Source organism: Euprymna scolopes, chromosome 18 (genome assembly GCF_053919585.1).
Source record: "Euprymna scolopes isolate OS-2025 chromosome 18, ASM5391958v1, whole genome shotgun sequence".
Lineage (NCBI taxonomy): Eukaryota > Metazoa > Mollusca > Cephalopoda > Sepiida > Sepiolidae > Euprymna > Euprymna scolopes.
Window position 1 is genome coordinate 125977920 of NC_136499.1, and position 72089 is coordinate 126050008.

General features: G+C 32.5%; 2 protein-coding genes across 2 annotated transcripts in view; both read right to left on the bottom strand.

Moving 5' to 3' along the window:
* Positions 1-6782: 6782 nt before the first annotated feature.
* On the bottom strand, positions 6783-42089 carry LOC145297808 (putative isocitrate dehydrogenase [NAD] subunit alpha, mitochondrial). Its single transcript, XM_080144121.1, has 11 exons — positions 41960-42089; positions 32034-32075; positions 27032-27115; positions 22827-22999; positions 20227-20356; positions 17824-17957; positions 15255-15357; positions 14653-14717; positions 11685-11766; positions 9741-9893; positions 6783-7123 (listed from the first exon to the last, which is right to left on the bottom strand). The coding sequence occupies exons 1-11, from the start codon at positions 42011-42013 to the stop codon at positions 7052-7054; spliced, it is 1092 nt and encodes a 363-aa protein (XP_080000247.1). The 5' UTR covers positions 42014-42089; the 3' UTR covers positions 6783-7051.
* Positions 42090-71262: 29173 nt separating this feature from the next.
* The window catches only part of LOC145297809 (uncharacterized), a 121986-nt gene continuing 121159 nt past the window's right edge, over positions 71263-72089 (bottom strand). The window contains exon 24 of the mRNA XM_080144122.1: positions 71263-72089. This exon is cut by the window's right edge and continues 1105 nt beyond it. Coding sequence (XP_080000248.1) covers positions 71773-72089 — 317 coding nt within the window. The 3' untranslated portion in view covers positions 71263-71772.

The window sequence follows — 72089 nt, forward strand, 5'->3', positions numbered from 1 at the left end:
CCTTTAAGAACTCTACCAAACTCCTCCGACAATTTTGGGTCTAGACACTTGAAATTTTAGATATAGGTTCCTTGAACCTGGATCTAACTTAATAAAGTGATTTGAGCCCGAAACAATAAATTTTAAGGGGTCATAATAGGGGTCAAAGTTTTAAAAAATTAACCATTTTTTTTGTTTTTTTGCACAGCATACACCTCCAAACACCCGAGCAACGCCGGGCACCCCTACTAGTATCCATATAAAATAACATCTCAATCAGTGAAGCTAAAAGAAAAAAAAGAGAAATAAAAGAAAAAGAAAAGAAAAAAATTGGATAATTTAAAACAAACTCATCAATCGATATAGAAAAAAAAAAGTCTCATTACAGAAATAGAGTGAAGAATTTCTTTTCTAATTCATTTCAGATGAGGTGAAGTGCTTACTATTTGCTTTCTCAATTCCCCTCAAGATTTGAAATTACTTAAAAAGTGTCAGACAGAAAGTTTTTAATCATTAATTATTATTTGTGAGACCGATGAAGACCATCTGATCATCCTAGGGATGATGGATGACTCGTACTGGGAGTTTGTTTAAAGTGAAGCCGGTTTGTCAAAAGACAGCCTCACTCATCCCAACCAGCATCCATCAGATAAGGTACATGGACACCCAGGTATAAGGGTAGATGGTAGACCAAGAAAAATCTAGTTTAAGTGCATACGACAAGTGATCTGAACGCTTGCAATATGATTGGTATCAACCCTATGATATCAAACCGCACAGAGCAGGTGTGAGACGTTGCCGTTCCTGCAACAATTTCAAAACCAAATAAGGATTAATATTGTTGTTGTGATTTATCATTGCATGAAGTGAATTTAAAATCTAAAATTTCAATAAAAGTGATTCAAGGTGAAAAATTTATTTATACCTACAGGAAATGACTTCATTTTTAATTATTTTACTAACAATTGGGAGGAAAAGAGGTACCTGCTTTTACATACAATCTACCAAATTAACTGCAAAACAAAATTTGATAACATCCTTCATTTCTTATTTATATATATAAAAAAAAAAAAACGCTGAATAAAAACAGCATTAGCGGACCAGTACTGAAAGCTCAAAGAAAGTGGATGATCACCAATAGTAGAATGGAAAATAGTACGGCAAGCCAGCACTTAGATGAACTGTGTAGACTATGTTTGAATGAGAAATTAGCTATCTTAAACTGTGAAGAACCCTAAAAATTTATTAAACTGTAGGAGTGAAAATAGCAAACACATGTGTACACAATAGACTTTACCTTAGAATAATTGATCCCCCCCCAAAAAAAAAAGCAATAAACATATTAATAATAATAATGAATAATAAACAAATACTCTAGTATAAAATAAAATGTTAATAAACATCCAATCAAACAAAAAAAATCTTCACTAAAATAATAAACAGGTGTGCACACACTCATTGGCTACAATAAATGGGTGTGTAACTAAGAATCTGATTAGCTGACTAGCAAACCCAGTACAACGATAATGCATAAAAACATGAAGCAATATGAATTCCATACAATAGACTGACGAATCCTGATGAGGATGAAACATGAAAAATTCTATGTAGCTTAATTACCAAATATATATTTTTAGAACTTTTTATATATAGTAAGCAAGGTACTATTCTATGTTATATACACCAGAACTTTACTAGCACAAAGTATAAGTGCGGAGAGAATTTAAAAAGAGAGAGAGAGAGAGAGAAAAAAAAAAAAAGAAACCTGATCTTTTAGTTGGTTGGTTGGTTGACGGCATATCAACCCTTTTCAGGTTATTTAATGCCGAATCCAGTGATTTTGAAGAAATTTTTAATAGAATATATATATATATATATTTTTTTTTTCAAGTCAATTTCTATTTAACCCATAGTTGGAGGCCTAACAGGTACTACCACTCTGACCCAGAGTGGACCTGGGAACAATAGCAATTAAAGGATGGCTCCACACTCCCCAAAGTCTGCAAGCTGGGGCCTCACCATCGGATATAGTTTAAGGTCATATCCAGGATCTGATCTTTTAGTGTTTATAAACATAAATATACAAACAATCATTACATACGCTTCTTTATTTTAGAGATACGAGACGTGATATCAATCTAAAAAAAAGGTGAGGATTATGGATCAGTTTTCTTTCTTTTAATAAAAATGTTTAAAAAAATGAAAAATAACAAAATAAATAAAAAATAAAAGAAACTGCAATTTTTATTTTGTTGATCTCCAATTTTATTCATGACAAAACAAAAAATCCTATCAAAAAATAAAAAACATTTTGAGCTTAACAACAAAAAAAAACAAAATAACACCCAAAAAATTAAAATAATAAAAAAATACAAAATAAAATATTCAATAAAAATTTTAAATTTTTACTCTTCCAACAAAATAAAAATAAAATGGAAAAATAAAAAAGACATAAAATTGAGGTATTGAAAATTTTGTTTCAGCTTCCTAGCATTTGTCATAGAAAGGATTGAGAAATATACGATTACTACTTTTATTCTATTTTTTTTTTTTTCAAGCTAGTCACCACCTATCAAGGCCTGAAAAGGTCATTCAAGGATAAGGGTTTTAAGTATGTAAGTTGATCGTGTAGCAATCATTACTGGTGCAAGTTCTTACATGAAATAAGTTTACATCATACGTAAGCGTACACACACTATTACGCTTCTCCAGATATATGCACGCGTGCAATATATATGTTTTTTGTTTGTTTAAATTTTCTTTCTTTGAAGATTGTAATGCTGGGTATGGGGCAGCCAAACCAGGTGCCAACATTGCCCTGCTTTTTATTGAAACCAACCGAGAGCTCTTTTTAGTATCCTTGTTGTTCCCTTAAGTGCAATTGTCTGGATTTCTTTTGCACTTGGTTCACCAGAAATATGCATGTGCACACACGTGAACTAATATTTAAAAGGAACTTATCTTAGCACTTTACTGCAGGTCGTATCCAAACATGTTGGATAGAAATAAACTTTTGATGATCAAAATTACCATGAAACTGCAGTAAAGTGTTTGGAAAGTTCATCACTTATTATAAAGCTGATCAGAAATGATATTCAGCTCTGTGCAAGATATGTTGCCTTGAGTCTATGAGGTGGATTTTTCACGTAGATGTATATAATTATTGGTTCCGTTTTGGCGGGAAAAAATTAATAGTGTCAAATCAGTTAGGAAGCACATTTGCAATATTTATAATCTTACAAACCGTTCACTATGTAATTAATTAAAACTGACCCCCCCCCAAAAAAAAACAGCATTTTTTTTGCAACCTAACGTACCATGTTGATCTTATATGCAGTTAAAAATTTTTTTATTTTCAGTATTAGTAAATGTTTTATGATAGCAATTTCATTTCCTGATCACATTTGATGAGTTAACCTTTATTTTGATTTTATTTATAGCAAATGTTATGAAATAAATTACAAAAAATAAGACTGATCTTAATTTGTAGATGTGACAACATTTCCATGTTTGTCTATTATGCATTTTCATTATATACATAGATTTTTTTTTTTTTTTTTTTTTTTTAAATTTTATTAAATTGCCAGATCTATATAAGCTCAATAAAATAATGCAGGTTATCTTTCAGATGCAAGGTTCCTTGTTTACTTGCGGTTGTAACGATGTAAGATTCCGTTGTACGGAAGACCAAATCGGCCATAATTTAAATATTTAAATTTATTTACTGAATTTAAATATTTAAATTGATATACTGTTTAAATGATAATATACGTCTACGATGTTTTTATTGGCGCTTTTCTTCGTATTTTTTAATAACATTTTTTTGCACCATTTAAAAGTTTTTTTTTTACAAATATTTTTTTTAATACTGTAATAGTAAAATAAAGTTACATTTATTAATTATACGAAAAAAGTATCTCGTAATGTTTTCACACGAGATTTTTTTCCTGTTGATTTCTAACTTCAGTTACAAATTTCTAATAAAGATTATTATTTTTTTATTATTAAAAATACATTTCATGAAAACACTCATTATAAAATGTTCACGTTGTTTAATTAAAAGTTCTCAATTTTAATCTAATAGTTTTATAATTTTGTTATTTTGTTACAAATTTCTAATAAAGATTATTTTAATTTTAACGGTAATTTGGTTTTCATTGTAAACTCCGTCATGTTAAAGGCGTTAAAATCACTTTAAATAGTAAATCAATTTTAATATTTAAAAACAAAAGAGAAATCAACAGGAAACAAATCTCGTGTGAAAACATTACGAGATACTTTTTCCGTATAATTAATAAATGTATCTTTATTTTACTATTACAGTATTAAAAAAATTATTTGTAAAAAGAACTTGTAAATGGTGCAAAAAAATGTTATTAAAAATGCGAAGAAAAGCGCCAATAAAAACATCATAGACATTTTGGCCGATTTGGTCTTCCGTACAACGGAATCTTACATCGTTAAAACCGCAAGTAAACAATGAACCTTGCATCTGAAAGATAACCTAATGCATTTTTGAGCGTCGAGTATCATTTGTAAACAATTCAAATAGCAGAAATATATTTAAGTCACTTTCGTACCATTTTATTTGATAAATGGTACGTCATGTTTTGTTGGATGGCATAAGTAGACCAAACAACTCAGAGACCCATATAAATCCAGAAGAGAATTTTTTTTTTTTTGTAAATGATATATCAAAATGTTAGATTTTGAAATTAAATCTAAATACTAATTCTAATATTGATAGAATAATCCCATGCAGATAAAAATGCTCGATATTTAAGATTGAGCATCAATATATGAGGGATGTTAAAAGTTTGAAAATTTTAATTTACGACATTCAGTTTTCATAAAAAGAAAAAACACAAACATACACACACACACACACACACACATATATATATCTCTTTACCAGGAGAACTAACCAGAGCATACATATTTCAAATAACACTATACACTAGTTTGATTATAATATATAGGATTATTTCAATATATATACAAACTATTTTATACATAACAGCGTGATTGGGTGTACCAAGATCTCATCGATCAAGTCATGCCAGATATCAATGATACCCAGGTACATTTTAGTAAATTACTGTACAAAACCACTATTTGCTGATAATTCAGTTCTTGTTTTAAAGTAAAATTTTTGAAAACTAAAGAAAACTAAAACTGAAAACTAAATTGTGACACAAAAAAAAAAAAAAAATGGTTGACTTTTGTTTTTCATTTTTTTTTTTTTATAAAAAACAATCTCATTTGAAACAAGATAAAAATTGTTTTAAAAAATCATAGAATATTTTTTCAAGACTGATTTAGCCATTTTTATTAAAAGCTGAAATTAGTGGATCACTTACCCATAAACAACATAAGGTTTTTAAAAATAAATAATTGAATGCTGGGATTTGTTGTTTCGAGTTAGGAAAAAAAAAAAAAATCAACGAAGCAAGAGTGAAAGAGTTCATTTTTTTTTTAAGGGTTGGAAGGCGAGGGTTGTTTGTAATGAATGAGTACCCAGAGGATTTCAGTTCTTATAGAGTGAGTTCCAATATTAACAGAATCCAGTGTTAGTGCCAGAAATAGCCGAAGCAGTTCATGATTTGAAAGCCATGTTGAAAAAAAAATGTAGAAAGGCAGACGATACTAAGTATGATGTGAAGAGTTAAGTTACGGTTACATGTTTTTAGCCCCCTTACATATATACAGATATATATATATACATATATATATATATATATATATGTAAGTAGGGGGAGGGCTTTCAAATCAAACTTTATTATTCTCTCATTCATTTTCAGTTTCAAGACATGATCCACCAACTGCATAATTACTTCTATCTTATCTTTTACTCGTGTAAAAATTCATAAAGTTCTCAGTTTTTTGAAATAACCTTTTTTATAATCAGATTTGTTAAGGCTGTGATCATTTCAATACCTGTTTCACTCATAGCCATCAACATTTCTACAACATCTGGAGAATTTCCAGCCTCATCACAGCTTACAATACCATTTCTTAATTTTTATTACTGGACTAGATACTACTTCAGCAACTTCTAATTTTCACGGTTCCATAGCAACTCTGTATTCAACAATTTCTCAAAGTGGCATTTCCAAGCATCTATCTAGTCTTGTTCATTTGTTAGCGTGACAATTGTCAATTGTCGTCTTGAACACATTTCTCTTCATAAAAAAAAAAATATCCGTATATTTATCATCAGTTTAGCTATCCTAAATATTTCGTTATTTTGATCATTGCTTTGTAGTATATCTGGAAAACTAGCTTACTCAGCCTCTTTTTTTTTTTTTTTTAGCTTTGTATATTGCCTTGGACATTTCTGGGACAGCAATCTTCTGGATGCCCATTTTTTTTACAATTTTTTTTGTGCTTGTTCAGAATTCCTCCTATATTAAAGAATAAAGAAAAATCTGTACGATGAGTTTTCACAATTTCCCTCGTGTTAAAAATGGCTTTGAATTATTAGGAGTTATTTCCCTTGTTTTCAAGATGGCGTCATGATATTGTCTGCTCGCTTGCCCACAAAGGTTGATTTTATTTTTATGTATGGTATTCTTTTACTTACGGGTCACGTACATCATATAGGTTTTTCTTGAGTTTGATTTTGAATATAGGGGAGAATTTTGGACAAACCGTTTTTTTTTTTTTTTTTTTTTTTTAATACAATTCTTGTAAAATATTTGCTTATTAAAAAGCGAATTTCGGTCAATCTAAGATATTTTTTAATGAGACAGAAAAAGTTGCCTTTGAATTGGGACATAAAATATAACAATAATAATGCATTATAACAATGAAAAGAAAACGTGTTTATAACAAAGGTTTATATTTAAAGTAAAACAACGAAAAGGTAAACGACTTTATGCATATACAGTTGTTACAGCCTGAGATTTTTGTTAACAGAAAAACATGGAAATGAAAATTGTTACAGAAAAAAAAAAAAAAGTCACCAGTTGAAGAAAAAAAAAACGGCAACTGAAGACCAAGCAAAATATTAAATATTACTACAAGAGAAGTTAGTCATTTACTAAAAATGTAGACTATAGTTTCACATCCGTCACAGGCGGGAACATACTTCATTGGTATATTCTGAGCACTTGGCATTACCTCCAAGATCCTTGGTAAGGTACTGTAAAGGGACGAAAAACATTTAATTAAAAATGAAACATTGAATGGGAAAATAAAAATAATAGCTTTTGTAAAATTATAAAATACTTAAATATATATATATATATATATATATATATATATATATATTATAAAATGCTAATGAAAAAAATAATCACTAAAAATCTAAAAAGATGAAAAAAAAAACAAAAAAAAACATTTAAAACTTGAAGCAATGCTAAAAAAATGGCAACATCTTTTGAGCAACAAACCATGGCTTTTAAGAGCATTTTTTTTTTTTTTTTTGCTAAAAATGAGGGAGATAGAGGCCCTAAGACCGTTTTCATCAGATCTGTTGCTAAGGTTGTAAAAAAAAAAAAAAAAAAAAAAAAAAAAAAAAAAAGGTTGAATCATTCTACTGCTTCACTCTTGATGCAATCCCCTACTCGTCTAAGAGTCAAATATGCATCCTAAGATGGAGTACCGTTGCCACTATATTGATTTTGTAACGAATGCTTATTAAGAGGATGGAATTATTTTCTCGGCCAGGATTTGATTTGCCATCTTGCACCATGTTTCAAACTTTGGGTAGTGGTAGAAATAGACCATGAGCAGGCTTTTTTTTTTTCTTTTTTTTTTAAATCTATATACTATTAATTAAATTGTAAATGTTTATGTGGGATTTTATATATATATATATACACACACACACACACACACCGATAAAACTTTTGAACGGATGCACTGAATTGAAAAATTCAGTTTTTTCCCTGAAAAGTGTGAATCCCTAGATTGTCCTTATCTATATATGGTTTGTAACAAACAATGCAGTGTCATATAAAAAGCTCGAAAAAGTTACCTGCCCATGTCAACGGAATTTAGCACTGTCTGTATACAGTGGTAATGTCTTTCAGCATTTGGACAGGACTTTTGGTGCAATGGATAACGCGTCTGACTTTGGATCAGAAGATTCCAGGTTCGAATTCTGGCAAGTTCATAATTTTATCCAACGTTTACTCATTATCTTTACCCTTAGTTAGGGTATTTTTGTTTTTTTAGTGATTTTGTTTTGTGCATATGGGAATTTCCCATACTCCGAGTTCACAAGGTAAGTGTTGATGATAAGCGTTGTTGAGTGTACTCGATTTTGTATTTGACTTGATGTTGTGTGCTGACGCAGCGCAGCTGCTAGTGTTGAATAAAATTGTCAAATTCTAGAGGTAGGATAATTATTTACATACAAGCAGGACCATGGAAATTCCACGGAATGAAAAACATTGAATCAACAAATGTTTTAATAAAGCAGATATTTTTTCCTGGATAGAAAGCACAAAATATTAATTTGAGACAGAAAAACCAATAACACGCAGCATATGAGATTAACATTTCTATGAAAATAGTGTCCATTGTATTTTAAATACAGAACTGAACCAAACGTGATAAATTAATAAATACTAATAAATACTCAAAAAGTAATATTGTGCTACATAGTTCAATACAAATAATAAAATCATATTGTAAGAGGCAATTTTTAATTTACTACTTCAGTCCAGCACCTCTTGGCTGACAATATTTTTTTTTCCGTTTCTTTCAAGTGTTCCCATTTTTTACGCAAGGTTTCACCAACTTTCTCACACTACTACAACAATGGTCATATTATAATATTCTAAAATGAGACTACATCAAAGGGAGGTTACTCATATTCATGTCCAGGATAACCAGATTTTTTTTTTTTTTTTAAAAGACCTTTTTGCAAATTTGCCGTTTTTTGAAGCAGTTTGTCCTTCAAAAAATGTATTTGTTCATTTTCAAAGCATAACGTACAGATTAACTAAGGAAAGAACAAGTCGAATATTATAAAGATAAAGCATTTCTTCTCGAGTGTCAGTCACAGTCTTCTAGTATTTATTTGGGGGGAAAATAAAAAGGAGAACTAATTATAATAATAATGTTAATCTCCCGACCATATTAATCAATCTGATTAACATGTGACAAGCCAAATTGATCAGATCGAGCCTCTCCAATTTAGCTCAAGTGAAAGAATGGCTCAACCACGAAGATCCCATTCTAAAGCATCACGAGTCGCTAGCCACGGTCTACAGGTGGTCTTGTTTATGAGGAGAGGGGCAGCTCATCTGTATGGGGTTGTAGTCGGTGAATTTTTAGGCCTGTCAACAGGGCAGAGGAATGAAGAGGATAAGACATGCAAGAAAGATGAAGGAGGAATAAAAATAGAAAAAAAAAAGGAAAAAAAAAAAGAAATTGATTTTAGTATAAATATTTTTTTTTTCATCTCCACTGCCACTATGCGACCATCTCATTGTATGTAAGGTCTTAAGAATTCTTCAAATTTCAAAACAAAAATCTTCAAATGTAAAAATTAAATCCTCTAAAAAAAAAAAAAAAAAAAAAAAAAAAAAAAAAAAAAAAAAAAAAAAAATGTTTAGAATGAAATAAGGAACAGATTTTATATAGGTTTCATCAAATATTCAATACATAAAAGATAAAATTTAAAACACCCCAAAACAAAAGAAATTTAAGAGACAGCCAATTATGTTCTTGTAGATTAGATAGACAGAAATAGTAGAAAACACTGTCCTGTTTTTGTGTGAATAAATAAATAAATAAAGAAGTCTTACTTTGCCTTCTTTAATAACGTCCAATGCACTTTTTTGGATTCTGTTTGCGTGTTCTGTAAGACCCATGTGACGCAACATCATAACAGCACTCAATAAAAGGGCAGTCGGATTAGCCATATCCATTCCAGCAATATCTGGGGCTGTACCGTGCACCTATGCAAATAAACATATGCACATAAGAAAAATAATATCTTGGAAAGTAAACAAACAAACACTGCTAATGTTAGAGGAAAAAACTGGCATAGTTTAGTAAATATCTGCCAATGCATGTGAATCCACTTTTCTTGTTTATTTTTTAATTTTTTTTTTATTTATTACATTTTCATCTCAAACAAGGCACATTGCCACTTTGGTGTAGGGGGCTACTATCAGGGGCAACAACTATGTAGGGATTTGGGCAGCAAGATGTCGGTTCACGTTGCACTTGAACTTCTGCACGTCAGTAAAGTTGGGGAAGCAGGGACCTGGAATGCAATTCCAAAGTCTAGCAGTTCTGGGGAAGAAACTACCGGAGTAGAAAGATCTTTTACATCTAGGGATCTCTACAGTGTGGGGGTGGGATTTTGCAGCCTGTCGGGTCTGTCGAGGGTGTTCACATCGTGGGGGCACAAGTGCTTGCAGTTCGTTAGAGCATTCACCATTAAAATACTTGTAGAACAGGCAGAGGGATGCAACGTTTCGTCGATGGGACAGAGACTGAAGCTTAGATGCCAGTTTAGGGCCTATCAGATTTGCAACTCTCTTTTGAACCTTGTCTAGGAGCGAGAGACTATTAGCAGATGCACCAGCCCAAATATGACAGCAATACTCCATACATGGGCGAATGGTTGCCTTATAGAGGTACAGGATACTTTCGGGTGTTAGTAGTTTTCTAGCACGGTAGAGAGAGCCTACCTTCCTTGCAGCGGCCCTGGCAATGCCTTCAATGTAATTGTTCCAACTCATGTTTCCTGTGTATGTTAGGCCAAGGAGTTTGAAAGATGTACTCTCAGATAAAGAGTCGTTGGCCATTGCTATAGATGGTAGAGGATGTTTCTTGTAATTATTGAAGGAAACCAGTTTAGTCTTTGCAGCATTGAATGTGACCATCCATTTATGTCCCCATTCCACTACAGATTGGAGGTCATCCTCTAGTGTTTTTGCCATTTCTTTAGATATGTGGTCATTTGTTTTCCCCTCGTGCCTTTTATAGAGTGTAGTATCATCAGCATATATACCCATCTCCGACGCAGTTTTGTCGAGGAGGTCATTTATGAATATCAGGAAATTCAAGTACAAGGATAGACCCCAGGGGCACTACCGCATTTATATCATATTGTTTAGATGCACGACCGTCGAGGACAACCTGGATTTTTCTCTTATCTAAGAAGGATTTAATGATGTTAAGTATTCTACCAGTGGTACCGTATGATCTAATTTTCCTGCGGAGACCCTCATGCCATAGCCTGTCAAAAGCCTTAGATATATCTAGAGCTACCGCTCTACCCTCCCCTGCTTTGTCCAGTTGTTTTTTCTCCTCTCCGTCTGTCATTTTTGAAAACAGTTTTTCATTCAATTCTTATATTTTCAGTATTCATTAATAAAGTATTTATTTCATTAAAAATACGTTTTTTTTTTCTAAGGTCTTGTAAATTACTTTATTACCATCGTTTTCTTAAAAAGAAAAAAAAAAAAAAAAAAATGAACATCTTATTGAACTTATGCAGTTGAAATTCAGTGAACAACATTACAAAGTGTGAATAAGAAAATTATATATATATGTGTATGTGAAAAAAAAGTATATATAAAAAAAATATATAGAAAAGAAAAAAGCTAGTATTAAAGCACTCAATACATTTTTTTTCTGGTATTTTTGTACCCTTTTTTTACCAAGCGCTGCCTTTAAAAGAAATGAAAAAGTCATGAGCAGTGAATAAATGGTTGAAAAAGGAAAAATAATCTTACAGATTCAAAAATGGCACCATCTTCACCAATATTTCCACTAGGTGTCACACCCAATCCACCTATGAGACCGGCACACAAATCACTAAAAATAAAAACCAAATTAATAAAAATCTATAATAAAGGGCATTTTGCAGTTAAGATAACTAAAAAATGGTCAAAAAATAAATAAAGAATATATAAACGCATAAATGTTACCAAAGGCAAGATAAGTAACCCTTCTATATATTTGGATCTTTTTTTTTTTTGTGTTTTAACTTATTTTAAAGCATTTTACTTTGAAAAGAAAATAGTGCCGAGTTTTAAATTATAAACCACCAACGAAAATGGCACACAAATCACTAGAAATCAATTAAAATTTTTTTTATTTTTATTAATTTTATTTAAAAAATTTTTTTTTATTTTTATTAATCTTATTTAAAAAATTTTTTTAAATAAGATTAATAAATCTTATTTAAAAATTTTTTTTATTTTTATTAATCTTATTTAAAAAAAATTTTTTTTTATTAATCTTATTTAAAAAATTTTTTTTTATTAATCTCATTTAAAAAATTTTTTTTTATTAATCTTATTTTAAAAAATTTTTTTATTAATCTTATTTTAAAAAATTTTTTTATTAATCTTATTTAAAAAAATTTTTTTTATTAATCTTATTTAAAAAAATTTTTTTTATTAATCTTATTTAAAAAAATTTTTTTTTATTTTTATTAATCTTATTTAAAAAAATTTTTTTTTATTAATCTTATTTAAAAATTTTTTTATTAATCTTATTTTAAAAAAAAAATTTTTTTATTAATCTTATTTAAAAAATAAAAAAAAAAATATATCAAATAAAATTAAAAGAATTTTTTTATCAATTAATCTAATAATAAAAAATAAGAAATCTATGACAAAATTATCTCGCAAGATATCGTCTACCTATGCGACTTCACACAAGATTTTTTTTCTTTTGCACTTGCATAATATCACTCGCAGAGTGATTAGTGCGAACTTCAGGAAAAACACAAACGTTTTCTCACTCTTGTAACGATGTGTTGGGTGCTCAACACATTCTACACACATGCATTACTTTAAATGCCATGTTGACAAGAAATCATATCCCTTGCGTGTCTCTTGTCACAACTTGTGCAAGTTAGATCTCGACTAGATTCCATTTCTATAGAACATGCATATTAGTTGAATGTGATTTGGGCGATTATTAATTAAAATCAGGAAGAGAGTTTTGCCCAGAATCGATTCTTAAAGCATGCCAGCATGTTCTTTAAATTTCTGCTCATCAACGACAATTTTTTTTATGAACTTATTGGAAAAAAAAAGATTCGATGATTGAAAAGACATTTCCAGATATGCCGTAGTTAGCTTGTGAAGCAAACCATGCTCCCAAACTATCAAACACCTTTGATATGTCAAGAGTAATTGCTCTAAATATGAAGCATCTATCAATAGATTCACTGATCCTGTGTGATATTAGTCAGCACATCAGTTCATCTTGCAAGACAATTCATTTTGCTTGTTCTAAGTAGGTTGGAATTTTAAAGTTAAAATTATCACTGCATAGTTTGATCATTAAAATAATAATTGTATAAAATTGTTATCCAACTGTAATTTTTTTTTATGATAATGTCTTTAAATCATTTATAAAATTAGAAATAGCTTACAAAACTTTCAAGTTTTTAATAATTGAGGTATTAAGAATTTTATGCTTCTAAGGGAAGCTATTCTTCAAGGAAAAAAAATCTTTATTATCTCTCCTTTCAATACAATGAATAAAAACAAAAACATTGCACATTATTTAAATAAAAAATAAACTGATACAAAATATTTTGTCAAATAACAAATGTAAAAAAAAAAAAAAATTCAAATCACATCAATACAGCTTTTTAAAGATGGGTTAGTCAATAAATTGTGCAAATTTCCTACCATTTTCAGTCACAAGTTTATATGCATTTGAATAGGACTGACAACACAAAATGTCCATTTTTCTGATACATTCTAATGGCCTGATTTAAAAAAAGCTAAAGACCATTTTTCTTTACCTTTTTTATACTTTTAATAATGCTTGATTTGAGTTTCTTAGATGTAAAGAAAAAAAATGGTCTGGTATTACTAATATTTCTTTCATGTGCTCAACATTCACTGGTGTAATCCACTTTGCCCTTGTGTGGAGGCAAAATAAATATGAAAATTAGAAGTTGCTTCCAAATCTTTCAAGTTTTCAATACTTGAAGTGTTACCCCCACCTGCTTCCAAGGCAAGCTACTCTTTAAGAAAATGTATATTACCTCTCTTTACATTGTAATGCATACAAACAACCCCCCCCCCCCCCCAAAAAAAAACAAACATTGTAAATGTTTTTTTTTGCTTGGAATAATTATTTTCAAGACGAAACCAATTTTTTTTTTTTTTTTTTTTTACACATAGGAGTCACCAATTATCAAGGCCCGTAAGCCACTCGAGGATAAGGGTTATAGAGTGTACAATAGTGAACGGGATAATATTGTAGTAATCGTTAGTAATAGAAATTTGGTAAATTAGATTACTTAAGGGGGGTGGTTCATCAAGAATTTGTTTATGTTGGACTTGAAGACAATCAAGTTGTAGTCAGCTGGGAAGCAGGCAAATGGAACAGAGTTCCATAGGCGTGCAGTTCTAAGAAAGAAGCTTTGTTCACGAAATCTACGTTTTGATTTAGGCACAGATAAAGAGTGGGGAAAATTATTGACAGTGGTTTCAGCTAGATGGGTGTTTTTCATGAAAGATTGGCGAGGTGGGACCAGATACTAATAACACAGAAGATAGAAATAAAAAAGGAAGCTAATTCGAATCACATCAATATGTCAGATGAATTGCTATTTGGGTCTGACGTTGAAAAATACACAACTTTATATATTAAACGTACACATTTTTATTCTATCGTAACAAAATTCAGAAAACATTAGAGAAAAAAAAATGCTTATGATGAGATGCTTACCTCAAAATATCACCATAAAGATTCGGCATGACCAACACATCGAATTTGGAAGGGTCTTGTACCATCTGAAAAAACATTTTTTTTAATTCAACAGAATTATAACACTTGTAATTAATTTTCAGAAAATAAGAAAGAAAAGAAAAAAAGTTCTTCCCTAAATTTAAGTTTCTTTGAAGTACCGAAAGGATTTTTCGGGAACTTAATACTTCAGATTTGTATTAAATTTAATCCAAAGTCATTATTTATGAATCAAGATTTCCAAAATTTCTATTTCTTCTTAAGACCCCCTAAGCTTTAACTGAAAATTTTGGACATTTTCTAGAATCAAGCTCATCCAATGGATTTTTATTTAGACATGGTTTAGTAGTGTCTGTATCTTTATTTTAATCTTTGTAAAGATGGTGGGGTTGGTTGTTTGGTTTTACGACAAAGATTTTTTGGGTTATTTAATGCCGAATTTTGTCATGTTTTAAAAAAAAAAAATGTTTTATGCTTCAATTATTTTTTTTATATCTTCAAATAGTTATTCACGGTGTTTAGTTTGGCTGTTTTGTAGACAACTGCCCTTTATATAATAGAAGAGGTAGACAAGATAGACTTACATTAAGACAGACAGTGTCCAAGTATAATTCTTTGAATTGTATGTCTTTGTTTTCTTGGGCAACTTCCCGGCAACATTGTAAGAACAAGCCATCAGACATTTTCCTACAAAAAAAAAAAAATAAATAAATAAAATAAATACTGATCAATCTTTAACTTAAAGGTTATGTTCTTTGTCACACAGATGATTTTATCCACAAAGTCATTGAACCAGACTCTCAAGATTAAAAAAAAAAAAAAAAAAAAAAAAAAAAAAAAAAAAACGATGTACAGAGTAGATTGGTGAAAGAGGATACCAAGCCAATTCTGGGTCCTCTCATCTATGGAGTTCACTATTGGAACTGTGATTGGCTAACATTTATATTTGCTATTGTAGTTACATTTGATTAGCATTTGTCTGGGACATGGAAAATTCTCTCTTCGGGATGAAGCTGGCTGAACAACTCCAGGATGAAGGTCATAAGTATATGTAGGTTAAAGTGCCAGATTTGTATTTCAAAATTTTGCAAACAATTTTCTGCATGTTCTTTTATTTCAGTATCTTTTAGTCAAGTAAATATTTCTGTATTGATATCTTTTTTTTTTTTTTTTTTGGAGACTAATAATTTTTAGAGAACCTTTCTCCTCTCTCTGTCTGATAAGACATGAACAATTCAGTAGAAATTTTAAAAATTCAAAAGACATTTTATAGTGACATATCCATGTAGGGTTCATGTGGAGATGAATTTGTGCAGAATTCGACTGAGAAAAAAAACAAACAAAAAAAAAAAACAATACAGAAATCTGCAACTCACAACTTTGGCGTTTGGTTTGACATTTAGAAGCACATATTTATTTCCCTCCCCATTGGGGAATGATTATATATACTAGATATACAAGGCAGGAATATTTGGCATTGCCCAAGATCATAAAAACAAAATACCCTCTGAATCTGTTTCGTTTTAATGTATTGAAAATAATAATGCAACTCATTCAAGTTTTTAGTTGTAAAGTTATTGCTCCGGGTCTACAGACCACCTTCTCACTTTGTAAAAAAATATGAAATTTATATTGGTTGTCACTTATCTAAACAACGCCAAGTTTCCGGCCTTCTTCCACTCCCTATATTTATTTTAATGTTTTCCCCCAAAAGAATACAAGTCTTGTCTTCACTCTTCTCCATGAAGCATATACCATACAGAAAATGTACTACTGTATTATTGCATACACCTGCTCTATCTAGGATATTGAGCACTGACGACCGAACAATGTAGAGAACATTTTTTTTGGTATAGAAGAGCATAACAAAATGCAGTAGAAAATCTTTCTCCGAGGCAACACGGTTTTACGAAACACCTACTCTATGTAGGATTGCGTTATCCAAAATATTGATAACATTTGGGCAACACGGAATAAACGTACCAGCCCTATTTAGGATATTGAGCAGTCCAGATTAATTTATACCATTTACCAAATATAATACTATAATGGCTCCTGGCTTACATAGATTAACAAAAGAGTTTTTTTTTTCTCTTATGCAATACTGCGTTTAAACATCCCTGCTCTATATCGAACGTCGAGTACTTTTGGATTAGTATATACCACTTACTAAATGTAATGCAACTAATATAATCTTATGTAAACTGATATTTATTGCTCATTAGACCAAAATAAAATTGTGGATGTTTGTACAACATTAGAAAAACAACCTTTCTGGCCAATTCACTCATCCATAGTCTGTAGAGAAGCTTGAGTAACGTTAAATTTTGAAAGAAAATGTCAAATCATTTCTGAAAGAAATGCATTAAAATGTTTTTTTTTCCCAAATTAACATTACCCCACCCTGGAGTCTACTCCATAGGTTCTTTAGGGGTGCACTTAAGATTCAAATACGTTTCCATTATCTTCATTTGTTAATCTTACATAAGAGTACAGATTTTGATTTTATGCACCTTTTAGTCTTTCTTTCTACGGGTCACATACAAAACGCACAGATTGTTTTAGATGAACTCAAACCTCACAATGATATTCTTGACATGAATAAATTAAAAATTCAACACATTTCCCCTTTCATAGATGCTTAGAAATGTCAAGTGCGAACGGAGATACGAAAATATTGGTAATTAAAAAAAAAAAAAAAAGAAAAAAAAAGATTATCGACACAAGTGACATCTTTTAAATGTTCCATTTAAAAGAGTACACAATAAAAATAGATTTTAAAACATAATAAAAGTTCAGATTTGATCACCAAAAATTCAAAACACACAGACAGAAAAATGCTTCTTTTATGAGTAGATAATGTTAAGAGAATGAACAAAAGTTACAAGGAATGATCCGGCAGAAAATGTGCATTAGTTTAAGGACAAACTCTTAATTTTTTAAGCCAAGGATTATTTCCCTTGTTTGTTGTACTGAATTGGTTGCACAACTCTTCCACATTAAAAACATACAATAAAACTTGAAAATTCAATAAATTATATTTTTACTTATATATTTTTTCTACTGGATTATTTTTTTTTCAATTCATACTAATTTCGCCATGACATGCATGTAATGTTTTCACTTGAAATGAGTTTATCTGTAATAACTTACATGATATTAGCTTTATGCACAGCAGTGACTGTAGTTCTGTTATTGTCTCGAGCAAACTTGAAGGCATATTCAGCCACACGTCGGGATGCAGATTCCGTTATCAGTTTTATACTTTGAACGACACCATCAACAATCTACAAGAGTGAAAAGACGAGAAAGTGTTGGTCATTATTTCAAATATTAAAAAAAAAAAAAAAAATGAATTTTATTATTGTTTCCATGGATGGACGACAATTTTTTTTTATTTTGTTGTCGATATTGCAAAAATGCCCAAACATTTTCCTTTGATGTAAAAAATATCACCCTCAGATCTAAATTAAGATTTTGTAACAATCTTACCCCCCAGAAAAAGAACTCCTTGCTACAAAAGCATCTATAAAGTTGTGGATGGCCTATGTATGATAAATGGAACAATGTTATATGGAAGTGAAACTCAACAAAAAAAAAAAAAAAAAAAAAAAAAAAAAAAAATCACCCAAAAGAGGAAGTTATCCTGTACCTCTAGAAAACCACCATTCGCCCATGTATGGAGTATTGTTGTCACATTTGGGCTGGTGTATCTGCTACTTGCCTTACTCCAGGACAGGGTACAAAAGAGAGTCGCCAACCTGATAGGTCCTGAACTGTCATTTAGGCTTCAGTCTTTGTCCCATCAACGAAATGTTGCATTCCTCTGCCTGTTCTACAAGTACTTTAATGGTGAATGCTCTGATGTACCCCCCTCGATGTGAATAAACCCGACAAGCAGCTAAATCCCACCCCTTCACAGTAGAAATCCCTAGGTGTAAGAAAGCCTTCTAATCCAATAGTTTCTTCCCCAGAACTGCTAGACTTTGGAACTCCCTTCCGGGATTCTGCTTTCCCAACTGTACTGACATGCAGAAGTTCAAATGTAATGTGAACAGACATCTTGTTACTCATCTCCCTACATAATACCCCTGCAACTTATGTCCTCGATAGTAGCCTCCTACTTCAAAGTGGCACTGTGCCTTGTTTAGGGTGAAAATTGAATAAAAAAAGTTAGTTGCTTGTGATACTACAGATAAAATGGATCAATCTAATTACCAACAAGGAAGTTCGAGGTCACACTAATCAACAGCTTGTATCATTAATAGTCTGCAAATTTCCAGGTTGTCTCCGATATGCTCATCGATTGGCTCCAGAATTGCTAACTAAGGTTTCAGTGAAAAGACGAAAAATAAAAATAAGCTGCAAGCAAACAATTCAGAAAGATTTGCAAGTCACAGACAGAATCTGAAGATGCTGTGGATCTGGTTGCAGATTGAATGTGTCCCAAAATTTTTAAGTTAAAAAAAATAAAAAAATAAAGTCTAAAAATAGATTAACATGGCTGATCTCTACATTCGTGATCCTTCGAAATTTGAAAGTAATTTTAAAACCTTCAAACTGATGAATAGAAAATTTGGTTCAATTTAAAGGCAGAAGTCTTGGTTTCGGTTATATTATGGTTCTTTTGTTTTGAAAAAAGAAGTTTCTTTCCTAGAACATACCATTTGTGGAACAAGATACCGAAAGTTTGCTTCCGAAACGACTACAGCAGGTCATCCTCAGGTTTAATGTAGTGTTGGGACAATTACTAAGAATTGTGGGGGTCGGAGAATAAAACTTTTTGCGGTATCAGAATTTGAAATATTTTAGCCTAATTTCTGATTCAAAAAATATTTTTAAAAAACTTTGTTTAAAATTTCCTATTTGTTGGACCTAATGCTAAAATGTTTGATTTTGAATCAATGAAATTAAAATTTATAAATCATAATGAATTTAGGTAAAAATGAAAAATGTCACATTAAAAAATGTCACAAGTGGATAAAAAGGAAAAACCATGTTGAAGAAAAATATAAATGAAAATTTCAATGAATTTACCAAAATTTTGGATAGAATACAAAAAGGAAAAAATATTAAATTATGAAATTAAAACGAAAATTATATCTACACTAAAATCATTCACCCACCCTTGTTCAAAGAATTAAATTCTTTTTAAACAATTTAAAAATTGGAATCTAGAAAAATACTGGAATTTTCCCACCAATCTCATATAAAGAAACGCTTGCTGAACCGACTTTTTGGATAATCAATTCATCGTTAGTAATCTTTTAAACCATCCTAACTATTGTTTCTGGTTCACTCATGGAGGTGACAATATACTCGACCCTTATCCTTGTGTCACATTTGATAAGTGGTGACCCATTAGTAGAAAAGCTAATCCATAGTAAAACAATTTTTCCACGTGTCCTGGTTGTAGAAGAGAACTAGTTTTTCTAAAATTCCTTCACCAGGAATTTAGAACATCCTGAAACAAATACGGTAGAAGGATCGAAATAGAGAAACTTTTTGGGTTTATAAAATTTTTTTAGAAATTGTTATAAGAAAAACAATACTCACGACATGTTCAATGCCGCTGTATTCTCCTTCTGTGTTTTCTCGGATCGTCACCAAATTGACATTTTCATAAGGTGTAGCATAACCTTCAACGGATTTGCAAGGACGGACATTGGCATACAAACTGAACGCCCTATAAAAAAAAAAAAAAAAAAAAAAAAATGCAATCACAAGAAATACTAGCAGCGTTACGATGTGCTGCCCGGGTGAATAGACAACAGAAAATTAGTGTTTAAAACATTATGTGCGTAGCATATCTGCCTAAAATAAATATCAAATTAAATATGATAAAAATGGTAACGAAAAGTAAAAAAAAAAAATAATAAATAAATAAAAAAAAGAAAGTCATTTTTAGTCAATGTTGCTTAGGTTGCAGTGCAGCCATTTTGCTTTTTAATTTTATTTTTTTCACATTTTAAATCGAGATACAACTAGAATTTTATTTCTTTTTCTAAGGTAGACAACTATCATATTCCTCAATTAAAATAAGAGTTATCTCCCTTCTTCAGATTTTTATTTTTAGTTAATAATTTAAAAATCCTTTATATTATCTGTTGCCTTGGCCAGAATGAGCAATTTTTTAAAAAATAAATTATAATGGAGTATTTTATTATATTGTTAATAAAATGATCCAACAAAACTAAACAAAAATTGGCTAGTTTTTTGCTTTTACTTGGAAGCCACCACTTATGAAGGCCTGAAGGCCACTCAAGGATAAAGATTAATGAATGTAAGATGATAGTGTAGTAATTGTTAATGGATACAATTTGGGTTATTTATGGGGAAAGCTAACTAAACGTAGATTCCATGAACAAAGCTTCTTTCTTAGAACTGCACGCCTGTGGAATTGTCTTCCGTTTTCCTGCTTTCCGGCTGACTACAATATGGTTGTCTTCAAGTCTAACGTAAATAAGTTCTTGATGAGCCGTTCTATATAAGTTATCAAATTTACCAAATTTTCATTACTAATGATTACTATATTGTCCAATTTCTACTGTACACTCTTTAACCCTTATCCTTGAGTGGCCTCTTGGCCTTGATAATGTGGTGATGCCTATGTAAAAAAAAAAAAAAAAAAAGCTCAACAAGAACTTATTTACATTGGATTTGAAGGCTACCATGTTGTAATCAGCCAGAAAGCAGGCCAGTGGCACAGTGTTCCACAGGCAGGCAGTTCTGGGAAATAAGTTTTGTTCATAGAATCTGCATTTAGATTTAGGCACAGTTAAAGAGTGGAGGAAATCGTATATAGTGGTTGTAGCTAGTGGAGTTTTGTGAAAGTTTGGCAATCATAAGATTGGAGTTCAGTCGAGCACTCGCCATGAAAAAAAAAAACAACGATAGAGTGGAGACAGGCTCACAACATCTTTTCTGTGGTAAAGAGGCTGCAAAGAAGAGAAAAGGGCATCACCTAGGTTTCAAAACTGGTTTTGAACTCTATCCAGGCAGGATAGGGTGCACCGAGCAACTCCTGCCCAGATGTGGTAATTGTACTCCATTTTAGTGCATACCTGGCTTTCATACAGATAGAGGATTGCATCGACAGTGAGATACCTACTGGCGTGTTAGAGTGATCCAACTATTTTTCCAGCAATACTGGCAACAGATTTGATGTATGCGTTGCATTTCAGGTCAGGAATTAGAAGCAATGTTCAATTTGTCAGCTTATATGTTATTTGGGTCTTACTGTAATGTTAGTGGTTAAGTTGTTAGACACAAAACAATGCAAAAAATAAAAAATAGATTTTTCGGCAATAAAAAAAAAAAAATTTATTTAAATATAACAATATAACACATCAGTTCTTGTCAGATCAAAGTTTAACATTGAGCCTGGCCAGTACCAAATGGTCACCCATCTGACAAGAACTGATGTGTCAACGTGATTGTGCTGTATGTTGCGAGCCTGTCCTTGTTTTATCGTTATTTCCATGACAGATGCTCGTCTGAACTCCAATCTCTGGTCCCCCCCCTCGCCAATCTTTCACGAAAAACACCCGTCTAGCTGAATCCACTGTGAAAAATTTCCCCCACTCTATATCTCTGCCTAAATCAAAACGTGGATTCCATGAACAAAGCTTCTTCCTTAGAACTGCACGCCTGTGGAACTCTGTTCCATCTGCCTGCTTCCCTCCGGACTACAACTTGGATGTCTTCAAGTCCAATGTTAACAAATTCCTAATGAACCGCACCCTTAAGTAAACACTTCAGCAAATCTCCACACTAACGTAATGTACTTGCAATAACCCTTATTCCTGAGTGGCTTCCGGGCCTTGATAAGTGGTGATCACTGTGTAAAAAAAAAAAAAAAAGATAGATATAGTGTTGCTAGACTGAATCCATTCCAGAATGCCATTTTTGTAGCAAAGGGAGATAAATCTTAAAAAAAAAAAAAAAAAAAAAAAAAAAAAAAAAAAAAAAAAAAAGGAAAAAAAGATACTTTCAAGGTAAAAAAAAAACCCATTTTTTTTTAGAAAAGAGGTATTTAATCATAAATAAATTTTTAAAAATAATTTAACTATTTCAATACTGACAATCTAGTAAAAAGGACAAAGATTAAATCTTTAAGAAAAAAAAAACAGGCAAGAATAAGATGAGGGCCTTACTTTCTCAGAGCTAAATTTAGCGATTGGTGACCTTTTCCGACGGGAGTAGCTAAAGGACCTTTCAAACCACATTTTGTAACAGCCATCGACTCAAATACTTTCTGGGGCAGACGAAATTTTCCATCAGGTCCCTTCACGGGAGTGACATCCACTGGATCCCATTCAATTGGAACCTGAAAAAGTTTAGACTTGAATTTTCAGTTTTATAAGAAGACTAGCAGGGGGTACCCGGCGTTGCCCGGGTGTTTGGAGGTGTAAAAGAAAAAAAAAGTTTTAGTAGGAAGGTAGGCTTGAACCCTGAAGCCTTGACGCAAAGGTGAAAATGAAATGGAAAAAAAAACCTAACCATCTCGGCCACGAGGGGAGAGGAAGTGACGTGTCTTAAGTTAACATTTATAAAGTGAAATTGACAGGTGCGAGAAAGTTAAGTCGCGTGATGTTTGACCTTGAAACATGACACGGCTACAAGCCAGTTTTCGTTTTTTTTTTATACTGAACAGCATAACGAAAACGAAGCGATAAAATTAAAAAAAAAAAAAATCTCGAAAATAGTTTGGAAAAGACACGACCTCCGATCATAACTCGTAGCTATTATGATTTAGACATTATATAAAAAGTTTTAAGGAGTGAACCGACTGAGAAGCCCGGCGAAAAAAGCCTTTGCTGGACATACACACACACATTTTTGCTTTTTTATATATATATAGATATATATAGATGACAGCTGCAATATAATACTTTTCGAATCTGACTAAACTATGAAGATATAAAATTGCAGTTTTGTTAAATAAAATTAGAATAATCATGTATAAACATGTGCTGCACATTAATGGCAGGCATGCAGTTGTTAGATGTTTGACAAAGGGAAGAGGGGGGGGAACAAATGTTGCATTCCTGTGCCCGTTTTACGAGTATTTTAATGGAATGTGCTCTGATGAACTTGACATACATACCAATCCCCACCCCAACAAACCTGTTTAGCAACAAAATGACAACTCCATTACTGTAGAGGTCCCTAGATGCCGAAAAGTCTACTCTAATAGTTTCTTCACTTGGATTGCTAGACTTTGGAATTCCCTCCCTGTTACCGATTTTCGACTGTACTGACATGTAGAAGTTTAAATATAATGTGAACAAACATCTTGCTCATCTCCTTGCACACTCCCTTGTAAACATGGTCCCAAATAGTAGTCCCTCACATTCAAATGTTTACAAGTTGAACTTCTGGTTTCGCTTGGAATGAGGAGTTAGGGTTGCAGCACGGTTAGATTGATGAGCAACTTTGGTCGAGAACATTATACAAGATAATCATAGCAGTACAACTTGAATGTTGGAGAGAAGGCAGTTGAGTTTGGTGAGAGCTACCGGGCAACAGAGTCAGTGTATCTCTCCAGGCCAGGTGGATCCCTTGGGGGCTCTTAGCCAAAGGACTCGATAATGGGGATTCTGTGTTTTGGTCTGGTCAAGTAGGGATCTGATGTTGCAAATCTAATCAACTAAATAGATGGTACGTTTTTTAAAACATCTATTATTTGTTTACAAGTTGAACTTCTGGTTTCGCTTGGAATGAGGAGTTAGGGTTGCAGCACGGTATAGATTGATGAACAACTTTGGTCGAGAACATTATACAAGATAATCATAGCAGTACAACGAAACACACTACGTTCACAAGCATGCCTATTATAATAACTAACCTAAAAACTGTTATTTCGACAACTTTTAGTCTAAGTCATATGTATCTGATTATCAATGACTGTCAATCTGTTCAATCTCCCCTGCACCATATTTTTTTAAAAGATCAGATATGCTTTGTCCTTATTTTAGCAAAATTTGAAAATTGAAATACTGAATTTCAAGTGAAACAAATGGTACCTTCTTAATTGTCATGTCACAGTAATGAAAATATCTTTAAAAAAAAAAAAAAAAAAAAAAAAAAATACAAGGTAGAAAATTAATTAATAAAAACAGTTTTCAAAGACAATTAACAAAAATTAAGTTTTGCTAAATTGGCCAAAGATTTTCAGTTTCCAGAAAATATTTACCTCCCTTTGTTACGATTAGAACTCTCCATTTTTTTTTTTTTTTTTTTTTTTTACAAAACTCAATTTCATAATTTTCTACCTTATTGTATTTTCATAATTTTTGGATATGCTCATTACTGTGACATGACAATTCAGTAGAAATTCCATTGGTTTCACTTGAATTGCAATATTTCAATTTTCACTACAATAGCAAAGAAGAGCATAAAGATTTAGAGTTATCTGCTCTTAGTTCCTTTGTTTGTTGTAAATTTCTTCTAGCTCCAAACACTTAAAACCATAAAACTTGTTTTCGTCACCCAAAACTAAAATCAAATTTTTTTAAAGAAAATCATCCAACACTTACACTACCAGTGACACAAAACAAAAAAAAAAAAACCGAACAGTATTCTATCGGAAATATCCACAACAATCAACCAATGTTATCAAAACAGCATCCACAGAGCTAAGGAAATGCAAAAGCTCAAGTTCACTTAGCTCCTTCGTAAAAACACCTCCACTCCCATCAACAACCTTAACAACAGCAGTAACACAACCCGTAACTTCTTGTGTGATCAACTTGTGTGCGTGTTAAGGAAAAACAAGTTTATGTGGCTTCATTGAGTTTATCTTCCAGTTTGGAGTACCAAGTCTATTTAAAACATTTTGTTTCCATAATGGATATGTACAATTTAAACTTTTTTCAATATTTTCATTTTTTAATGTCTTGATTAAACTGTACAAGTACCGGCATATGTTTTGCAAAAAAGACAGTGGCTGTATAGAGAATCAAACCTGGTACTGTCAAACTTCAAAGGCAATTAAAAAAAAAAAAAAAAGAGAAAAAAAAAAAGAAAAAAAGAAAAAAAAAGAAAAAAAGAAAAAAAAAGAAAAAAAGAAAAAAAAAGAAAAAAAAAGAAAAAAAGAAAAAAAAAGAAAAAAAAGGAAAAAAAAGAAAAAAAAAGGAAAAAAAAGAAAAAAAAAGGAAAAAAAGGAAAAGAAAAAAGTGTGACTAAGAAAAGCAGTCTAAAAAAACCCCCAAAAAACTCAATAATAGAAGCGATTATTATTTAAGAGCATAGATAAGTATTATTATTAGTAGTATTAGATGTTAATTTACACCTCCCACCATCACCACTGGTTAAGGTTTTTAGTATTAGCAGTAGTAATAGTAAAATTATTCACTCTTTAAACCCTATCATACTGTTAGAAATAAGTATATATATATCTTTGATAAGTAAAATAAAATAATTTAAAATAACTTTATGCATGTCAAGTAATTTTGTGCTTTTGTTTGGAGATATATATATATATATATATATAATTATTGGAATTGATGTGCAATAATTTTGCTTTGTTCGGTAGTTCTTTTTCTTAGAAAAACTGTTAAAAAAGTGTTACGCTATAACAGTTGAAATTAATTTCTAACACCTGGCATCTCACGTATGCTTCATACCAAATTCCTTATGTCGTTATGAAGCTGATAACTGAACGGACAAAAAGTGTTCGATGATGATCTAGATATTGAATAAAGTCATGTAAAATAAAATATTAAAAAAAAATCTATATCATATTTCTTGATTTGTCTGCGTCTGTTCCTTTCACTTTCAGAAATTACCAAGCCAATCTGGCTGAAATTTTGTATGTTCACTATACTTTATCATAAAGTATCATCTTATTTATTTAATGCACAATTAGGGATTAATATTTAATGCAAAAATGACCACAAATTAAACCATATCTGACCATTGGTTGGTTGCTTGCTTGGTTGTTTTTGTTTTACGGCATATTAACCCTTTTCGGGTTATTTAATGCCGAATCCAAAGATTTTGAAGAAAAAATTTTTAATAGAATATATTTGTTGTTTTCAAGTCGGTTTCTATTTAACCTATAGTTGGAACCCTAACAAGTACTACCACTCCGGGTCAGAGTGGACCTGGGAACAATGGTAATTAAAGGGTGGCTCCACACTCCCCAAAGCCCACAAGCTGGGGCCTCACCACTGGATATAGTTTAAGGTCATATCCAGGACCAACCATCAATTTGGCATAAAACGCTTAATCTAAATCAATGAGCCATAACTTTTGCCAATTTTTAACATGCTAAAACGTTTAGATTTGTAAACTATAACCTAATAAAGAATGTAAAAAAAAAAAAAAAAAAAAAAAAAAAAGGGCGTATGCTTACATCGGCAGCAGCAAAAATCTTCTGAACTGCTGCTGAGATTTCAGGTCCAATACCATCGCCAGGAATGAGCGTCACTTTGTGGATCTAAAAATAAAATTTAAATTAATAACAAAATGTGTAAAGTTAGTATCGGATAAGAATTGACAAGTGAGAATTATTCTGCGAAATCTGAACTGCCAATCAAATGTGGGTAAGCTTTTTACAGTAAATGAACAAAAGAAAACCTTTTAAAATGAAAAAAAGATTACTGTCTTATGTGAATGAACCACAAGGTAAAAGAATTTAAAAAAAAAAAAAAAAAGATGTCAACAATCTGAGGAAAACGTTTCAAAAATTACAACTGATCAAAACTACGAAACCGACTTTGAACATAAGATACTTAATGGATCACTCTTCTTGGTGATGTGCAGATGCAAAAACTAAATGCGATTTTTCAAAAAAGAAACCTGGACTCTCTACAGACGCCACTCCAAGAGATTAAACCTGATACAACAAAGGCATCTCCGTCATCTAATGGGTATCTCTTGGAAAGACCATGTATCGAATTTTGAAGTATTAGAAAAGGCTAAAATGCCCAGTGCTGAAGAAATAATTGTAACAAACCAACTGAGATGGACAGGACATGTCACGCGCATGTCAGACAACGGACTACCAAAAGCAGTTTTCTTTGGTGAGCTTGAAGGTACATAACCCCTAGGCGCATTAAAACTGTACTATAAAGACATGTTCAAGAGAATTTGAAAAACACAAACCAACTCAATGACTGGAGAAGAAAAACTGAAGATCGGATAGATTGGAGAAGTTTGGTATCAGGCGCAGATTGCTGCTTGGGAAGCAAAAAGAGTGTGACTACGGGCGCCACTACCCGGATTTCCTGCCATCAGGTGTCACATCTGTGGACGGTGTTTCAGAGCTCCAATTGGACTCACATCACACCTTTGACACGGACACTAACCGACCTCCGCATCATTGTTGAAACCGATGGACTGCCCGAGAGAGAGAGAGATATTTTTCAAAAAAGACATCAGCCAAAGTACGTAGCCAAGGATAGTACCATAATACCGAGATACTCTTAACTTTAATAAGTTTGAGGTTAAACTGCAAAATATTTTGCACAGTATTAATGCTGGAGTCCCTCGAGGGTCCATCCTGGGCCTAACTCTCTGATCTACAATGAGCTCTCAAATCACATCCGAAGATTAGTCGTAGATATTTATGCTGACACTGCCATCTATGGCAACACTTCAAAGGCCAGCAATGAGCAAGATTTCTGATTCTCTCTCCTCTGATCTTGAGACCTTGAAGAGAGTTGTAGACAGACTTACCGAACAGAAAGAATTTGACCATAAAAATATACCTACTAGAAAGGAAAAAATAAACTATGCTTACCATCAAATTCTGAGAGACTAGATGGAGGTTTCGCATGTGACGAGAAGGTAAACAAGGTTTGTTTTGATAAAAGAAATACTAAAAATAATGTTTGCAATATGGAGTTTAATAATTAGAGAGAAGAAAGGCAATAGTGGTTATCAGTGATGCCCACAAAATGTTGAGATATTTAAAGAAATACAAAATTATGCCACCGTCTGTGAGGAAAGCAACTACAAATTCTTAACTGGATCCGCTTAAAAAAAATTAATAGGATCATTTAAAAAATAGATTGGGGATGAGCACCGGAAAACCTTAGCCAGTGTAGAGAATGAAAAAAAAAAAAAACTAAGCCAAAAGAGTTAGAAAAGGGAGATAAATGTAGGACAATCCATTCTACACTTACCAGTAACTGAATGTTAATCAATGCCTTTATCCGTTGCATCGTGTGATTAAAATTATTTAAATGTAAATAAATGAATGTATAAATTTGTATCATTTATAATTTCAATCTCATGACATCAAAGGTCAAACAAAAATTAAATTTAATGTATGGTTTAGAGGGGAGGGGGGGGGTCATTCTTGACCGGACCCTCTTAATAAGAAAAGAGAATTAATAGGACTCCCTTAAGGCAATATGCATAGACACAGAATTATTCCTAACAAATTTTGCATTTTTAGGTCTAACAGCCTAAAAATTGTTAATAGATACACACAAGTTTTTCATTAGTACAATTGAATTTAACCATTGAATATTTCAGCTGTAAGAAAAAAAAAAAATCTTAAGAAAATTTAAACAAAGATTCATTAAATGAATTCATAGCAGTCAGTCTGTTAAAATCTAAAAATAATCCAATGATAAAATATATAAATGAATATAAATTGTAAGTAGGCATAGATATTCATTGTATATTTAAAAAAAAGGGACAAGAGAAAAAAAAACTACAAGAAACAAATGAAAAAAAAAAAAAAATGCAGAAAAAGGAAAAAAAAAATGGGGGGGGAAAAAAAACAAAAACAAAGCAAAAAAAAAAAAAAATTAAACAATTGTGTCAGGTTTAAACATGTTACAAGTGCAACTGACTTTTCATTGAGAAATTGTCCTCAAAAGATTGTATTATACAAAGAATCGTGTAGTATGACGATTTTCTTAAACTAAATAACCTTGATTAATTAAAGAGAAACTAAAATCAGACGAATGGGACACAGAAAATCAATTGGAACAGACAATGCATAGCAGGTTCAGAACAAACCGCAGCATAAGAAAATCACTTAAACATGCCGTTTCTTCCTATTTCATCGACATCATCTCAAGCAGTGTGGTCTACATGCATTTGTAATAGATGAGTAAAAAAAATAAAATAAAAAAAAAGGCTGTATTAAAAGACTGATCATCTATGCGGCTTTAATACAGCAAAGTTTGTGTGAGAAATATTTTAATTATGGCCATCCATTTTCTCTAATAGGAATCGCATCAAACCGTCTTCAGAAGGGTTGCAACAAACCTATCTTTTCATACTTCTTAGTTCTAAAATATGTTTGTCTATATCTGCAAATCACATAACTAAACTGAATAAAGAGAGATATTGTGCATGAGAAAGACACAGGGAGTGACATAGTGAGTGACAGAGAGAGGGAGAGACATAGTGAGTGACAGAGAGAGTGACACACAGTGAATGACATACATACAGGGAGAGAAACAGAGACACAGTAAAAGAGATGGTGTAAGAAAAAGAAACTTAGCGAATGACAGTTGTTTTTAGAAGTTAATTTCCATAAACTTTGCCACTTTTGTATTAGACTCCAAATTTAAATCAGGCGACATGCATTTCACATTTGAACAATGAATACTTGACAATCTACATCTCGTCTTCAGTTTGCCTGGTACAGATAGGATAGCAGCTAAAACTGGTACAGAGAGGATAGCAGCTAAAACTGGGACAGATAGGATAGCAGCTAAAACTGGGACAGATAGGATAGCAGCTAAAACTGGGACAGATAGGATAGCAGCTAAAACTGGGACAGAGAGGATAGCAGCTAAAACTGGGACAGAGAGGATAGCAGCTAAAACTGGGACAGAGAGGATAGCAGCTAAAACTGGGACAGAGAGGATAGCAGCTAAAACTGGGACAGAGAGGATAGCAGCTAAAACTGGGACAGAGAGGATAGCAGCTAAAACTGGGACAGAGAGGATAGCAGCTAAAACTGGGACAGATAGGATAGCAGCTAAAACTGGGACAGATAGGATAGCAGCTAAAACTGGTACAGATAGGATAGCAGCTAAAACTGGGACAGATAGGATAGCAGCTAAAACTGGGACAGATAGGATAGCAGCTAAAACTGGGACTGATAGGATAGCAGCTAAAACTGGGACAGATAGGATAGCAGCTAAAACTGGTACAGAGAGGATAGCAGCTAAAACTGGGACAGAGAGGATAGCAGCTAAAACTGGGACAGAGAGGATAGCAACTAAAATTGGGACAAATAGGATAGCAGCTAAAACTGGTACAAATAGGATAGCAGCTAAAACTGGGACAGATAGGATAGCAGCTAAAACTGGGACAGATAGGATAGCAGCTAAAACTGGGACAGATAGGATAGCAGCTAAAACTGGGACAGATAGGATAGCAGCTAAAACTGGGACAGATAGGATAGCAGCTAAAACTGGGACAGATAGGATAGCAGCTAAAACTGGGACAGATAGGATAGCAGCTAAAACTGGGACAGATAGGATAGCAGCTAAAACTGGGACAGATAGGATAGCAGCTAAAACTGGGACAGATAGGATAGCAGCTAAAACTGGGACAGATAGGATAGCAGCTAAAACTGGTACAGAGAGGATAGCAGCTAAAACTGGGACAGATAGGATCGCAGCTAAAACTGGGACAGAGAGGATAGCAGCTAAAACTGGGACAGAGAGGATAGCAGCTAAAACTGGGACAGATAGGATAGCAGCTAAAACTGGGACAGATAGGATAGCAGCTAAAACTGGGACAGATAGGATAGCAGCTAAAACTGGGACAGAGAGGATAGTAGCTAAAACTGGGACAGATAGGATAGCAGCTAAAACTGGGACAGATAGGATAGCAGCTAAAACTGGGACAGATAGGATAGCAGCTAAAACTGGTACAGAGAGGATAGCAGCTAAAACTGGGACAGATAGGATCGCAGCTAAAACTGGGACAGATAGGATCGCAGCTAAAACTGGGACAGAGAGGATAGCAGCTAAAACTGGGACAGATAGGATAGCAGCTAAAACTGGTACAGATAGGATAGCAGCTAAAACTGGTACAGATAAGATAGCAGCTAAAACTGGGACAGATAGGATAGCAGCTAAAACTGGGACAGATAGGATAGCAGCTAAAACTGGGACAGATAGGATAGCAGCTAAAACTGGGACAGAGAGGATAGCAGCTAAAACTGGGACAGGTAGGATAGCAGCTAAAACTGGGACAGATAGGATAGCAGCTAAAACTGGGACAGATAGGATAGCAGCTAAAACTGGGACAGATAGGATAGCAGCTAAAACTGGGACAGATAGGATAGCAGCTAAAACTGGGACAGATAGGATAGTAGCTAAAACTCAAATATACATGTGGCACATATCTCTTTTGTAGATAAAAAAAATACAAACCTGACTTGATAAATTTTGGCTTTGTGGTGGTTTGAAGATATTCTAAAAAAGAAAAAAAAATGATTATGAAAAACTAAGAAAAGATGGATGTTTATTTGAGGAAAATTTCACAAATGTATCCCTTCAACTAACATCAAAGTGTATGGTCTACACAAGGACAATCTGAAAATGTCACTGATGCAATCATTAATAAAATTAAAAATCTTTCCTTCAATACAACCATACTCGATGCAAATAAACTTTTAGTGTATGAGTGACTTGTCCACCAACTTTCTATTAGGAGTGTCTAACAGTTTTTGTTTAATGACCATTCAATTCAATATGTGGGGACAGTTTTTGTTTAATGACCGTTCAATATGTGGGGACAGTTTAGTAAACATCTCATCAGTAGGAGGTATGATCCTTAACCCTTTATCGCCAAATTGTACTTTCAAAAAAATTTCTGATAGCTTGTCAGCCCAACTATTCTTCAAAGTGCAGGGCTATGCATGATTCAACAAGTGAACGAGGGGTTTGTTTATATTTGTGCGTCAGTTGCACGTTAACTTGCGTTACGTGTGGTTTCAGGATTAAGAAATTTATTGCATAAAAAAAGTTGAAACTCAATCAGTCACAACTTACACCCACTTTGAGAGGTTTCTTAAATCTCACAAGATAAACATGAAAATAACAATGCACTTGTTGACACCGTTGATAAAAGAATGCGACTCACAATTTTCCAACTTCTTTTCTAAGCATGCATTAATAAAATTAAATCAACCATAATGCATCTTCATTTCTCTATAAATAGGTAACATCTTAATAGTCTATGGAGGATCCTATACAGAACAATATTTTCTGTTTTTTAAAAACTTTTTCAAAAGTAAGATGTCATTTTTTTTTTTTTTAAAGTTCAGATTTTCCAATTATATAAAAAATATTGCAACAGCTTTGACTAGTCGTAAAATAAGTTTAAATATATTTTAATTTGTCCAGATTTCGTATATATCATTAGAGTCATGATTTCAAAAGTAATAAAAAAAAAAAAAAAAAAGTATTTAGGTGCTATCAGCTAGAATCGAAACCGAAATCAAAACTATAACATTCAAAGCTGTTGACGTTACCACTGTACCAACGTGACACGCATATGAACTGATTAAAAATAAACTAAGATGAATGTACAAAATGTATAACGATTTTTTTAATTTTGACCCCTTTTTGACCCCTTAAAAACTATTTTAACCCATAAAAGAACGGTCCATAAAAAATCCAATCATTTGAGGCCTCTAGCACCACTCTGCAACTTAGTTTCGGAAGAGATAGAAAATATGAAGACAGATACTGTGAGTTTTATAAATTAAATTTAGAACCATTTTTACAGGGACACTGTACCAGTTCACATTATATTTCAATTTTTGCATATAAGTATTGTAACCCAACCTGGGCTTAAATGTACCACTTAGGATTAATGCCAAAGTCCTGATGGTTACACCTTTAACTGTCTAGTGGTGGACCAGACTCACTGGAAGATACTGCTCAGATGCTTGGAATGCACAAAATATCCATGACCCTAAGTCTGTGCGGCAACACTTTACTTTGGCTGGCTGTACGTTGCTTCAACGTCATGCTCAGTTCTCTTCCCACAATGGCCTGGTCTGTGTCTTCACTGTCTGGGCATCAGGGTAGACCTGAAATCAACTGCATCTAATTCGACAAGCAATCAACAAACCACTGGTCATTTTTCTTAAAAAAATTTATTCACTGAAAGTTACAAAACTCTGAATGTTCATAAATTTCTGATTCTAAATACAAATGTTCTGGAACTGGCAGCTTCCATTGGTAAAGCCAGGGCTCGTCTCTTCAGTGTAGATTCAGGAGCTTAGGGTGTTTCTCTGACTGGTGTGAAAACCCCAGGTAGTTGGCAGAGCGTGTCCTCGAGGCTATTTTTGCCTTTCATTATATAGAGAATGAAGTGGGCTTAACGCTGCCTCTGACCCACAGAATTTCATTTCACAATTATCAGAAAACCAATCTCGGGCAATTTTTGAAATTCAGCTTTAAATTTATTTTTTCCTTTTCTTCTTCCTCATATCTATCTCTGACTGCCCCTCAACAGGAAGGTCAATCGCCTTCACCCTCCATTGGGTCTACTTTTCACCATCACTCATGCAGGAGATTCCCACCTCTTGCTTTGGTCCTGGATATGACCTTAAACTATATCCGATGGGGAGGCCCCAGCATACATGCTTTGGGGAGTGGGGAGCCATCCTTTAATTGCCATTGTTCCCAGGTCCACATTAACCTGGAGTGGTGGTACCTGTTAGGGTCCAAACTATGGGTTAAATAGAAACCGACTTGAAAAAACATTCTATTAAAAAAAAAAGATTTTCCTCAAAATCACTGGATTTGGCATTAAATAACCTGAAAAGGGTTGATATGCCGTAAAACAAAAACCAACTTGTTGCTTTATTTGCATAACCAAGGGTTTTCCCCCAAATGCCATTTCGTAGGAGTAAAAAAATAATTTGGATTTGAGGATAATCAAATTCCCGAACAATAGACACTTGAATTTATATCCACCATCTTATTTTTCTTTATCCAAAGAAACTCATAATATCTGGCCTATATTTTAGGTGATCCACAAATATCTTGACCACCCAAGAAACAAGGCAAACTGCTTTTCTTAACGAGGGTAGTATTTAGATGGAACTTGTCAAATTGCCAAAAGGCAGCATTTCTAACATTTTTGGAGATGTCTTTATATTCCAAACACCAACGTTTTCAGCTAGTGTTTTTTTTATGGTCGTTTATGTCAGTACAAATTATTATGAAAGAAAACAGATTTCTTCTTTATCAATATCCACAAATAAATTCTGCATGTATTAAATCAATATCATAATGACCTTTACCAATTTCCCATCATAATCATTATTGTTACATCCAACAACACTGTCACAGTACAGTCAGGGAAGCAGGAAATCAGGAGAGAATTCAAAGTCTTATAATCAGAGGAAAGAAACTTTTAGAGTAAAAACCTTTCTAACATCTCTTTAGTGAAGGGATGGGATTTTGCTGATTGTTGGGTTAGTCGTGGATACATATATTCTTAAGTGAAAACAAATTAGAGCACATTCTATTAAAATACGTGCAAAACAGGCACAGGAATGCAACATGTAGTGATGGTACAGGTGTTGGAGCTTGGTTGATAGTGTGGAACATATTAGATTGGAGACTTTTAGACCCTGTCTAAAAGGGAGACACTTGTAAATCCCAGATGTGGCAACAATACTCCATGAATGGTGAATGGTGGATTTGTAGAGTTACAGAATACTCTCCGGTAGGAGTAATTTTCTAGCAAGGTAGAGGGAGACCACTTTCTTCTTTGCAGCATCAATTTATTTGTATCAACTGTTAAGAATGTGAAGAGATCTCAAGTAACGTATTATTAGTTGTGTTAATGTTTTTATTGTAGTTGTTGAAAAGCTTACTGTCGGCAGCCGTTTATGCTGCGATTCTACTACAAAGTGGAAGAGTTATTTTCTAAGGTTTCAACCCTTTCCTTAAAAATATGCACATTCGTTTTTTCGTTGCATCATCAGCAAATATACCCCGAGACAATTTTATCTGGGAGGTCGTTTATGAATATCAGGAATGATAAAAGTCCAAGGATCAATCCCCTGGGCTACCCGTATTTATATCATGCTAAGCAAGTATATTAGAGAGGATTTCTGGTAGAAACTAGTTTATACAAACATACGAGAGTTATTCCAAAAATAATGCCTCCTATTTTTTATTTTTTTATTTTTTTTTAAATTCCACTTGAAGGGATCAGAGGGGATTACAAATTGTATTGTTATGCTTGAACTTATGCATTCATGACCTGAAAGTTTCATCTTTGTTGAAGATATTGACGGTGTGAGGCTCTAAGAAAGAAAGCAACCTTTGTCATGGACATGCATTAAAAACAGATGCGTCATTGAACTCCTGGCAAAAATGCATTAAGAATGGTGGTGACTATGTAGAAAAATAGATGTGGGAATAAAAAAGGTGCTCGTTTTAATATTACCACTCCTGTCTTTGTAGCGCTTCATCATTTTGAGTTTTGAAAAAAAAAAAAAATTAAGAAAATTAGGTTTTACGAAAAAAAAAAAGTGAAGCATGCATCATCCCCTGTGAGTGAATAAGGCATTAAAAAAAAAAAAAAAAAAAGATAAATTCAATATTGCCCCCCCCATTTAGCCCCAAAGGTTCAAGGGATGTTAAATCCTGGTGAAAATGAACAAACGGTGCAGTTTTAGGCCTTAACATATGTAAATTTGAGTTCTGCACCATGCAAAAAACAAAACAAAAAAAAAACAAAAAAAAAAAACAAACAGTATTAACCATATAATATCTGACAAGAAAATATGAATTAACATGCATAAAAATTTTATTTTTCTTGTTATCAAACAATTTTGATTTCTCAATTGTTTGCTATACTGCACGATTAACAACACGTCCTTATCACTGTTGTCATTTATCCTAACTAATATAACAGAAAATGTTAAGATAACATATCGAAAAGAAGACAACGTATTAATGTATATGTTTATCGGCCACACAAAAACTGACCTACATACATCTGCTTGGAGGATAAAATAAGCCTCAATGTAATAATTATAATGAAGAACTATTAATAGAAAAAAATAAATAAATAAAATAAAAAATGTACAAAGTAAAAAGTATAAAAACTTTTGAAACCAGCTTTTGCACAAATAAAAGGGTTTTTACTTTGCACATATCTATATTTAGAAAAGTAAGTGTATGTGTGTGTAATATATATATATATATATATATATATATATATATATATATATATATATCCTGACTAAACTACTATCAATTTTTAGTCTATAGACTCGAGATTTGACATACGGGGTATTGAGATTTGGGAAAATCTTTAATCTGTTTTCGGATAGAAGTTTGGCTGCCAAGGGGTCAAAGTTTAACAATTTAACCCTTGAAAACTACCAAATTCCTCCACCAATTTTGGGTCTAAACACTTGAAATTTTAGATGTAGGTTACTTGGACATGGATCAAACTTTTTACTTTGATTTGAACCCGAAACAATAAATGTTAAGGGGTCAAAGTTAAAAAAAATTTACCTTTGCAGTCTCTAGCAAACTATTCAGCCAATTATGGGTTTAAACAATTGAAATTTTACATAAAGGGTATTCAGACATGCAGCAAGCTTTTTAATCAGTTTCTGGGCAAAAATTTGGCTGCCAAGAGGTCAAAGTTGAAAGCGTTGACTGTTGCAGACTTTACCAAACTCCTCCGCTAATTTTAGGTCTGAACACTTTAAATTTTAGATGTGGATTACTTGGACAACAGTCAAACATACATACATACATACATACATACATACATACATACATACACACAAACTTATGAACAGGGCAGAGCCCGAGCAAAGCCGAGCTAAACTGCTAGTATATGTATATATATTTCAGATCTATTATCGATTTATTTATTTTTTTATTAGCGATTCTGTAGCATTTAATTGTTACGCATGACTAAGCATTGAGGGAGTTACCCACTCTGTTTTTATTTTCGTCGCCCCTTTTATTTGGGACTTCTTTTTTTATTTTTTTATTTATTAAGCATTTGAATAAATTATAAAACTTTTCATTAAATATTTTTTTGTGCACAAAAGTTATCCATAAACACGTGTTTCTGGGTATCTACCGTCTTCAGCATGGCTAAACATTTGACAAGGATTGAACTCGTAACAGCTCAATCATCAGCCTGATGTTTTTACCAGCAAGCCACGATACCTTGTCAAATTTTATGGACAGTTTTTATCACTTAAAATCTATTGATTTATTTTTTATTAGCGATTTTGTGGTAATTGTCATGTTGGTATTTAAATATTTGAATAAAATATTCAAATGTTTAGTAAATAAAATATATTTAATATTTTTGATAAATATTCTTTTATACCTACAGACATTAATGTTTCATGCTGACGCAGTCATTAGCATACAAAGTGATTATTACTTCCGATCAAGAGATTCAAACAGTCACAAAGTCGTCATCGACTTCAGACTGGTATTCTACCTCAAGGCTACCAGAAATTAACACAAGAATGGAGGTAAATTAAGTACCTAGAAATGCCAATTCTGCAAGTATATATAGTAAACAGTTATAGAGTATTCAACGACTGGAAGTTCTTCATTCTCCTCCTTAAGTTACTTTTTTCTTTTGTTTGTTCTATTTTTTTTTTTTTTTAAATTTAATCATGTTACCAAGCAAACAAAATAAAAACACCTTTTTCAAAAGAAGGGCCAAATAAGATCTTAAAAAAATAGGCATCTGTCTGATACGATGCTCAGTGTTCCTCGTCTAACTCTTTCTTGAATAGATTTATTTTTTTATTTATTTTTTTTTAATTCATCATTTTTCCATCACATTCACTTCAGCAGTCACCAAAATACCACATTTACTCTATGGACTGCCCTATTAAAATATCTGCAACATTTTCAAATTAATTTTATTTGCAGATTCAAATGCAATTGATTTTCTTACAATTGATTATCCAGCACTTTTAATCCAGACAAAATCATGAGGGAATTTGATAACTGCTGCCAAACTAGTTTACTAAACAGCCAACAGATGGCTCTGCATGTCGTACTTCAATTTATTATTTGCACTGCACCTGCTGGTGGCAATCATCCTTTGGTTTGAAAAATCTTAGTTGACTTAAATTTAACCCTAGCTGCATCTTTACAGGTAAATTCAAGTGGTAATTAACAAGTAAACCCGACGGTTTATTTCCATTGAAGTTTAAGTTTTGAATACTCCCTGGTGGTTTAGAGATATTGTAAGTGCAAAATAATTAGTGGGTTAGGAATTCTTTCTGAATTTGTTTGAGGTGATTGTCTGACTTGCTATTTGCTTCATCGATTCCCCTGGCAATTGAAATAGTTTCATCTGGAAAGAATGAAACTAGAAAAAGGCATGTTTTATCCGCAAACTTTACGTGATGGGATGGAAATACCTGTAGCATATCTTCCACTATAATAAAGACCAACGTGTATTTATGTGCGTGTAATATGCCAGGTATCGTCAATAAGTTTCCAGACTTTTGTACAGACATTTAAAATTGTTGTAAACTCTTGAAAATTCAGTATATTATTATCATATGAGATGACTGACCAATTTTTATGATTTCAAGTTCAAATGAACAGCTACAGCAGGAATTGGAATACACCCTACTAAAGCCTGATTGTCACAGCTGGTGAAATTTAAAAAATGCAATCTAGGCATGAGGACACTTTAGAAGAACGAGATGCAATTAAATTCTGTTTTAAACTTGGAAAAAATGCCACAGAAACGTATGGAACGCTTCAGACTGCTTTTGGACCATCTTGCATGAATCAAGCATTAGGTTTTGAGTGGTATAGGAGATTCACGAAAGGCAGGGAATCTGAGGAATGATGGCAGGTGTGGAAGAAATAAGGAAGCCAGAACACCAGAGTTGATTAGCCAAATAAAGAATTTCATGCATGTCAGTGTGGGAACTGTATGCACAATTATTCGCAGGGAACTGAGGATGCAGAAGATTTGTGCATTGTTTGTCTCAAGGGTACTTCATCCTTATTACAGACTATTTGATCAAGATGGGCATCAAAACAGTTCCTCACTCTCCCTATAGTGCAGACCTTGCTCCCTGTGACTTCTGGTTATTCCCTAAGCTCAAGGAAAACCTTAGAGGCTGTCGTTATGAGACAATTGAGGAGATGAAAGAGGCTGTGACGAGAGTCATTGACAAGATCACACAAGAGGACTTCTATGGTTACTCTCAGAAATTGTTGAAACGATACAAGTGCATTGCAGCCGGAGGAGATTACTTCAAATGGGACTAGAGTTTCAAATGTGTACCATCAATAAAAGTGGCCATATGAAAAAAATGTCTGGAAACTTATTGAAGGCACCTCGTATATTATTCAAGGACAAAGCAAAGGCAACCTGCTATAAAATTAGCAACTATAATTGTGCTTGGGTTATACTACCCGTAAAATGATCCGTTGCAAGTACGATTGTACGCAGCAGATAATTTATTATTTTTTTTATTATTAACAAAAAGGATTTGCTTCGTTGAAATAATTAGGATTTAAAAAAAAAAATCAAAACATTTTTCTTTTCATTTTTAATATAACTGATGTTTAATCAAATCCATTTTAAAAATGAAAATGCAGAAAAATCCCTAAATACTTTACAGAGTACGTACTTTTCACGGAACGAAGATGTCATATTCTAAAAATTATGTAAATTGATCAAGTAGTTTTTTTAACTTTGTTCTGATCCGCCACGTTTCATAAATGAAGATGAGACAATTAGCTTACAAGTTCCTATTAAAATCGCTAACAATCAAAAATGATTTTCTATACAAAAATAAAACTACTTGATCAATTTACGTGATTTTTAGAATGTGAGATCGTTACGTGACCGGTGGGTGCGGACTGCGGCGGTGCGCCGGTGGTGCGGCGCCTGCGGCGGTGCGTAGAAATATCATTTTGTGGGGTTTGTACTAATACTGTACACAGATTCGTAAAAAGTTGTCAAACAAATATAACCAATAAATGTTATCGAAGGCAACATAAGTTACTTTTTTACCTGTTTTTAGTGTTTTTATTTTATGTAAAATAAATATTCGGTTCGAAAAAACGAGTAAAGTTGGACGCTACTGGAGAACAAAAGATGGCCTCGATGTCTTTGAAGACTCGATAATCACTTCAAAATAAGAAATAAAACAAAATGATGGTGGAAACCCACCCAATAACTGTCACGGTAACATTCGTACCTTTCAACCATTTGACAAGTTATTTTTGAGATAAGGATTGACAATTTGAATTACTATTTTTATTTTGAGTGTTAATATTCACAACATTTTGACTGATGCAACCTCCGACCTTCATGTGCATTTTTTTTTTTAACTTAGAAACATTTTGAACCTGATATTTGAGTTCGACTCTGAGGTGGGTGGGGTGGGGGGGAAATGCACCCAAAAGCCAGAGGATACTTTGGCCGTTACGTGATGTTAATTGGCCTTTGTGAGCAACGTGTAGTATCAGTCTTGATATGTTGTTATCGATCAGTAGAAGAGAAATCAATCTAAACCGAAACAATTTTTGTTCCAATCCAGAGAGATCCTTTTGGGGAGCTAGATTTCTCTCAATAAAATCCGACCCTCTTGTCTTCATGGAGGAGACAAGTAAATGAGAATAGTAGTCCGAATGATACAACTTTGACAGTTTTTTTTTTTTTTTTTTTTTTTTTAATGAAGATTTGTTTAAGTTAATAATTACAACATTGGAAATATTTTGAAAAGAATTTCCCAGAAGAGAAAGGGCACCTTGGAATTAGGAATGAATGGAGATTTCGTTTTGGGATAATTCCATGGATGGATCGAACGTTGAAAGAAGAAGAAAAACAAAGAACCATTCAGCAAAATAATTTTATTTATGTTAAAACGATTTTATTTTAAATTTAAATATCGTATGTTATTATTTTCGCAAAACCGGATACAACAAGGATAATTAATTCGTTCGCTTTATTTTTGTTCTTTCTCTCCATTTAAGCTATTAGATTACTTTTAAACAAAAGATAGAAAAAAAAAAAGAAACAAAGGGGGGGGGGAAGAATATTAACTCAAGAAATTATAATTAAAAAAAAAAATCTGGATCAAATATACAAGTTTACACAAAGAAAATAAATAAATAATAAAATGCCGAGTTCTTTCGTACGAACACGTCTTTGCTGCTTACAACGCGCGCGTGTGTAGTCAGGTATGGCGTTTAGAGAAGAAAATAAAAGATAAGTAAAAATATAAACACAATGGCTAAATGCCAACGAAATACATTGTATTTGAGTGTTGATAATAATAATAAACCAGTATTTTTACCTGAGAAATGGCCGAACCAAGCCGACCAACAGTGCGAAACAGACGTGCAACCATTTTGCTTGTGTGACCTTTTTAAAGACCTTGCAGCAAACAGGAAGGTCATTCACGCATGCGCGTTCGGTGCGTTGACACCGAAACTTTTCCGAAAATTAAATTTATCATTAAAATTATTTAAACACCGAATTCATATCCATCTATTTCTTTATAAATTTAAATATGTTTATACGTACAGTATTTGATAATAGAAGAGTTAATTGATCCTTATGAATTTTGAAACACAGCTGCTAGAGGCGTTAGGGGTCCAATTGTGGGTTAGATTTAGTTTAACTTAGTTTTAAAGCAAAGAGGTAGGGTGAAGGGAGATTGACCGGTTTCTGAATTCATGACAAAGACAAGAGCACAGGTCGAAACTCCTTCCCTAATAAGAAAAAATAAATAAATAAATAAATAAAATAAAAAAAGAAGACATCAGCAAATAGAAATGACTCGAGAACAATTACAAACATTTAAAATAATTTTTATTAACCAGAAAAAGATAATGTTTTTGTGTGCTGCTGCTATATATGCAAGTAACAGTTCTTCTTGAATGTGCACTATCATCCCATGTACGTGAAATTAAAAAGATTGGTGTCCATTAATAATGTGGTGAAATGTGTATTTTTATAAGACAAGAATTCTGGAATATCATTCAAGTGGAAAAAGAATGTCGCATAATTGTGAATGCGAAACGGGATCCTGGGCAACGCCAGGGACCCTTGTTCAGATAGATGAAGGTGAGAGAGGATGAGGTATTGTGGGGTGGAGTATGGTGACACTTAATCAAGGAAAGACATATGTTCATGAAATTCGGATGTTCATGAAATTCAAATGTTCATGAAATTTGTAGTGGACTGGTGGATAAAAAGAGAAAATCAATTCAGGCCATGGAGATAGAAAGTGTGTAAGGTGTACGTACTGTCTATTGACTCTTGCTCCACACATAGTAGCAGGTGACATGAGGCGCGCACGCCCCCCGAAAGGGAACGGATGGTCCGTCGACTGCTCAGCTCGGGAGCTGAGTTGAAAAAGGAGGAAGCAGCTCAGGTCTCTTGCTTTTATAGTTGTTTCCGGTGGTCTTTTGCGCATGTGTGGATTTCCTTCAAAGGAGAAGTGACGTTGCCCATGTTTGCGTACATGTGTGTACGTTAGCGTGTGTGTGTATGTACGTGAACGTGAATATATCTACGTGTGTGTACGTACACACGTATGTTTGTGTGCGCGTATGTGTATGACAAGAAAAATGGCTTGAGATGTGAACGCGTGTTTTTGTGCGAGATTAGAAAGGGCTCGTACAATACAACCCTTCCCAGGAAAAAAAAAAAAATGCAGTGCATATATATATATATATATATATATATATTTCTTTTTTTTTTAAGTTATGTTTTCGGCAATTGACTTTTCCTCCTGTTTTTTGCTGTTGGTGTGGTTGTTTAAAAAAAACGTCAAAAACGAGTGTATTCGTAAAAAAAAGTATTTACTTACGTGTGGAAAAGGCGTTTACTCTTTTTTTAGGCTGACATCTGTTTGTTTTATTTGGGATTTTTTTTTTTGTGTGCTGACATGTCCAACGAGTTGCTTGGACAGTGAAGTGAATTGTTCGTTTGGAAGGAAATTTTTTTCGTGTTGACGTGGTGTGTGTAGTTGACGGTGTCTTCGCAAGTGAGTCTGCGGTAGAGTATACATTGTCTGTACGAGTGCTAGTTGGAAAGTTCGTTTTTTTGTTTATCAAATAAAACGCACGTCTCGCTCAAAACAATTCATTTAAAAAAAGTAGGGTCACCGTGTGTGTTTGTTTCACATCTCATTGTGGTCACCAGTTTGTTGCGGGACTTGTGGCATAGAAGGAAATGCGTGTTCATCTGACGTTCGAGTATCACCAATTTGTAGCGGGACTGGTGGATATATTATACATATCCCCCAGTCGCACAAAATAGGAAAAATGAATTGTTTTGAGAAAGAAACGAACGTGTTAAATTGAAATATACAAACAAGAATTTATTTTGTGAAGAAAAAAATGAAAGAGGGAAAGTCTATTGTTGTAGAGAAAGAGAGTGAGAAAGTCAATCCAGTTTGGCGTGCATCTCTCGCTGTTAGCTGGTGAGAGGGAAAGTCTATTGTTGTAGGGAGAGAGAGAAAGTAAGAAAGTCAATCCTGGCCATGGAGATAGAAAGCGTGTAAAGTGTACATACTGTCTGTTGACTCTTGCCCCACACATAGTAGCAGGTGACGTGAGGCGCGCGGGCGCCCGCACCCCAAAAGGGAGCGGATGGTCCGTCGACCACTCAGCTCGGGAGCTGAGTCAAAAAAGGAGGAAACAGCTCAGGTCTCTGGCTTTTATAGTTGTTTCCGGTGGTCTTTTGCACATGTGTGGATTTCCTTCAAAGGGGAAGTGACGTTGCCCATGTTTGCGTACGTGTTCGTACATGTGTGTACGTAAGCGTGTGTGTGTATGCACGTGAATGTAAGTGTATGTACATGAACGTGAATATATCTATGTGTGTGTACTTGCGCGCGTATGTTTGTGTGCACGTATGTGTATGACAAGAAAAATTGCTTGAGATGTGAACGCGTCTTTTTGTGCGAGACTAGAAAGGGCTCATACAAATTCGGATGTTCATGAAATTCAGATGTTCATCAAATTCGGATGTTCATGAAATTTGGATGTTCATGAAATTCAGATGTTCATGAAATTTGGATGTTCATCAAATTTGGATGTTCATGAAATTCGAATGTTCATCAAATTTGGATGTTCATGAAATTCGAATGTTCATCAAATTTGGATGTTCATGAAATTCAGATGTTCATCAAATTTGGATGTTCATGAAATTCGGATGTTCATCAAATTCGGATGTTCATGAAATTAAGATGTTCATGAAATTCAGATGTTCATGAAATTGTGTCCATCAAAAAAGAATATCTGTTTCAATTAAAGGAAAATATGAATCTGATAATGGGATTCTTTAGAACAAGGGAGCTGGGGAGAAAGATTGTTTTTCTAGTTGAGTTTGGTAAAAATGGATTTTAAATAACTAATTGAGGGAGACTAGTACAATAACTTAGATTCAAAATGTCTGCTTCGGTGTCTGGGAAATGTTGTCATTTGGTTCACCTATTATATTTACGTGCTAGACCACCAAGTAAGTAATGAGAACTGAACCTTGGCTGATAATACAGTTTCTTTGAGAGAAAATTAATTTGAGTCGAAAGAAAAAGGGATAAATAGAAATAAAGAGAAATATGGTTACAAAAGAGAAGGAAAAGATTCACAAAAAAAAAGAAAAAGAAAAAGAAAATGAAATAACGGAAAAAGAAAGGAAAAGTAATCTTCAAATGACAGAGGGGGGAAGAAGCCGATTTAATAAAAACGATTGTGTTTTTAGAAATAAGAGTCTTTTGCTGGCTGGCATTGCGGAGTGCACATCGCCTTGATTGGGGATGCGGGGGGGGGGGACAATCCCTCAGAAAAGCTAAGTTGAAAAGCTTTTGTTTCTGGCTGGGAAATTGTCTAAACGAACTTACGTTGTACAACCTGCATCACGAAGACATTAAGAACCCAAAGAACTCCTCTTTATATAAGTGTACCCCGCATATCTTAAGACGATTTTATGAATAGTTATTGTATGTATTTATAAGAAAATGACCCTGAGTTTCTCTTTACTTCTCGATTGCTTGCCTAAATGAAGATGCAATTCATTTCAGATATGCCCAGACAATGGAAGACAAACCAGATCCAACATAAAGTCAAAGTGACGGCCGAAGTAGACAGTGTTGCTACACAGACTTAGGGTCATGCACATTTCGCATGCCCTAAGTAGCAGAGCGGTATTTTCTAGTGACCAGTGAGAGTCTAGTCACCCTTGAAGTGCCCACCACTTTACAGTTAAGAATGTAGCCCTGCTAGGTTGCATCTATGGTCCTGTGAGCCGGGATCGACGAACACAGCCAGGGGCATATCACAAGTATGGTCCCGTGAACCAGGATAGCGATGGATGTGGCCTAGAGAACGTATAGGGTTATAAATGCGCTGCTGGAAGCTTTTAGTAACTGAAGAAATCCTCTGAGACTCAAAAAGTTATTAATTTCAGCATAATTTTACAAAGAAAACTTTACAAATGCAAAAAATACTAGGGAGAAAAAATTTGAGCATAGAATATTCATCCATTGTTGCTTGCATAAACTTCCTTATTAAGAGATAGAGTATTTCGTCTGTTTACAGTTTTTTTTATAACACTTTTGCTCGTGCCGCCTTTTTTATGTAGGCAGTTGAGGTCCACATGGTGAGAATTTCGAGTAGTGGTTATTCAGTCTGCGAAAATCTGGCTGGAGATCAAGGAATCACTGCTGGGACTTGGTGTGATTTTTAACGTCCTTCGGACAGAGTTAGACATAAGCAACATCATGGGTGGTGACGATGGTGACTTGCAGAAACACTGTCGAGACTGTTTTTGATTTTAGCGTGTTTCTAGAACATTCCAACCTGTTTACTGTCTTTATACGCGTAGAGACAAAAATGCTAGACTTTGGAACTCCCTTCCGGGATTCTGCTTTCCCAACTGTACTGACATGCAGAAGTTCAAGTGTAATGTGAACAGACATCTTCCTGCTCATCTCCCTTCATAATATCCCTGCAACTTACGTCCCCGATAGTAGCCCCCTACTTCAAAGTGGTATTGTGCCTTGTTTGGGGTGAAAATTGAATCAAAAAAAAAAATTTTTTTTTCTAATTTGTACATTCATCTTAGTTTACTTTTAATTTTTAATTAGTTTGTATGCGTATCCCATTGGTACTGTGGTAACGTCACCAGCTTTGAATGCTACAGTTTCAGTTTCGAATCTAGCTTATGGCACCTAAATACTTTTTTTTTTTTACTTTTGAAATCATGACTCTATAATGATATATATGAAATCTGGATGAATTAAAATATCATATTTAAGCGTATTTTACCCCCCCCCCAATATAAAATAAATGGCTAAACTATTAATGTCATGGTTGACTCTGGCAGTGTAAAGAGTTTTGTTAGTAAAAATATTTCTAAAGAATTAAATCTCTTTATTATACCGAAACAAAAGACAATACAATAGCTTGTAGAAACTACTGTGAATGTATGTAGACATAGCCTCAAAATCTTCAAATGAAGAAGATATTACCAATAAAGACCATTCTACAAGAACTCTACAGACTATAGTGGAATGGGGCCACAAATGGATGGTACTATTTAATGCTAGTAAAACTAAGCTGCTCTCCTTTAACAATTACAAGACGCCTCTCCAACACCCTATCTTCATGACAAATAGAGCCCTACCAGAGAATTCTGCCTTCAAACTCCTCGGCCTAACATTTGCGCGCAAATATGAACTGTAACAAACACACAGAGGACATTGCAAAGGCTGCTGCAAAGTAGGTGGGCTCCCTCTATCGTGCTAGAAACTACTCACACTTAAGAGTATCCTGTACCTCTACAAGGCTACCATTCGCCCATGTATGGAGTATTGTTGCCACATTTGGGCTGGTGCATCTACCACTAGTCTTCCCGTCTAGACAAAGTCCAAAAAAGAGTTGTCAATCTAATCGGTCCCACTTTATCAATTAAGTTCCAGCCCCTGCCCCATTGCCGCAATGTTGCATCACTGAACCTGTTTTACAAATATTTTAATGGAATGTGTTCTGATGAACTTGTTTCACTTGTACCCCCTCAACATTCATATCCCCGACAAACCCGCCCCGCTTAGCAATAAGATCTCACCCCTTCACGGTTGATGTACCTAAATGCCAGAAAGCTTTCTATTCTAGTAGTTTCTTCCCTCAAACAGCTAGCCTTTGGAATTCCCTTCCTGCTGCCTGCTTCCCTAGCTGTACTGATAAGCAGAAGATTAAATGTAATATAAACAAATATCTTGTTAATCTTTCCTAAACATGGCCCCAAATATGGCGATATGCTTTGTAAGGGGTGAACATAAGTAAAAACAAAACCAAAAAAAAAAAAAAAAACTAAAAAAAAAAAATATAAAAAAAAACCAAAAAAAAAAAAACCAACCGATTGTAGTTGTAGAGAAGCTGAATACATTTTCGGAAGATGGTTTCTCAAAAAAAGTTAATAAAGGGTGGAATGATAAAATTGTCGCCCTAAAAAAAGACGACATGATTCCATTTCCATTTAATGAAAACTGGTTTTCTTTTCTTTTTGTTGCAGACCATCTACTAGTTGGCCAGTTGTGTAATCCCAGGAACGATAGGAGCCTTCTATCATGTCTGAAAATGCCACAATGTTCAACAAGGAAGATCAGAAATACACCGCTGTACAACTCATGTTCTCTGCCGATCCAAGTTATGACAACAGGACCATTGCCAGGACCCTCAAATGCATCGCTAGATTACCATGAATAACATGGACGTGGCCAGAGTGACGAAAACAAAGTTTCTGGCCATGATTATGATTTTGATGCAGTTTCAAGTGAGGGCCATATCATACCATCTCACTTCTTCGTAGTTGGCTTAAAAGTATAAATCTAAAAGCATATAAAACATAGCCTCGTTTGTATCATATAACTATTCTAACATGTTGGTTATAAAAGTTCTAGCGTCCTTGAGACTTCACGATGTGAAAATGCAATAGGATTGTTGTATGTACCGTTATCCATAGAAGTTCCTTGCTCAACCTGTTGATGTGTTGTTATTCATGGGAGGTTCTCTCCCAACAGGTTGATGTGTCGCTATTCTCGGTGAGAGGACAAAGATAGAGAAAGACAAAAAGACAAAACAAAACGAAAGTGACGCTTGCTCACTCCTGTCAGCAGCAACACATTATATATATATATATATATATATATACAGTGGCGTAGCTAGACCTTTTGCCGCCCGGGGCAGTAGTAAAATTTGCCCCCCCCCCCCGGCATTTGGGTGCCCGGAAAATTCGTCCATGGAAAATGCGTCTATGAAAAATTTGTCCATTTTTTGCTAGGTAGGAAACCTGGTCCATTATTATTAAGTTAACATTTATTCTGTAGTTGCTTAATTTTCATACCTTGCGAAAATTAGTTCTACGGTATCTAATTTTCCTAAATTCAATTAAATTAAAATATGAAAACTGATTTTTAATATTTTTTATTCATTTGAGATTTTATCTGTTTTCCTTTTTGTTTTAATTAGATGGTGGGGGTTTCCCCCCCCCCCGGGGTGATTTTGTCCAATCCCCCAGCTAGCAATTGTAAAGTTTACAAGGAGTTATAAAAATTATGCTACAAAAACAAACGTTTGATACTTTCAAAGTCTTAGCCTCATGAATTGGACAGTAATAAAATTAATGAATTCAAACTTTCGCATCTAATGTTATTTCCTCTTTGATGTCGGTGTATATACACCCAAATATCCAACTTTCTTTTTGCACCTATTCGATAAAAATTTATATGAAAGTTCCCCTTTAAGTATGAAATCTTTCTGAGGTCATTTGTTGTTTTTGGTGCTTGGCCAAAGCCTGGGCTTGGCCCTATCCTGTTAGGTCAGCCGGTCACTGAGTATATCTCCAGAAATAATTAATGCTTGCATTTTTTAAACTTAGTAATTTAAATTAATTAAAGCAATTTATTCTCAATTAATGGAAATTTTGAAAACTCCAAACTGGTAAACTATTTATCAAGTAATAATTTACAATTGCGTTTGGAGTTTTCAAAATTTCCATTAATTGAGAATAAATTGCTTTAATTCATTTCAAGATCGGTTTTTAATGTAGAGAAAGTTCAACCTAGATTAAAACAAAAAAATTGCCTCAATCTTGAAGGATATATTATATATTTGTTTATATATATGTATATGTATGTATTTACATGTATGTATGTATATATGTATGTATATATTTATATTATATATGTATATATATATACATATATGTATACATACATATATGTATATATATATATATATACATATATATGTATGTATATATGCGTATTTATATATGTGTATGTGTGTGTATATATGTATATATGTATATATGCACGTATGTATGTATACATGTATATGTATGTATAAATATATGTGTATATGCACATATATATGTGTATATGCACATATATAGTTATAAAATAAATACGTATTTATTATAATGCTCCCATAATGTTGAGCATAATGAGAGCCGAAAATGGCAAACGGCTGTAAGCGAATATAGCAATGGTCTTGTTTAAAATTAGATCTTGTGCACAATTAGAGCTGAGGTCGGTTTGGCAACGACTGCCGATTGTTCCCATTTACTTGCCTCTCCACGAGGGCAGAGTTAGACACAAGGCTGGTTTTTAATGTGGGGAAAATCCAGCTCCACAAAAAGGGGCACTCTGGATAGGAACAAAAATAAAAATTCTCAGTCATAAACGATTTCCCCATACTGACCGACGACAGAAAAGGAGAAGTGTATCATTAGAACAGATACTACACTGCGACTGCGATATCAGCCCAAAGGCTGCTAATTGTTGTTAAAATATTTCTCCCTCGCTCTCTCAGATGGTCGGATTTCGTTCCTAGCTGGAAGTAGCTGGAAGTAGTTGCTAAAGTCTAGCCGCACCGATGAGCTGTAAACAGCGAAACAGTCCTGTGTGTGAATGACTATTATACACACACACACACACACATATATATATATGTAATTTAATTTAATTATGTTTTTATGTGCATAAAATTTATTTTATTTTATTTTATTTTATTTTATTGCATGTAAAAAAATAATTAAATTAAATTAAATGCGTCCAAAAAGTTAGGGCGATTCATTCATATAATAATATGAATAATAAAGAGCTTATAGCTAAGGTAGCGAATGTATAAAAATATATAAAAAATGTAAACAAACGCTTATCGCGAAACAAACGCTAATAACAAAAAAATCTTAACCTTATATATATATATATATATATATATATATATATATATTAGTGGATGTATATATATCATGTAATATTAATCGAATATTTATTAAAACTAAGTATATATGTATTTTAAGGGATAGGCATCTAAGATTTTATGGGGGGGGTATCTCACCTTTTGTGGTACTATTACGGAACAACACAAAAGGTGCTTATGCAGAGAAATAGCGTGCTATTTTTCAAAATAGTATTTAAATTTTTTTTCAGAATATTACGTGAATTTTAAAATGAAGAGAATTAAGGAGAGTGGTGCGGCATTCCGTAAAAAGCGAAAAACAAAAGAAGTGGAAGAAAACAAGAATAAAGGCTGTTGAAATTCATCAAAAAGACTTCTATGGCCGAAATGGTGGAAACGAAAGTCGAAAATCTTGCTGAAACCGAAGATGAAGTTAACGTTGATACTGTTACTTCAGAAGTCGACATTGCCCGCGTTGATATATCAACAACTGCCAATGATGATGCACGTGAAGTTGAAGAATTGGAAAGGCAATCACTGGTTGTCGCGACCGATTTTACAGATGTTGGTCTATGGCCTATTGAGATTAGTCATGAAATTCGCGCTATGCTTGTTCGGCAGGGATCTGCCGCTGTGCAGCACCTTGATCATGAATTCAAGGAAATAGTGCGACCAGGGACAAAAACAAAAGGCGACGTTAGAAAGCTAACAAAAAACTGGTTCTATCAAGTATTGCGGAACGGTGAGAAAAGTTTGCGAACTTGGATGGTGTATTCTCCTGCCAGAGAAGCCTTATTTTGCTTCTGCTGCAGACTATTTTTAATTGGACTCTCGAGTTTTTCTGCTGATGTGGGTTTCAAGAATTGGTGGAAATTAAATCCAAAAGTACATGAACATGAAGCAAGCACATCTCATGCTCAGGTGTTTCTTGACTGGAAGGAGCTAGAGATCCGACTTGCTGAAGGAAAGGTAGTTGATAAAGTTGAGCAAAATATCATTGAGAAAGAAACAAAGAAGTGGCGAGAAATCCTAGCTAGATTGCTGGACATTATCAGATTTCTCGCCAAGCAGAATCTGGCGCTACGAAGTCACTGGGAAGACATCCATAATGATGAAAGGGGTCAAGAAAACAAAGGAAATTTTTTGGAATTGGTAAATCTATTGGCTAAATATGACCCTGTACTCCGTGAACATTTGGTTAAAGTTAACCTAGGGAAGAAATTCACTATTTCTTATCTGTCACCAGAAATTCAAAATGAGTTTGTGAGCATTTTAGCAAAGCAGGTCAGAAAGAAAATTATCGATCAGATAAAGAAAAGCAAGTAGTTTTGTATAATTTTTTATAGTACTCCCGATGTATCTCACAAGGACCAGATGAGTGAGGTGTTGCGCTACGTGAAAGTTGACAGAAATGAAGTGACGGTGGAGGAGTCGTTTCTCTGCTTCATCGAAACAAAGGGTAAAAGCGCGGAGGACATTTCTGAACTCATTTTGAGAGAATTGGAGAATGATGAGATACAGATTGGTGACTGTATTGGCCAGGCATTTGACAATGCCGCTGTTATGGCAGGTCACTGATCGGGTGTGCAGAAACGAATCTCTGAAATCAACCCAAAAGCTCTATTTGTGCCATGCACAAACCATTCACTAAATCTGGCTTGTGTACATGCAGCTTCAGTAGCGGTTCACTCTGTTACATTTTTTGGCACACTGGACCGGTTATTCTCGTTCTTTTTTGCATCTACACATCGCTGGGACGTCTTGATTCAGTTGACCGGTCTAAGTATCAAACGGACTGTGGATACTAAATGGAGTAGTCGAGCAGATGCTGTAGATGTTGTGATAAAAAAAATATTGGAAGTCGTCATTGCCCTGGAACAGCTCACAAAAGAAGGAGAAAATGCAACCGCAAGATCAGATGCATCTTTAATTCTCAACTCGTTTCCGTTTCTTTTATTTCTGAACCTTTGGAAAACTATTCTCCCAGAAATCAATGATGCCCAGAAATATCTTCAAAAAAAAAAAGGGCTGGATCTGCAACAAAGTTCAGTCAGGCTGACGGCGTTGAAAGATTTCCTTCTTCAGAATAGAGAAAAGATAATGGACACTGCAATAGATGAGTCAAAAACACTCTGCTCTGAAATGGGGATAAGCATGAAGCGTCGTATTCGCAAAAAGAAACGAATGGATGGTGAAGGATTGACTGATGCAGCGCTGAGTTTTGATACTGAGTTGAGACGGGAAATGCTGTCTGTCATAGACAGATTGACTGAAGAAATATCTTGCAGATTTCAACAAGTTCAGAATCTTGCAAATAAATACGCTTTTCTTATACCGTCAAATCTGCTTGATGATAATTATGATTGTCAGCTTGGTGGATTTGACAAAGATATAGAAAAAGAGAAATTCTTTGCTGAAAGGAAGAGGTTACAGTATGTTGTAAAAGCTTCAGAAAAAGACAAAATCGATGGACCTCTTGAACTTTTGAACTTTATACAAAGATACCAACTTGGGGATTCCATCCCTAATATTGTGATCTTGCTGAGAATTTTCCTCACCAGAGATATTAGCGTTGCTAGCTGTGAGCGCTCTTTCTCAAAACTGAAGCTCATAAAAAACTACCTTAGATCAGCAATGAGCCAGACAAGACTTACAGACTTGGCAATCCTCTCAATAGAGAGGGAACTTGTCGAGGAAGTGAATTTTGATAGAGTCATTGATAACTTTGCCGAAAAAAAGGCGTGAAAAATCTGTTTGTAAATTTTCAACCGACTTGATGCCTTGCGACAGTTCTCTCACAAAAAATAAATTTATAGCCTTATTTGCCATTCATAAATACATTTATTTAAAATATATTAAAACTATTTTTAAAAGAGTTGAAACGTTATTAACAACAACAAATTTCTGAAAACCGAGCGATTACACACACGGATTTAAAAAAGCACCGATACAAGACGTTTTTTCTCTTCGGAGGGCTCGACCTCTTAATAATAACATTATGAAGACAAAGAAAAGAAAACTACATCGGACTATTCTCTCCTTGATACATCCATGTTATTTGGGGAAAATTCGGACTTTAACAACAACGACAAAAAAGTAAATAAAAATGATTTTATCATTTCATAACATTTTCAGGTTTTCAAATGTTCTCATTTAAATTTATTATTATATTTGCTTGTGTAGCTAATTAATTTAATTTAACATTTTTTTTTATAATTTGAATTATAAGTTTTTGTTTTGAAAAAATATTTGGTTTCTTCTATTTGCGTACCCAGTCTTTATTTTATTAGTGGTTCAGAGGCTAGGGAATGAGGGTGGAGAGTTGTGTTTCGATTTCGATTCTAGCTCATGACACCCAAGTCATATATTATTATTGAAAAGAAATTTTAATTATTATTATAATAATATTCAATTATTATTGAAAAGAAATTGTTAAATTAACTGGCTACGTATACAATTACGTAGCCAGTTAATTTAATTTAACAATTTCTTTTCAATAATAATAAGTATGCAAACATTAATTTGAAGGGAATTGTGTGAACATTAATCTGAAGAAAATTATATAATTGTTTTGAAAAATCTTTGGTCTTCTTTGACGAGTACTGTAATACGAGGAAAATCTAGGACTAATAGCTGCAGTCTAACATTAGTTCCATGAAAATAAATATTTTGAGGGCTTTTGGAATTTTGAAGATTAACAGATTATCAAATGCGAGGGGGAGGGGCAAATCTTACGATCGCCGTAGGCTGCAAAGACTGTTGCTGTTTAATTTTTCAACATTTTTCAGAACATGTAAAGCAACTGCTTTCTTTGAAAGGTTACATAGAGAATTTATGCAATTTAAAAAAATTGTTTTACGAATAAAATACATTTACATCATATTTTGAGGTTATTCTCATTTTAGTTTTAGTGATAATTTAAAAATAATAAATATTTGTAATTAGTACCAATAATGAAAAATTAAATTAAAAATTTAAAAGAATCGGTTTTGGAATCGTAAAATAGGGACACATTTTTCCGATTCCGATACCTCCAATACTTCAGATTTTTACAAACTTTTGGTATAAAATTTCAGATTTTTTGTTAGCTTTTATATATTTTTTTCTATTTTCTATTTTTATCCTCTCAAAATGCTGCCCCTGACATGTGCTGCTCGTAAATAAGAGACACATTTTTCTGATTCTGATACCTCAAAAATTTCCGATTTTTTACAACTTTTTCAGTATAAAATGTCAGATTTTTTGTTAGATTTTGTTTATTTTTATTTATTTTTTTCTACTTTCTATTTTTACTCTCTCAAAATGCCGCCCCCTGACATATGCCGCTCGCAAAATAGGGACACCTTTTTGCGATTACAATAACTACAAAAGTTCCCATTTTTTACAACGTTTTCGATATAAAATTTCAGATTTTTTGTTAGCATTTTTTTCGATTTTCCCCTTTTATCATCTCAAAATGCCGCCCTCATGCCGCCCCCCCCCTGACACTCAGAAAATAAGGACACATTTTTTCTGATTCCGATACCCCCCAAAATTCCGATTTTTTACAACCTTTTTGGTATAAAATTTCATATTTTTTGTTAACTTTTGTTTATTTTTATTTATTTTTTCTACTTTCTATTTTTACCCTCTCAAAATGCCGCCCCCTCAGGTGTGCCGCCCGGGGCGGACCGCCCCCTGCCCCCCTAGCTACGCCAGTGTATATATATATATATATATATATATATATACTTCAACCACTTCATTTCATTTCAATGAGAGTTTTTTGAAATTCATTGAATTACAATTTAATATATATATATATATAAAAAAAAAAAAATTACAATAAGTTTACCAAGGTAATCAAAATGGTAAACTTAAAATATATTATAAATATTAAAGAGTTAATATTTACAAGTAAAGTAATCTCAACCAGATGTAAAAGCTCAATAAAACCGAAAAGGAAATAGAGCTTATAATATGAACAAATGATTAATAAAACATGTTAAAAGACATCTTGAAAAAGCGTTAAAAACATATTTAATTTTAAAAAAGGAAGCACAAGATAAGTGGATAGTCCTTAATCCGCAGAGTTTCGAAAAAATACTCTTCTTCTCATCAGAGGGCAGGAATTAGCAAAATGCAGAATCGGATTTTGCATATAATAGTATTTAATGAAACTACAAGTAAGTCACAGATCTTACTTGGTTAAAAAAAAGGGTGAGGTAAGGGGAATAGGAAGTATTCCCCTTACCTCACCCTTTTTTTTAACCAAGTAAGTCAACATGCAATAACCCTTATCCCCGAGTGGCTTCCGGGTCTGGATAAGTGAATGTAAAAAAAAAAAAGAAAAAAAGTTATCCATTTACATTTGGATTAAAATGGTATTTTTATGTTTAATTACTCTTTGAAGGAAGATGTGTTTTATAGTTAATTAGGGTAAACTTGGATGATTTTGGAAGTTGGGAATGGATTGCTTGCTTTTCAGTTATTTATTATGAGAAAATTTGTTCGAAATTCTAGAAATTCTAGATACAAGCTCTATCCAGGAACAAATTAATCTTGTATGTAGAGAGGTCACTGCATATATATATATATATATATATATATATATATATATATATATATATATATATATTCCCTTCCTTTTATTCAAAGACTATATATATATATATATATATATATATATATATATATATATATATATTAAATTGTAATTCAATGAATTTCAAAAAACTCATTGAAATGAAATGAATTGGTTGAGTTTCATATCAAAGAATTTTTATTATTCTAAGCAAGACAAAGAATGTTTTAGAAAGTTTATCGCCTTAACCTATAGGGTTTCGATGTCTACCATCTCATCAGAGGAGTGAAAATATTAGCAAATAGTTATAAAGGTATGCACTGACTTTAGCAAATAGGGTGCTTAGAATAATAAAAATTCTTTGATATGAAACTCAACCAATTCATTTCATTTCAATGAGTTTTTTGAAATTCATTGAATTACAATTTAATTTATTTGCTCTATCTTGCATATCGAGCAAATCTTGTTTAGATGGGATAACTTATAGAATATTACTGCCAGTAATATTTGGTAAACCTACAATCTCACGTTTACATAACCACTGATTGTTAAATAAAAACTATCCCGAAGAATATATATATATATATATATATATATATATGATTAGTTTTTTTTGGAAAAAGAATTCCAGCAGAGTGCTCAATTAAAAGGAAAATCCAAATTTTAAGAGCGTACTTATATTTTGTGTACAGAAAGTTGTTAGTTGAGACAGATCATTAGTACCGTCGGTTTCAAGCCCGATAATAAGGCCGGTTTAAGGTATCTTTATCAAGCTCTCTTCAGCTAATATTCGTCTCCTTTTATTTTATTATACCATCCCTATTTAAGTTGAAACATACTTATCAAAGTATTATTATGTACATCTATATCAAAAACCCTTCTAAACGTTTTTTTTTTTTTTTCATTTTTTATTTCCATACTTTGGGGGCCAGGCGAATATTGGCTGAAGAGAGCTTGATAAGGATACCTTAAACGGGCCTTATTATCGGGCTTGAAACCGACGGTACTAATGATCTGTCTCAACTAACAACTTTCTGTACACAAAATATATATATATATATATATATATACACACATATATATATATATCTATATACACACATATATATATATCTATAATATAAAGCTGAACGTCTGTGTGTGTGTGTGTGTGTGTCTGTGTGTGTGTGTGTGTGTGTGTGAGTGTCTGGTCAAGAATAGGCTCCTATATGGTTGACTATTTTAAAAAACTGATTATATTTAATGATAGATGTATCGAGGATCAGGAATGGGTATGTTTGATCTGGTAGAACGGTGGTTCATAAAAATTGTGGGGTCTGCGTTCACGCCTGGCCCCCAAAGTAGGGAAATAAAAATGAAAAAAAAAAAAAAACGTTTAGAAGGGTTTTTGATATAGATGTACATAAGAAAACTTTGATAAGTATGTTTCAACTTAAATAGGGATGGTATAATAAAATTATGGGGTCTGCGTTCACGCCTGTACTCCATGGAAATATGGCACAAACTTTAACAAAGACTTTTCATATCTATTTGCGTAAGTATACTTTGATAATTATGTTTCTGTTTGAAGAAATATGGTATAATAAAATTATGGGGTGTTCGTTTGTGCCCGACCTCCATAGAATGTAAATATGTCCCAAAGTTTAACAAGGTTTTTTAAAAGGGGTGAGGGTCCACAATAACATCTTAACTTTAATCTTAATTCACGTTAGCTTTTATTTATTTTTTTGAGTTGAATCATATTGTGTCGAATAAATTCACCCCATAAATTCACGTTCTTATTAAAGTGAATGGCAAAAAAAAAAAGTCGGAACTTTAGACAATTCTCCGCACAAATTTTGCATAACTGTTTTTTTCCTTTTCCACTTGCACGTGGCACTCTTTCAAAAATAGATAAATAGATAAATAATAAAAACATTACTTGTTATCGTGTCAAAAGAAGGAAAAAATCCTGCTCACGTGATTACGTGTCTTTTTAAAAACATTTATATAAACTTTTTATTTTCATTTAAGCTTTTTTTGTCAGTGTACTAAAAGGAATTCAGTTGTTACAACCCTTTCTGTGTGTTCTTTACATTACAATAGTACAACCATGAATCCGACGGTGCAATTCTACACCGTTCAATACTGTAAAACTGAAACGAAGCTGTTCTGCTTGAAAAGGGCGTCATTTTCTTCTTATTCATTTTTATATCGATTCTTTGCTTTAAAAAACTAAAGTAATTACGTGTTTACTTTTTTAATATCCCATTTTGCTGTTTCGGATTATTTTACTAAAGTAAGTAAAGCTTCATTATTTTTCAAAACTGTTTTTGTTCCTTTGTTTTTCGATATTTTGTTGATATTATTTAGTAAGAGTGTTTAGCAGAAAAGCCAGCAAACGACTACCTGAAAGAATAAATATACAAGAAATAAATGCTACCATAGTCAATAAAAATTCAGTTCATGATTTTTTTTTTGTTTTGAAATAGTTTTTAATGCTCTTTACTTGGAAATAATTTCAGCAAACCGAAATTAAAACAAAATTTGAGGCGATAACTACTTAAACGAATTTTTATATAAACTACACATGCCATAATCGAATATTCCTCAAGCACAAAATAACGGAAAACATTAAAATATGTTTATAAATATTCCTTACGTTGACGGAACTCTCTTAAATTGTTAACACAGAATGCTCAGGTACCCCTCCTTCAAATTGAAAACGGGGCTCTCCATTTCAAAGTCGCTGCCATTTTGATTTATTTTTAAACTGGTTCGTGAATTTAAAAAAAAAAAGAATTTTTTTACAAACTACTTAAAAATACAAACCAATGAACTTTTCTACCATAAAAGTAACTTTTATTGACTATGGTAACATTTATTTCTTGTATATTATTATATATATAACATTTTCTCTTTGTAAGGAAACATTTTGTTGGTCAGTCTTGGCTACGAATGGAAACAAAGTTGATATAAAAAATATATTTTCGCGAAAATTATCTTTGCTTTCATCATATTTTGCTTAGGGTAAAATTTTTGAGTATCAAAACCTATCTCTTTAGAACCCCCTCCTTTTCATAACCTATCATACTTTCATCAATCACAGTCCATTTTCTGTAGGCTGTTTTTGAACCCAGTCAACGGCGGTTATTTTTGCTAGTATATATATATATATATATATATATATATTGTTTTTCTTCATTTTTCTTCATAGTGTCTAACCCTATGAAACCAAAGTGTTTATAGGATAGTGGTCAATAACAAGTATATTTTAGTATGTTTGTATGGAGAATCAGCGTTAGTTATCATCATTAGGTTATTGAGTCTGGAAAACGGATTACTTCAAGGGACAGGATGCCATTCTGAGCTATCATCGCGGAACATTTTAGTGACCCAATAATCGAAAAAGGTCATAGCTGAATCATGTATGCTCGTATGTAGCCAAAATTTTTTTACACGTATACTAAAATAACTCTACATTTATTTGGTAATAACAATGATACAAGTAAGTGTAACTATCAAAAGTTTCAATTCAAAGGTTGACGAGTCACTGAGAACGCCATTTCTAATCTTGCTCTGCAGGTTCTGGTTGAGATCAACGCTGTGCAGTTTCGTTGGTGGAAAAATTATGGTTTACTTTTGTGTGGAGATATGGCAACTTTTTAACTGCCAGTAGCGATCTGGTTAATCATTAGTTTTCTTGGCTTTTCATAAATGTGCAACAGAAGACTTTGCTGGTTTGGTCACATTGCAGAATGGATGAAAATGCTTTTTGTTAGTAGATGTAGGACAGTTGAGGTAGCAGTGTCAGTTGGCAGAAGAAGTACAGGGAAAACATAGGACAAGGTGATAAAAATAGATTTGAGAGAAATATAAAGACCTGAGCAAAGGTAGGTTAGTTTAGAGGTCAATTTTGAAAAGCCGTCCAACATATGCGTTCATATAAACCAGATGTGATGAGTATATACGCAAAATGTTCTCGATCTTTTTTTTTTTTTTTTTGTATTATTTGGATTCATCGAACTACTGTTCTCATCTTGAGTGTCATTTTCACAACGTTTCAGTTGATGCAACCTCTGACCTTCTTCAGGTGTATCTTGTTCGAACTTGGGAATTCGGACAGAATATTGAATGGAAACCTTTATTTACTTCATGGGGGTCGCATGCTCTTGTTCCGTCAGCCATGGCTGGATGGGTAAGAACAGTAGTCTGATAAATCCGAATAATACTAAGGACACAAGTTTTTGCTTTTTTCGCTGAAAAATGGGTGTTCAACAAACGAAACATCTCACACATTTTGAAGCTGGGAAATCTTCATTTTCGTGTCGCGTGTTTACAATAAGTAACATTTTCTTAATCATCAGATTATCAACTCCAAAAACGTTTCACACAGAAGAGACGTTGCTCCATTGTTATTACAGTTACTAAGTTAAAAATTTTGGTTCCCATTTTTAAGACATTCACAGCAAGAACTTGTTATCTACCATATCGAATAAAGAACTTTCTTTCTTCCTCCATGTACCTAGTACCAGGCAGAATTTTCATTGAGCAAGCTTTTTATGCAAAGACTTTTCACTTTTGGAACACATTACCGTGAGACTGTTTCCCTGCTGGTGTCAACTTGGTCATCCAATATTAAGAGATACTTGTTAAAAACTGACTCATAAGTAATAAATTCATACTATTTATCAATGTCAGTACTCCCATAATTTCCCTCATCTTTCAGCTGACAATCATTTATCCTTAAATGGCTCTTGACCTTAGCAGCCAGTGACCCCACTCCACCTTAAAAAAAAAAAAGCAGCACTTCTTATATTTATTTTTTAGTGTAATTTCTATAATTCATCATCGAATTTCTACCAGTCCATTTAGTTTGTATTATTTGTAAGTTTTACATGTATTAGTTGACAGGTGGCAGGTTATTGATAGCCATTATGTATTGTTGTCATCTTCATAAAAAGCAAAGTATTGCATACATGCAATAAATATTTCAAAGTAGATTTAAACAAAGGATTATCATTTCATTCGAATGGATTAGGAATACAGACATCACTTTCAGTAAATGTGGGGTTTCAGCCTTTTCTTTTTTTTACCTGTGAAGATTGTAACGTTGGGTATGGGGCAGCCAACATTGCCCTGTTTTTTTTTTAAAATCAGCCGAGAGCTCTTTTCAGTATCCTCGTTGTTCATTGAGTTATGTAATAAGTTCCATACCATCAACCAATTTCAGTTCTCCCATAGTTTTCCTCATCTTTCACTGACAATCAGTTCATTAACATTTATCCTTGAGTGGCACTTGACCTTAATAAACGGTGACCCAAATAAAAAAAAAAACAACATCAAAAGCATCTACTGTACTTTTAATATAAAAAAATCCAAGAAACACAATATGTATATATTTGTTTTATTCAGTGAGGAAAATGATTTTGTCTAATTGGACAAACATTTCAAAAAATAAATACTAAACGATGGTATCATTAAAGATGGTTGAAATTCAAGAAAGTTTATAAACAAAAGAACAAATATTACAAGATGAAACATCGTTAGGGGTTAAGGTTAGGGTTTGCACTTTTCTTGCTTTCAATAAACGACCTCGAAATTGAGTCACAAAAATATAAACTGTACACACGTATACGATTTTTCAATTTGCCTCTCATCTCACACGTTCAGCAGTACACTGGGTTTCATGCAACCGTGAGGGAATCGTCAGATATTCTGTTATGTTCAATTTAATTCTTATTATAATAAGACTGGAATCACATCTGACAGTTGTCTCACGGCCACATGAAGCCTGGTGTAATGTTGGATTTGTGAGGGGGGGGGGTTGTAAATTTAAATATTATATCAGCTGTTGTATATATAACTAAAACAATAAATAAATAACATTTCATTGGTTTTTGAAATGTTATTTATTTATCCATTTCCATTGGGAACATAAGAATATATATATATATATATATATATATATATATAAAGTACACATATACACACACATGCATGAAAGAAGTAAATAGACTTTGTTAATATCAGTGATTTAACTTTTACTGCTGCTTTGCTATCGCTCTGAAGGAAACAAATTTAAAAAAGCATTAATTATTTTTGTTGTGATTTCTACTTCTTTCATAGCTGTGTGTTTTAAGTGTGTGTATATATATATATTATATATATATATATATATATATATATATACATATATATACAGGGTGTCCGTAAAGTTACTATACAGTCTTGATTAAATAAACCTGTAAAAAAAATAAATATTAACTATTAATACAAATATAATACAATAAAACAATAAGACTGTATAGTAACTTTACGGACACCCTGTATATGACTTCCTGACAAAAAATTTTCCAATGAAGAACTAACAATTAAATGAATAAGACAATTTTTTTATAGTTTTCAAGGTTAAATAAGCTCTGAAGACACACACACACACACACACACACATATATATATAATTTTATATTTTTAATATAATATAATAATCATATATATATAATCACATATATAATAATAATCATATAATAAATCATATTTATAATATATATAATAATCATATATAATGATTATCATATTACATAATTTTTATATTATATATAATAATTAAATTATATATACAATATAATTATGTTATACATATAATTATTACGTCATATATATCATTATTATATCATATATATAATTAGCATATTATATATAATACACTTATTATATTATACATATATCATATGATTATAATATTATACATATATTATAATAATTATATACATTATATAATAATTATGTATATAATATAATCATTATATTATATATACATTATAATTATATTATATATTAGAATTATATATACATTATAATTAATTTATGTGCATATAATAATTATATGTTTATATAATAATTATTATATCATATATCATAATTATTATATATTATTTTCAACCGTATTCCTGTTTGTTCACGATTTTAATTATATGTAGAAACGGTACAGCGTTTCAGAAATAAATTTTTATACTAAAAACGGACATTATACACCATTTTACTAGCAGGATATATATATATATATATATATATATATTACTTATTCAAAGAAAATCTACATTAAAGAAGTTACCTCATTTACATATTATATTAAAGAAAATCTTTTTTTAATAATTAACTCTATGTTCATAATCATTACTAGTAACAGAATTGGGTTGGGTTTTTTTTTTTACGTTTAGAAATATTATTTGAAGTTGCTTTCTTTAATTTATTAATCATTTTTAGCCAACATCAGTTGCATTTAAAAACAAAAATCAGCTTTATATATTTATGCTATGGGAGTTATTTCCCCATTGGAGTTTTATAGATGAAGATGAATGTTTCCATATATCCAACATGTGGTCTACTTTCAGGAAAATCCTAAGAAGATAGGATAAGTCGGAGTATCTTAAATAGTATGTAATTAAATCGTCCACATGCTAATGTTTCACCTTGGCAACGCCGGATATATACAGCTAGTAATATAATAATCATTATATATGATACCATATATAATGTAAGTATTATATTATGTTTATATAATATGTATTACAAGTTAGTTGAAAAAAAAATCATTAAAGTGCTCCATCATATGTTCTACAAGAGCTAATGTAAATTAGCTTATTTATAGACTATACATTACAGGGTTTGTTGGGGATACCCGGGTTTCATCAAACCTGGATTTAGGATAAAATCTGGCTGATCACCATAGAACTGTTTGTCATTCCCCCTTGATATTGAATGTAGTGAAATTGGATGAAGAAACCTTTGGAATCTCTGATACCAAGAAAGAATCATAAATGTTTCTACGACGACAAGCCAGATATCCCTAATGAATAACATAATATATATATATATATATAGATCGATGCCTCTGTTAAGTCTCAAAAGACAATGGATGCCCTCTGTAAGGCTAGTTGTGCGTGTAATTGTGAGGCAAGGCTTGCGAAATAACCAACTACATCTCTCCTGAATCGGCACTGCTTGAGTCCGGAGGCAAAAAGTTCAGGATAACTGGAAACAATGCAGATATATATATATATATATATATATATATATATATATATATATATGGAAATGTATGTGTATGTTTTCATTTCTGGTTATAAAGAGATGAGATAGATATGGTTGAAAAGTGCTGGATATGGGGGACCTAAAACGGTTCCCTATTATCAAGTTTGAAACTGATGGTATCGATGACTTATTTCAGCTAAACTTTCTGAAAATAAAAATATAAATATTACGCTCTTATTTTGGATTTTTTCCCCCTTAAAGTAGAGCACTCTGCTGGAATTCTTTTTCCTAAAATATAATTAAGTATATGTATGTATGTATGTATGTATGTATGTATGTATGCATGTATATTGTGTGCGTGTGTGTATATCTTATGATTTTTTTTAGAAAAGCTCTGCACATGTATTGAGCACTTTCGAAAAAACAAAAAAAACATTGCTTTTTAGTTCAAGACAAGACATTTGAACATAGATTATGTGTGTGTGTGTGTGTATATCACAGTAATAAAAAGTTTGCTTTTATATTGTATACAAAAACAAAGATGTGATGAAAGAGAGAAGAAAAAAAAGAAAAAGGATGAATAAAAGGTGAAGATTTTTTCTCATATGATAGACTTAATAAAATAAAGGCAATGTCAGTGTGTGTGTGTGTGTTTAGGGTAGTAGAAAAAAGAGAGAGAAACACAAATAATACAAAATCACTAACAATTATGTTCAGGGAAATGATGATGATAATGATGGTGATGGTAGTGCACCTCTCCTCCCACTTCATATAAGGAAGAAGATGTTTATGGCAGCAGGAGGAGCAGTGCGATCCATGTGCTGTAATGCAAAACTATCAAAATAGATGTTGACCTGTTTTCTATCATTTTCATTAACAGAACCATATAACAACAATAACAATAATAATTCTGATATCGTTTACCAACATCTCTCTCGAAAGGGATGGGATTCATTTCCAGAGGATTTTCCTCAATCCCGGCTTCAAACCAGGAGCTTCAAAGATCAAGGGTTTTCCTAAGGATGTTGGTGGTACCTATAATTGCAGAGGTTTGAAGGCCGCCTAAAACATCGGGATTTGTAGTTTTTTCAATTGTCCTTCCAGACGACTTGATACTACTCCTAATGTATCAACTTAATAATAATAATAATAATAATAATTGTAATAATAAGTGTAAGTTAGGTACCCCCCCCCCAAAAAAAAAAAACAAACAAACTTGTAGTGCCGACATCAATTAGCCCCACACCAAGTAGTTGTGGAGGATCAAGAAAGACAAAGACTGAGGAGAGGAAGCACTAGTCAGACCTGCACTGGATGAGGACTTGGAAAGGTTTATTGCCACCCAAGTTCCAGTGAAGACCAATGGTTGTTGCCAATGAGAAGTCAATGGTAAACGGCTGTTGTGATAATGCAAATTAATTTGCGAAGGTGATCAAATGAGGCAGAGAGTAAAAGAAAAAGGCTAAAAATTAAGTGAGTTCAAGCTAAAAATATCGTTGATTCAATCTGCCTAGGTCAGCTGATATTTTTTTCAATTTTAACCCCTTAGTAGCTACTTTTACAGGATAAAAACCAAATCAGAAGTATTCCCGATCCAAATACCCTATATATCAAGTTTCACATCTTTAGAACAAATATTTAGAAAGGAGTTTGGTAGAGATGTTTCACACACGCAGATAAGATCACTTTATATATATATGTGTGTGAGTGTGTGTGAGTGTGTTAGAACGTTTTTATCACAAATTCTATGCAATTATGCAGAATGTAAAAACTATACATAAAAAGAATTCAGCATCATTGTTAAATGAAACCAATTATCTAATAAAAAACCCTAAAAGAAAATGAATTAATTAATGAACACTTGTTTATCAAAAGGATCTTGTATTAACCTTGTTAAACTTCATTGGTTATTTAACTGCTGGAAAACAATAACATCAGAGTATATATATATATATATATATATATATATATATATATATATATATATATATATTGATAGAATAAGCCAATGGTTAAGTACTGCTAGGCAAATGTATTCCTTGAAAAATAATAAATAATGGAATTATATCTAAAACTGCTTTCCATAACAAGAGATCAAGGCTTTCATTTTATAAGGCCATGGTCAAATGGACGATTTAAATAGATTAGTATCCAAAAAAAAAAAAAAATAAATAAAAAAAATAAATTAACAACGCTAAAGCAGAAATTAGAGTTCGGCCTATAATTATTTTATTTCCAACTAAAAGTCTATTTAAATAGTATTTCATTATTTTCCTTCAAACAAAGCCAAGCTTTTTTGTTTTCTTCTTCAAGGCATTAAAGTTGCAGGGTGACAACGTGACAGAAAAAAAAAAACTAACAGATTATTATTTTTATTATTATTATTATTTTTATAATTATTGTTATTGTTGTTATTATTATTATTATTATTATTACTTTTAAATTAACTTTCTTCCTTGTTTTTTGTTTTAAATCAACCATAAAGAAATAGAAAAGGTGATGCGGTTATTTAAAAAAATGTTTCATTATTGATAGGAACTAAATAAAAAAATCATGTTTTGCTTTTCGAAATCATTATTAGATAGATGTTGGGAAGATGAAGAAGAAAGTCGAGAGACAAGAAGTTGAACTAGTAAAGAAATGACGAATTGAAAAAAAAAAAAAATGGATGATAATGAATTTGACTGAGTGACAAAGGTTTAAAAAAATGACATAAAAGAGAAATTAGAAAGTAGAGAGACAAGAAGTTGAACTAGCAAATAAATGACAGGAAGAACTGAAGAAAAAAAAAATTAGATTAGTATAAAAAAGATAAACTAGCAAGAAAAGCAGAAATTAGATTTTTTCATTTTGATAGCTGACGGCCTGTAATTATTTCATTTCTAACTAAAAGTGTATTTCAATATTTTTTTTTCACTATTTATTTGCCTTTTTCTTTCATTATTAATAGCAGCTGAATAAAAATCATGTTTTGCTTTTAAAACTATTATTATTTAGATGCTGGGAAGACGAAGGAGAAAGTCGAGAGACAAGAACTGGGTGACAAAGGAAAAAAAAAGAAAAAAAACCTGCCACAAAAGAGAAATGCAATTAGAATTTTGATTTAAAAAATTGGATGACATAATTTTTTATGTTAAAGAAATTGTTTTATATTTCTCTTGTTATTAGTCACAAAGACATTCTTCCTCTTGTATTTCATCCATTGTACTCTTCAACTAAAATGCAGAATTTACATACCAACTAGCAAGGTTACTCGGAATTGCCTGGGATAAAAGTGTAAGATATTTCTATTAATACCTCTCTTTCTGTCTCTCTCTCTCCTTTTCTTCTACCCAGCCCATTCCTCTCTAGTTGGACACACATACAAAACTCTCCTTTATACGATAGATCCCTCGAGTAATGAATTAGCATTTTCTTTCAGAATAACTACATAATAATACTGAAAAACCAGCCTCACCCCCATGACTAAACCTGGCCCAGTTAACCCCCAAAGAATGAATACTTTTTCCAAATTTGAGATATTATTCAGTCAGGGCAATGCTGATCAAGAATATACCAACTTTGTGGATCTTTCTTTGTAGTCTTTAATTTTTAGCTGGACACACACACACACACACACACAACTGCTTTTTATATAATAGATAATCCTACCCCTATGCAAATTGACTGCCTGCTAGAGCCATCTAGCTTTAGGAATTCCAAACAGCCACTATACAAAGAGGAGATAATTTAATTAACAACTATTGACTGCTAGCGCCATCTAGCTTTAGTAACTTTGGTAATTGTCAAGCAAAGTCCCCTGAAGCTTGCTGTGGGCATGTTTAACTATAATCAAACATGATTAAAAACTCTATCTATTGAGTGAAATTTTTTTTCAGAGAACTTTGTTCTTTAACAAATACGTACAATATAACCTTTTTTTCGATATTTTCATTTTTTAATGTCTTGATTAAACTGCACAAGTAACGCTTTTTTATGCTTGATTTTAATCAAACAGACGTGCAGCAAGCATCAGGTTCTTCAAACATTCAATCTAAATTTCAAAATTTTCTATGGAAGGGAACTTGTCCGTTTTTCCTGTTGTAACTCATATAATTATTAATAGCACTCTTCATTCACAGAGTAGAATTTATATACTCTTGCATTATCTCCTATGCAAATTGACTGTCAGAGCCATCTAGTATCAAAAACGCCAAACAGTCAGTCTGCAAGGGGAAGATAATTCAATTAATAATTTAATTTTCTATCAAACTTTTTGATTAATTAAAAAAAAAACAAAAAAAAACAAAAAAAAACAAAGGACTTAGCATCCTATTATCCGAAAGAAATTGATTTTTTAAAACTGCAAAATACAGCAAAATAAAGTACAAACAAATATTTACTGACATATTATTAAAAAATAAATAAAAATACAAATTTCATAATTTGGTCCTTTAACATGAATTCAAAAGTTCAACAATAGAAACAAAAAAAAAAAGCAAACATTCAATTACTGAGGTGCAAAAAGACTAAACCGTTTTACTCTGAATAAATATTCTTACACGTGTTTCATACACAATGATATATTTTTTAAGCTGATGTGCTCATTTGAAAGATTTTTTGTTTTTTATAAAAAACTCATCTGAATAACAGTTTGTAAAAAAATGGACTTCAATTACAAGCGCCACTTTGTTTAAAATAAGCTTATAAATAAAAATTGCTTAACATTTGAAAATAAAGTAAATAAAAAAAATAATCATTTTTTTTTAACTCCTCAAATAACGGTCATTTTAAAAATTTGAAAATCAAATCATGTTTTTTTTTATTTCTGTTTTTTTTTTTTTTTTATCTCACATATTCCATGCTTAAAATAAGCTTATAAATAAAAATTGCTTAACATTTGAAAATAAAATAAATTAAAACAAAAAAAAAAAAATTTTTTTTTTAAACTCCTCAATAATGGGCATTTAAAAAATTTATTTGAAAATCGAATCACATGGATTTTTTTTTTTATTTCTGTTTTTTTTTTTTTATCTTACATATTCCATGGAGGTATGATAACGGAAAGAGGCTGGTGTGATGCGGCGGGATGGGGTGGGGGGTGGGTGATGAGGCACACAAAACTAGTCGTATCAACTTTTCGATACGAATCGAGAAAGGGTGAACACGGTCAAGATGTTTTCATTATCCTGATGAATACTGTACAATACAAATAGAAAGAAAACGTTTCTTTCCATTCTAACTATGGTCACTTTAATTGTTAACAAACCAAATCAAAGGCAGAATAAATCTATTCAAATATCGGATTACATTTTTTTTATTTTTAAACATTTTGTGCTTCCATACAAGATGAATTCAATGATAAGTGACTTTTAGATCAAAAATCATGCTTATTAAATAAACATATACATCAAAATATACATCTACCTCCGGTCATTTTCTTTTGCAGTTCAAAAATGTACATTATATATACAGAGAAAACAAACTAGTTTCTTTATACAGTCGTCGGAACGTATAACAGTGTGGCTGTTTGCAAATGTAATGTTTTAAATGAGGGGTCAAACAACAGAGATGCAGTTTGCTGACAGCAGATGGAGCGATAGCAAACCACCGCTCATCAATGAAAATGGTGAGGAAATATGCCTTGTATTATTGCACACACTCTCTTCCTTTATACGCATACGCTCAGAAATATACATACATTTGTTTGTGGATGGAGATTAGCCGTATACATATCTGCAAGGATTCCTGAGAATCTGTTAACAGTATGGCTATAAAATTGAAGGTTTGTTCCTAATATTGTATCTGTAGATACATTGTGTGTGTATGTATGCATATATATATATATATATATATATATATATATATATATATATATATATATACATACACACTCACATTTTAAATGACAAACTATGACATGGTTCCAGATTAAGTTTTTTTTCATATGAGATATGAGCAGCAAGTTCATCCTATTTTGAAACTTTCTAAATTTTAATTGAATGCTGATGGTTAACATTATGTATCTCTTGGATTCCAGAGAATCTATAAACAGCGTAGCTATAAAACTAGATATTTGTTCATAATATACTGTCTGTACTGTTGCGTTAGGGTTCATTTATAATATGTTATCTATATCGTTGGGGTAAGGTTCATTCATAATATCCTATCTGTATCATTAGGTTAGGGTTTGTTCATAATATCCTGTCTATACCGTTGGTTTAGGGTTCATTTCTTCGTAATATCCTGTCTATATTGTCAAGTTAGTTTTAAGGTTCACTCCTAATATCATGTCTGTACCATTATATATATATATTGAACTCTTACTTGGGTAATTGAGCACTTTGGTCAATTTTTCCTTTAAAAAATAAACAGAAAATATCATATATATATATATATATATATATATATATATATATATATATATATATATATATATATATATATATATATAAGGGATAGAAGAATCATTTTTCATTTTACTTGACATTCAATTTCTAAACGAACCATTCAAGGATAAAGAACATTTGAATCATCAGATTAAGAATAAAAAAATAATTTTTTCAAAAAATTATTCTGCGTCACTGGATTTTTATTTACAACTGATGAAGGAATGAAATTTTTTTACCAAATGTTGGCCAAAATGTTGCTTAAAAAATTTTTTCAGTGAAACTTTTCTTTTTTTAAATTTTCATTTATATAAAAATCTATTTTATGTTTTTTTCAATACTTAATGTCGCTTAAAAAATTTTTTTTTTCAGTGAAATTTTTTTAAAATTTTGATTTATATAAAAATTTATTTTATTTTCTTTCAATGCTTAGTTTTTTATATTTTGTCATTGCTTAGTGTTGCTTAAAAAAATATTTTAATGAAACTTTTTTTTATTTTTGATTTATATAAAAATCTTATTTTTTTCTATATGACCTTGAAAGCACTTTTTAAAGTATTTAGAATTTGAGGTCAAGAAAAAAGAAACTATATTAACACATACGTTTTCCAAATTGTATATTCCTTTTGAAACAATGTGTACAATATTAACAGGTTAGTCAAGAAAGGGCTGCAGATCGTGTTTTGAGATCATCAGTCAGTAATTATGATATAAATACCACAAGGATTTTCTTGTCGGCGTTTGTTTAATACAAAAGCTTTTGTTTTTAATATGAAGAGTTTATTATGTTAAAAAAATAAAAATAAAAAAATGATTTTAAATTAAAATCAAGCTTCTGTACCAAATAAACCCTACAAATTGAAACTTCCATTTTCTTCTCCATTGATTTTAGTTCAATCTTTTATAAATTAACCCTAACTCTAACACTAACCAGCTTGTTCAGTAAAACAAAGCTAATAATAGGTTAGAAAGTAGATATGTCTTCTGCCGTGGATGTAGTGAAAAGTTTTTCAAATACATCATCCATCTCTGGACTGACGCTTAATTTAATAGAGTCATTGGCAGCTGGCATATTTTTTGCAGTTGACGAACTAGAAGTTTCCGCTGTCGTGCTCATTGGCAATGATGAAGTCTCAAAGTGAGATCGGTGTGGGAGTGTTGTTGTATCTTTACAGTCTGTAGTTTTAGTTGGTAAAGATGTGCTTGCATCTCCAGAACCTTTGGACTCAGAAATGGCTGACTCGCAAGTCCATGTTTGTGACGTTTCCATATTTGAAGATT

Coding starts and splice junctions, on each gene's coding strand:
- LOC145297808 (XM_080144121.1), bottom strand. CDS start 42,013: ATGGTTGCACGTCTGTTTCGCACTGTTGGTCGGCTTGGTTCGGCCATT. Junction 17,958..20,226: donor ACAGCGGCATTGAACATGTC/GTGAGTATTGTT, acceptor TCACTCTTGTAG/ATTGTTGATGGTGTCGTTCA. Junction 15,358..17,823: donor GTGCATAAAGCTAATATCAT/GTAAGTTATTAC, acceptor TTTTTTTTGTAG/GAAAATGTCTGATGGCTTGT.